The following is a 72,089-nucleotide window of genomic DNA, read 5'->3' on the forward strand; positions in this document are numbered from 1 at the left end:
CCCAGAATTTGGAACGCTCTGCCCCCCGCAACCAGACGGAACGCCTCCTACGCCGCTTTCAAAAAAGAAGTCAAAGCGTTTCTCATGGCTAAATTTACATGAGCTCTCTCTCCTCAGACCTGAGTTCTCCTGTTTCCCGTTATAATTAGACAGCACCAATCTGTAATCCTCCTACCTTATGTGCACCATCTATGCTTCTTTGTTATTATTGTTTACCTGCATATTTTGTATTGTTCTACTTACTTCCAGCTGTTATGTAAAGCGCTCTGATATCCGCAAGGATCTTGTTCGCGCTCTATAAAACTTTCTAAATAAATACCCAAACACAACTGCACTACCATAAAGCCTAAAACACGACCCCCTAAACTACACCAACACCGCTGCACTACCCTAAACCCTAAAACACTGCCCACAGCACGACCGCCTACACTACACAAACACCACTGCACTACCCTAAACCCTAAAAAACTATCCCCAGCACGACCCCCTACACTACAGAAACACCACGGCACTACCCTAAACCCTAAAATACTACCCCCAGCATGACCCCCTATACTACACAAACCCCACTGCACTACCCTAAACCCTAAAACACTACCCCCAGCTCGACCCCCTTCACAACCCATACACAACTGCACTACCCTAAACCCAAAAACACTACCCCCAGTACGACTCCCTACATTACCCAGACACAACTGACCTACCCTAAACCCTAAAACAAAACCCCCTACACTACACAAACATGATTGCACTACCCTAAACCCTAAAACACTACCCCCAGCATGACCCCCTACACTACAAAAACACCACAGCACTACCCTAAACCCTAAAACACTACCCCACCACGACCCCCTACACTACACAAACACCACTGCACTACCCTAAACACTAAAACACTACCACCAGCCCGACTCCCTACACTACCCAAACACCACTGCATTACCCTAAACCGTAAATCAACACCCAGCCCAACCCCCTACACTATACAAACAACACTGCTCTACCCTAAACCCTAAAACACTACCCCAGCATGACCCCCTTCACTACACAAACACCACTGCACTGCCTTAAGCCCTAAAACACTATCCCCAGCACGACCCCCTTCACAACCCAAACACAACTGCACTACCCTCAACCCAAAAACAGTACCCCCAGCACAACCCCCTACACTACCCAAACACCACTGCACTACACTAAACCCTAAAATACGACCCCTACACTACACAAACACCACTGCACTACCCTAAACCCTAAAATACTACCCCCAGCACGACCCCCTATACTACAAAAACACCACTGCACTACCCTAAACCCTAAAACACTACCCCCTATAATACACAAACACCACTGCACTACCTTAAACCCTGAAACACTACCCGCAGCATGACCCCTACACTACACAAACACCACTGTACTGTACTGCACTGCCCTAAACCCAAAAACACTACCCAAGTATGATCCCTACACTACACAAACACCACTGCACTACCCTAAACCCTAAAACACAACCCCCAGCATGTCACCCAACACAAACACCACTGCACTACATAAACCCCAAAACACTACCCCAGCACGACCCCCTACACTACAAAAACACAACTGTACTACCCTAAACCCTGAAACACTACCCCCAGCTCGACCCCCTTCACAACCCAAACACAACTGCACTACCCTAAACCCAAAAACACTACCCCCAGCATGACCCCCTACACTACCCAGACACCACTGCACTACCCTAAACCCTAAAATACTACCCCCAGCATGTCACCCTACACAAACACCACTGCACTAGATTAACCCCAAAACACTACCCCAGCACGACCCCCTACACTACAAAAACACCACTGCATTACCTTAAACCCTGAAACACTACCCCCAGCTCGACCCCCTTCACAACCCAAACACAACTGCACTACCTTAAACCCCAAAATACTACCCCCAGCATGACCTCCTACACTACAAAAACACCACTGCACTACACTAAACCCTAAAACACTACCCCAGAATGACCCCCTACACTACACAAACACCACTGCACTACCCTAAACCCTAAATCTACCCCCAGCACAACCCTCTACACTACACAAACACTACTGCACTACAGTAAACCCTAAAACACTACCCCCAGCACGACCCCTTCACTACACAAACACCACTGCACTGCCTTAAGCCCTAAAACACTACCCCCAACATGACCCCTAAAATACGCAAACACCACTGTACTACCCTAAACCCTATATCTACCCCCAGCATGACCCCCTACACTACACAAACACCACTGCACTACTCTAAACCATAAAACACTACCCCAAGAATGACCCCCTACACTACACAAAGACCACTGTACTACCCTAAACCCTAAAACACTACCCCCAGCACGACCACCTTCACTACCCAAACACAACTGCACTACCCTAAACCCAAAAACACTGCCCCAGCACGACCCCCTACACTTCCCAAACACCACTGCACTACCCTAAACCCTAAAACACTACCCTCTACCCTACACAAACACCAATGCAGTACCCTAAACCCTAAAACACTTTCCCCAGCACGACCCCCTACACTTCACAAACACCACTGCAGTACCCTAAATCCCAAAACACTTACCCAGCACTACCCCCCAACACTACCCAAACACCACTGCACTACCCAAAACCCTAAAACACTACCCCAGCACGATTTCCTACACTACACAAAAACAAATGCACTATCCTAAACCCTAAAACACTACCTCCAGCACAACTCCCTACACTACCGAACATCACTGTACTACACTAAACCCTAAACCTACCACCAGCATGATCTCCCACACTACACAAACACCACTGAACTGCCCTAAACCCTAAAACACTACGCCAGCATGACCCACTACACTACCCAAACACAACTGCACTACCCTATACCCTAAAACATGACCCCGTACACTATACAAACACCACTGCACTACCCTAAACCCTAAAACACTATCCACAGCATGACCCCCTACACTACACAAACACCACTGCACTACCCTAAACGCTAAAACACGACCCCCTACACCACCAAAATACTACCCCCAGAATGACCCCCTACACTACACAAACACCACTGCTCTACCCTAAACCCAAAATCTACCCACAGCCCAATCCCCTAGACTACAAAAACACCAGTGCACTTCCCTAATCCCTAAAACACTACCCCCAGCACGACCCCCGTCACTACACAAACACCACTGCACTGCTTTAAACCCTAAAACACTACCCCCACCATGAGCTCCTACACTACAAAAACACCACTGCACTACCCTAAACTCTAAATCTAACCCTAGCATGACCCCCTACACTTCATAAACCACTGCACTACCCTAAACCCTAAAACACTACCCCACCACGACCCCCTACACTACACAAACACCACTGCACTACCCTAAACACTAAAACACTACCACCAGCCCGACTCCCTACACTACCCAAACACCACTGCATTACCCTAAACCGTAAATCAACACCCAGCCCAACCCCCTACACTATACAAACAACACTGCTCTACCCTAAACCCTAAAACACTACCCCAGCATGACCCCCTTCACTACACAAACACCACTGCACTGCCTTAAGCCCTAAAACACTATCCCCAGCACGACCCCTTCACAACCCAAACACAACTGCACTACCCTCAACCCAAAAACAGTACCCCCAGCACAACCCCCTACACTACCCAAACACCACTGCACTACACTAAACCCTAAAATACGACCCCTACACTACACAAACACCACTGCACTACCCTAAACCCTAAAATACTACCCCCAGCACGACCCCCTATACTACAAAAACACCACTGCACTACCCTAAACCCTAAAACACTACCCCCTATAATACACAAACACCACTGCACTACCTTAAACCCTGAAACACTACCCGCAGCATGACCCCCTACACTACACAAACACCACTGTACTGTACTGCACTGCCCTAAACCCAAAAACACTACCCAAGTCTGATCCCTACACTACACAAACACCACTGCACTACCCTAAACCCTAAAATACAACCCCCAGCATGTCACCCAACACAAACACCACTGCACTACATAAACCCCAAAACACTACCCCAGCACGACCCCCTACACTACAAAAACACAACTGTACTACCCTAAACCCTGAAACACTACCCCCAGCTCGACCCCCTTCACAACCCAAACACAACTGCACTACCCTAAACCCAAAAACACTACCCCCAGCATGACCCCCTACACTACCCAGACACCACTGCACTACCCTAAACCCTAAAATACTACCCCCAGCATGTCACCCTACACAAACACCACTGCACTACATTAACCCCAAAACACTACCCCAGCACGACCCCCTACACTACAAAAACACCACTCCATTACCTTAAACCCTGAAACACTACCCCCAGCTCGACCCCCTTCACAACCCAAACACAACTGCACTACCCTAAACCCCAAAATACTACCCCCAGCACGACCTCCTACACTACAAAAACACAACTGCACTACACTAAACCCTAAAACACTACCCCAGCATGACCCCCTACACTACACAAACACCACTGCACTACCCTAAACCCTAAATCTACCCCCAGCACGACCCCTTCACTACACAAACACCACTGCACTGCCTTAAGCCCTAAAACACTACCCCTAACATGACCCCTAAAATACGCAAACACCACTGTACTACCCTAAACCCTATATCTACCCCCAGCATGACACCCTACACTACACAAACACCACTGCACTACTCTAAACCATAAAACACTACCCCAAGCATGACCCCCTACACTACACAAAGACCACTGTACTACCCTAAACCCTAAAACACTACCCCCAGCACGACCACCTTCACTACCCAAACACAACTGCACTACCCTAAACCCAAAAACACTACCCCAGCACGACCCCCTACACTTCCCAAACACCACTGCACTACCCTAAACCCTAAAACACTACCCTCTACCCTACACAAACACCAATGCAGTACCCTAAACCCTAAAACACTTTCCCCAGCACGACCCCCTACACTTCACAAACACCACTGTAGTACCCTAAATCCCAAAACACTTCCCCAGCACTACCCCCCAACACTACCCAAACACCACTGCACTACCCAAAACCCTAAAACACTACCCCAGCACGATTTCCTACACTACACAAAAACAAATGCACTACCCTAAACCCTAAAACACTACCTCCAGCACAACTCCCTACACTACCGAACATCACTGTACTACACTAAACCCTAAACCTACCACCAGCATGATCTCCCACACTACACAAACACCACTGAACTGCCCTAAACCCTAAAACACTACGCCAGCATGACCCACTACACTACCCAAACACAACTGCACTACCCTATACCCTAAAACATGACCCCGTACACTATACAAACACCACTGCACTACCCTAAACCCTAAAACACTATCCACAGCATGACCCCCTATACTACACAAACACCACTGCACTACCCTAAACGCTAAAACACGACCCCCTACACCACCAAAATACTACCCCCAGAATGACCCCCTACACTACCCAAACACCACTGCTCTACCCTAAACCCAAAATCTACCCGCAGCCCAATCCCCTAGACTACAAAAACACCAGTGCACTTCCCTAAACCCTAAAACACTACCCCCAGCACGACCCCCGTCACTACAAAAACACCACTGCACTACCCTAAACTCTAAATCTAACCCTAGCATGACCCCCTACACTTCATCAACCACTGCACTACCCTAAACCCTAAAACACTACCCCAAGCACAACGCCCTACACTACACAAACACCACTGTACTACCCTAAACCCTAAAACACTTCCCCCAGCATGACCTTTTTCAGTACCGAAACACAACTGCACTACGCTAAACCCAAAAACACTACCCCCAGCACGACCAGCTACACTACCCAAACACCACTGCACTACCCTAAACCCTAAAACACTACCCCCAGCATGACCCCCCACAGTATCCAAACACCACTGCACTACCTTAAAACCTAAAACACGAACCCCTACACTACCCAAACACCACTGCACTACCTAAAACCCTAAAACACTACCCCCAGCATGACCCTCTACACAATAAAAACACCACTGCATTACCCTACACCCTAAAACACTACCCCCTGCAATACAAAAACACCACTGCACTACCCTAAACCCTAAAACACTACCCCCAGCACGACCCCCTTCACTACACAAACACCACTGCACTGCCTTAAACCCTAAAACACTACCCCCAGCATGAGCCTCTACACTACACAAACACCACTGCACTACCCTAAACTCTAAAACACTACACCAAGCACGACACCCTACACTACACAAACACCACTGTACTACCCTAAACCCTAAAACACTACCCCCAGCACGACCCCCTACAGTACCCAAACACCACTGCTCTACCCTAAACCCAAAATCTACCCCAGCACAATCCCCTAGACTACAAAAACACCACTGCACTACCCTAAACCCTAAAACACTACCCCCTACACTACATAAACACCACTGCACTACCCTAAACCCTAAAACACTACCCCCAGCATGACCCCCCACAGTATTCAAACACCACTGCACTACCTTAAAACCTAAAACATGAACCCCTACACTACCCAAACACCACTGCTCTACCCTAAACCCAAAATCTACCCCCAGCACAATCCCCTAGACTACAAAAAAAACACTGGGCTGCCCTAAATCCGAAAACACTACCCCCTACAATAGACAAACTCCACTGCACTACCCTAAACCACTACCCCTAGCATGACCCCCTATATTACACAAAAACACCTGCACTACCCTAAACCCTAAAACACTACCCCCAGCACGACCCCCTACACTACCCAAACACCACTGCTCTACCCTAAACCCAAAATCTACACCAGCACAATCCCCTAGACTACAAAAACACCACTGCACTACCCTAAACACTGAAACACGACTCCCTTCACTACACAAACACCACTGGACTGCCTTAAACCCTAAAACACTACCCCCATACCCCCAGCATGAGACCCTACACTACACAAACACCACTGCACTACCCTAAACCCTAAAACACTACCCCAAGCATGACGCCGTACACTACACAAACACAACTGCACTACCCTAAACTCTAAAACGCTACCCCCAGTACGAACCCCTACACCACCCAAACACCACTACACTACCCTCCACGCTAAAACACAACCGCAGCACGAATCCCTCCACTACACAAACAAAACTGCACTACCCTAAACCCTAAAACACTGCCCCAGCACGACCCCCTACATTACACAAACACACCTGCACTACCCTAAAACCTAAGACACTACCCCCAGCACGACCCCCTACACTAGCCAAACACCACTGCTCTACCCTAAACCCAAAATCTACTCCAGCACAATCCCCTAGACTACAAAAACACCACTGCACTACCCTAAACCCTAAAACACTACCCTCTACACTACACAAACACCAATGCAGTACCCTAAACCCTAAAACACTTTCCCCAGCACGACCCCCTACACTACCCAAACACCACTGCACTACCCAAAACCCTAAAACACTACCCCAGCACGATTTTCTACACTACACAAACACAACTGCACTACCCTAAACCCTAAAACACTACCTCCAGCACAACTCCCTACACTACCGAACATCACTGTACTACACTAAACCTTAAACCTACCACCAGCATGACCTCCCACACTACACAAACACCACTGTACTGCCCTAAACCCTAAAACACTACCCCAGCATGACCCACTACACTATCCAAACACAACTGCACTACCCTATACCCTAAAACATGACCCCGTACACTATACAAATACCACTGCACTACCCTAAACCCTGAAACACTACCCACAGCATGAACCCCTACACTACACAAAAATACTGCACTACCCTAAACTCTAAAACAATACCCCCAGTACGAACCCCTACACCACCCAAACACCACTACACTACCCTACACGCTAAAACACAACCGCAGCACGAATCCCTACACTACACAAACAAAACTGCACCACCCTAAACCCTAAAACACTGCCCCAGCACGACCCCATACATTACACAAACACACCTGCACTACCCTAAAACCTAAGACACTACCCCCAGCACGACCCCCTACACTAGCCAAACACCACTGCTCTACCCTAAACCCAAAATCTACTCCAGCACAATCCCCTAGACTACAAAAACACCACTGCACTACTCTAAACCCTAAAACACTACCCTCTACACTACACAAACACCAATGCAGTACCCTAAAACACTTTCCCCAGCACAACCCCCTACACTACACAAACACCACTGCAGTACCCTAAATCTGAAAACACTTCCCCAGCACTACCCCCAACACTACCCAAACACCACTGCACTACCCAAAACCCAAAAACACTACCCCAGCACGATTTGCTACACTACACAAACACAACTGCACTACCCTAAACCCTAAAACACTACCTCCAGCACAACTCCCTATACTACCGAACATCACTGTACTACACTAAACTTTAAACCTACCACCAGCATGACCTCCCACACTACACAAACACCACTGCACTGCCCTAAACCCTAAAACACAACCCCAGCATGACCCACTACACTATCCAAACACAACTGCACTACCCTATACCCTAAAACATGACCCCGTACACCACCCAAACACTACCCCCAGCATGACCCCCTACACTACCCACTGCTCTACCCTAAACCCAAAATCTACCCGCAGCACACTCCCCTAGACTACAAAATCACCAGTGCACTACCCTAAACCCTAAAACACTACCCCAGCACGACCCCCTACACTACACAATCACCACTGCACTACCCTAAACACTAAAACACTACCCCCAGCACGACCCCCTACACAACCCGAACACAACTGTACTACCCTAAACCCTAAAACACTACCCGCAGCTTGACCCCCTACACTGCACAAACACCCCTGCACTACCCTACACCCTAAAACACTACCCCAAGCATGACCCCCTACACTACCCAAACACCACTGCACTACACTAAACCCTAAAACACTACCTCCAGCACAACTCCCTACACTATCCAAACACCACTGCACTACACTAAACCCTAAACCCTAAATCTACCCCCAGCATGACCTCCCTTACTACACAAACACCACTGCACTACCCTAAACCCTAAAACATTACCCCCAGCACAAACCCCTACACTAACCAAACACCACTGCACTACCCAAAACCCTAAAACACCGACCCCAGCATGACCCCCTACACTACACAAACACCTGTGCACTACCCTAAACCATAAAACGGTACCCACAGCACGACCCCCCACACTACCCAAACACCACTGCACTACCCTAAAACCTAAAACCTCGAACCCCTACACTATATAAACACAACTGCACTACCCTAAACCCTAAAACATTACCCCCAGCATGACCCCCTACACAACAAAAACACCATTGCATTACCCTAAACCCTAAAACACTACCCCCTACAATACAAAAACAAAACTGCACTACCCTAAAACCTAAGACACTACCCCCAGCACGACCCCCTACACTAGCCAAACACCACTGCTCTACCCTAAACCCAAAATCTACTCCAGCACAATCCCCTAGACTACAAAAACACCAATGCACTACCCTAAACCCTAAAACAGTTTCCCCAGCACGACCCACTACACTACACAAACACCACTGCATTACCCTAAATCCCAAAACACTTCCCCAGCACTACCCCCAACACTACCCAAACACAATTGCACTACCGTAAACCCTAAAACACTACCTCCAGCACATCTCCCTACACTACCGAACATCACTGTACTACACTAAACCCTAAACCTACCACCAGCATGACCTCCCACACTACACAAACACCACTGCACTGCCCTAAACCCTAAAACACTATCCCAGTATGACCCACTAAACTATCCAAACACAACTGCACTACCCTATACCCTAAAACATGACCCCGTACACTATACAAACACCACTGCACTACCCTAAACCCTAAAACACTACCCACAGCATGACCCCCTACACTACACAAACACTACTGCACTACCCTAAACGCTAAAACACGACCCCCTACACCACCCAAACACGACCCCCAGCATGACCCACTACACTACCCAAACACCACTGCTCTACCCTAAACCCAAAATCTACCCGCAGCACAATCCCCTGGGCTACAAAAACACCAGTGCACTACCCTAAACCCTAAAACACTACCCCCAGCACGACCCCCTTCACTACACAAACACCATTGCACTGCCTTAAACCCTAAAACACCACCCCCACCATGAGCCCCTACACTACAAAAACACCACTGCACTACCCTAAACCCTAAATCTAACCCTAGCATGACCCCCTACACTACAAAACCACTGCACTACCCTAAACCCCAAAACACTACCCCAAGCACAACGCCCTACACTACACAAACACCACTGTACTACCCTAAACCCTAAAACAGTACCCCCAGCATGACCCTTTTCAGTACCGAAACACAACTGCACTACGCTAAACCCAAAAACACTACCCCATCACAACCAGCTACACTACCCAAACACCACTGCACTACCATAAAGCCTAAAACACGACCCCCTAAACTATACCAACACCACTGCACTACCCTAAACACTAAAACACTACCCCAGCACGACCCCCTACACTACACATACACCACTGCACTAACCACAACCCTAAAACGCTACCCCCTACACTACACAATCACCACTGCGCTACCCTAAACCCTAAAACACTACCCCCAGCACGACCCCCTACACTACACAAACACCACTGCACTACCCTAAACCCTAAAACCCTACCCCAGCACTACGCCTACACAACCCAAACACAACTGTACTACCCTAAACCCTAAAACAGTACCCCCAGCATGACCCTTTTCAGTACCGAAACACAACTGCACTACGCTAAACCCAAAAACACTACCCCATCACAACCAGCTACACTACCCAAACACCACTGCACTACCATAAAGCCTAAAACACGACCCCCTAAACTATACCAACACCACTGCACTACCCTAAACCCTAAAACACTACCCCAAGCATGACCCCCTACACTACCCAAACACCACTGCACTACACTAAACCCTAAAACACTACCTCCAGCACAACTCCCTACACTATCCAAACACCACTCCCTAAAACATTACCACCAGCACAAACCCCTACACTACCCAAACACCACTGCACTACCCAAAACCCTAAAACACTGACCCCCATCATGACCCCCTACACTACACAAACACCAGTGCACTACCCTAAACAATAAAACAGTACCCACAGCACGACCCCCCAAACTACCCAAACACCACTGCACTACCCTAAAACACGAACCCCTACACTATATATAAACACCACTGCACTACCCTAAACCCTAAAACACTACCCCCAGCATGACCCCCTACACAACAAAAACACCACTGCATTAACCTAAACCCTAAAACACTACCCCTACAATACAAAAACACCACTGCACTACCCTAAACCTTAAAACACTACCCCCAGCACGACCCCCTTCACTACACAAACACCACTGTACTGCCTTAAACCCTAAAACACTACCCCCAGCATGAGCCCCTACACTACACAAAGACCACTGCACTACCCTAAACCCTAAAACACTACACCAAGCACGACACCCTACACTACACAAACACACCTGCATTACCCTAAAACACTACCCCCTACACTACATAAACAACACTGCACTACCCTAAACCCTAAAACACTACCCCCAGCATGACCCCCCACAGTACCCAAACACCACTGCACTACCTTAAAACCTAAAACACAAACTCCTACACTACCCAAACACCACTGCTCTACCCTAAACCCAAAATCTCCCCCAGCACAATCCCCTAGACTACAAAAAACCCACTACACTACCCTAAACCCTAAAACACTTCCCCCTAAAATAGACAAACTCCACTGCACTACCCTAAACCACTACCCCCAACATGACCCCCTACATTACACAAACACACCTGCACTACCCTAAACCCTAAAACACTACCCCCAGCACGACCCCCTACACCACCCAAACACCACTGCTCTACCCTAAACCCAAAAATTACCCCTGCACAATCCCCTAGACTACAAAAACACCAGTGCACTACCCTAGACACTGAAACACTACCCCCAGCATGACCCCCCACAGTATTCAAACACCACTGCACTACCTTAAAACCTAAAACATGAACCCCTACACTACCCAAACACCACTGCTCTACCCTAAACCCAAAATCTACCCCCAGCACAATCCCCTAGACTACAAAAAAAACACTGGGCTACCCTAAATCCGAAAACACTACCCCCTACAATAGACACACTCCACTGCACTACCCTAAACCACTACCCCTAGCATGACCCCCTATATTACACAAAAACACCTGCACTACCCTAAACCCTAAAACACTACCCCCAGCACGACCCCCTACACTACCCAAACACCACTGCTCTACCCTAAACCCAAAATCTACACCAGCACAATCCCCTAGACTACAAAAACACCACTGCACTACCCTAAACACTGAAACACGACTCCCTTCACTACACAAACACCACTGCACTGCCTTAAACCCTAAAACACTACCCCCAGCATGAGACCCTACACTACACAACCACCACTGCACTACCCTAAACTCTAAAACACTACCCCAAGCATGATGCCGTACACTACACAAACACCACTGCACTACCCTAAACTCTAAAACACTACCCCCAGCATGACCCCCTACACTACACAAACAACTGCACTGCCCTAAACCCTAAAACACTACCCCCAGCATGACCCCTTTCACTACCCACACACAATTGCACTACCATAAAGCCTAAAACACAACCCCCTAAACTACACCAACACCACTGCACTACCCTAAACCCTAAAACACTACCCCCAGCACGACCCCCTACACTACACAAACACCTCTGGTCTACCCTAAGACACTACCCCCAGCATGACCCGCTACACTACACAAACACCACTGTACTATCCTAAACCCTAAAACACTACCCCCAGGACGACCCCCTACACTACACAAACACCGCTGCACCACCCTAAACCCTAAAACACTACCCCTAGCACGACCACCTACACAACCGAAACACCACTGTACCACCCTAAACCCTAAAACACTACCCCCAGCACGACTCCCTACACTACACAAACACCACTGCACTACCCTAAACCCTATAACACTACCCCCAGCATGAACCCCTACACCACGCAAACACCACTAGACTACCCTACATGCTAAAACACAACCGCAGCACGAATACCTACACTACACAAATAAAACTGCACTACCCTAAACCCTAAAACACTACCCCAGCACGACCCCCTACATTACACAAACACACCTGCACTACCCTAAAACCTAAAACACTACCCCCAGCACGACCCCCTACACTAGCCAAACACCACTGCTCTACCCTAAACCCAAAATCTACCCCAGCACAATCCCCTAGACTACAAAAACACCACTGCACTACCCTAAACCCTAAAACACTACCCCCTACACTATATAAACACCACTGCACTACCCTAAACCCTAAAACACTACCGCCAGCATGACCCCCCATACTACCCAAACACCACTGCACTACCCTAAACCCAAAATCTACCCCAGCACAATCCCCTACACTACAAAAACACCACTGCACTATCCTAAACCCTAAAACACTACCCCCTATAATTGACAAACTCCACTGCACTACCCTAAACCACTACACCCAGCAGGACCCCCTACATTACACAAACACACCTGCACTACCCTAAACCCTAAAACACTAGCCCCAGCACAATCCCCTACACTACCCAAACACAACTGCACTACCATAAAGCCTAAAACACGACCCCCTAAACTACACCAACACCGCTGCACTACCCTAAACCCTAAAACACTGCCCACAGCACGACCGCCTACACTACAAAAACACCACTGCACTACCCTAAACCCTAAAAAACTATCCCCAGCACGACCCCCTACACTACAGAAACACCACGGCACTACCATAAACCCTAAAATACTACCCCCAGCACGACCCCCTACACTACCCAAACACTACTGCTCTACCCTAAATCCAAAATCTACCCCAGCACAATCCTCTAGACTACAAAAACACCACTGCACTACCCTATACCATAAAACACTATCCCCAGCACGACCCCCTACACTACACAAACAACTGCACTACCCTAAACCCTAAAACACTACCCTCAGCACTACCCCCTACACTGCACAAACACCACTGCACTATCCTAAACCCTAAAACACAACCCCCAGGACGACCCCCTACACTACACAAACACCACTGCACCACACTAACCTCTAAAAATCTACCCCCAGCACGACCACCTACACAACCCAAACACCACTGTACTGCCCTAAACCCTAAAACACTACCCCCAGCACAACTCCCTACATTACACAAACACCACTGCACTACCCTAAACCCTAAAACACTACCCCCAGCACAAACCCACACACCACCCAAACACCACTGCACTAACCTACACGCGAAAACACTACCCCCAGCACGACCCCCTACACTACCCAAACACCACTGTACTGCACTGCCCTAAACCCGAAAACACTAACCCCAGCACGACCCCCTACACTACACAAACACCACTGCACTACCCTATACCATAAAACACTACTCCCAGCACGACCCCCTTCAATACACAAACACCACTGCACTGCCTTAAGCCCAAAAACACTACACCCAGCACGACCCCTAAATTACACACACCACTGTACTACCCTAAACCCTAAGACACTACCCTCAGCACAACCCCCTACACTACACAAACACCACTGTACTACCCTAAACCCTAAAACACTTATCCAAGCACGACCCCCGACACTACCCAAACACCACTGCACTACACTAAACCATAAAAAACACGACCCCTACACTACACAAACACCACTTCACTACCCTAAACCCTAAAACACTACCCCCAGCACGACCCCCTATACTACAAAAACACCTCTGCACTACCCTAAACCCTAAAACACTACCCCTATAATACACAAACACCACTGCACTACCCTAAACCCTGAAACACTACCCGCAGCATGACCCCCTACACTACACAAACACTAATGTACTGCACTACCCTAAACCCAAAAACACTAACCCCAGCATGACCCCCTACACTACACAAACACCACTGCACTTCCCTAAACCCTAAAACACTACCCACAGCACGACCCCCTACACCATCCAAAAACCACTGCACTACCCTACACGCTAAAACACTACACCAGCACAAACCCTTACACTACACAAACACCACTGCACTATCCTAAACCCTAAAATACTACACCCAGCACGTCACCCTACACAAACACCACTGCACTACCTAAACCCTAAAACAATACCCCATAGCACGACCCCCTACACTACAAAAACACCACTGTACTACCCTAAACCCTGAAACACTACCACCAGCTTGACCCCCTTCACAACCCAAACACAACTGCACTACCCTAAACCCAAAAACACTACCCCCAACACGACCCCCTACTCTACAAAAATACCACTGCACTACCGTAAACCCTAAAACACTACCCCAGCACGACCCCCTACACTATACAAGCACCACTGCACTATCCTAAACACTAAAACACTAACCCCAGCACGACCCCCTACACTAACCAAACACCACTGCTCTTCCCTAAACCCAAAATCTACACCCAGCACAATCCCCTAGAGTACAAAAACACCACTGCACTACTCTAAACCCTGAAACACTACCCCCAGCACGGCCCCCTTCACTACACAAACACCACTGCACTGCCTTAAACCCTAAAACACCAGCCCCAGCATGAGCCCCTACACTACACAAACACCAAAGCACTAACCTAAACCCTAAAACACTACCCCAAGCATGACGCCGTACACTACACAAACACCACTGCACTGCCCTTAGCCCTAAAACAGTACCCCAAGCTTGAACCCTTTCACTACCCAAACACAACTACACTAGCATAAGGCCTAAAACACGACCCCCTAAACTACACCAACACCACTGCACTACCCTAAACCCTAAAACAATACCCCAGCACAACCCCTACACAACCCTAACACCACTGTACTACCCTAAAACACTACCCCCAGCATGACCCCCTACACTACAAAAACACCACTGCACTGCCCTAAACCATAAAACACTACCCCCAGCACGACCCCCTTCACTACACAAACACCATTGCACTGCCTTAAGCCCTAAAATGCTACCCCCAGCACGACCCCTAAATTACACAAACACCACTGTACTACCCTAAACCCTAAAACACTACCCTCAGCACAACCCCCTACACTGAACAAACACCACTGTACTACCCTAAACCCTAAAACACTTTCCCAAGCACGGCCCCCTTCACAACCCAAACACAACTGCACTACCCTAAACCCCAAAACACTACCCCCAGCACAACCCCCTACACTACCCAAACACCACTGCACTACACTAAACGCTAAAACACGACCCCTACACTACACAAACACCACTGTACTACCCTAAACCCTAAACCACTACCCCCAGCACGACCCCCTATACTACAAAAACACCACTGCACTACCCTAAACCCTAAAACACTATCCCTATAATACACAAACACCACTGCACTACCCTAAACCCTGAAACACTATCCGCAGCATGACCCCCTACACTACACAAACATCACTGCACTGCCCTAAACCTTAAAACAGTAACCCCAGCACGACCCCCTACACTACCCAAACACCACTGTACTACACTGCCCTAAACTCGAAAACACTACCCCCAGCACGACCCCCCACACTACACAAACACCACTGCACTACCCTAAACCCTAAAACACTACCCACAGCACGACCCCCTGCACCATCCAAAAACCACTGCACTACCCTAAACCCTAAAATACTATCCCCAGCACGTCACCCTACACTACAAAAACACCACTGTACTACCCTAAACCCTGAAACACTACCACCAGCTTGACCCCCTTCACAACCCAAACACTACTGCACTACCCTAAACCCAAAAACACTACCCCCAGCACGACCCCCTACACTACCCAGACAACACTGACCTACCCTAAACCCTTAAACACGACCCCCTACACTACACAAACACGACTGCACTACCCTAAACACTAAAACACTACCACCAGCCCGGCTCCCTACACTACCCAAACACCACTGCACTACCCTAATCCCTAAATCTACCCCAGCACAACCCCCTACACTACACAAACACAACTGCACTAACCAAAACCCTAAAACACTACCCCCAGCACGACCCCCTTCACTACACAAACACCACTGCACTGCCTTAAGACCTAAAACACTACTCCCAGCACGACCCCTAAACTACACGAACACCACTGTACTACCCTAAATCTACCCCAGCATGACACCCTACACTACACAAACACCACTGCACTACCCTAAACACTAAAACACTACCACCAGCCCGACTCCGTACACTACCCAAACACCACTGCACTACCCTAAACCCTAATTCTATCCCCAGCACAACCCCCTACACTACACAAACACCACTTCACTACCCTAAACCCTAAAACACTACCCCAGCATGACCCCTTCACTACACAAACACCACTGCACTGTCTTAAGCCCTAAAACACTACTCCCAGCACGACCCCTAATCTACACAAACACCACTGTACTACCCTAAACCCTAAATCTACCCCCAGCATGACCCCCTACACAACACAAACACCACTGCACTACTCTAAACCATAAAGCACTACACCAAGCACGACCCCCTACACTACACAAAGACCCCTGTACTACCCTAAACCCCCAAACACTACCCCCAGCACAACCCCCTTCACTACCCAAAAACAACTGCACTACCCTAAACCCAAAAACACTACCCCATCACAACCCCCTACACTTCCCAAACACCACTGCACTACCCTAAACCCTAAAACACTACCCTCTACACTGCACAAATACCACTGCAGTACCCTGAATCCTAAACCACTTTCCCCAGCACAACCCCCTACACTTCACAAACACCACTGCAGTAACTTATACCCCAAAACACTACCCCAGCGTTACCCCCAACACTACCCAAACACCACTGACCTACCCTAAACCCTAAAACACTACCCCCAGCATGATCCCCTACACTACAAAAACACCACTGCACTACCCTAAACCCTACCCCACCACGACCTCCTACACTACACAAACACCACTGCACTACCCTAAACACTAAAACACTACCACCAGCCCGACTCCCTACACTACCCAAACACCACTGCACTACCCTAAACCCTAAATCTACCCCCAGCACAACCCCCTACACTACACAAAAATGACTGCACTACCCTAAACCCTAAAACACTACCCCCAGCACGACCCCCTTCAATAGAGAAACACCACTGCACTGCCTTAAGCCCTAAAGCACTACCCCCAGCCCAACCGCTAAACTACACCAACACCACTGTACTACCCTAAACCCTAAAATCCTACCCCCAGCACGACCCCCTTCAAAACCCAAACACAAATGCACTACCCTGAACCCAAAAACACTACCCCCGTCAACCCCCTACACTACCCAAACACCACTACACTACGCTAAACCCTAAAACACGACTACTAAACTAGACAAACACCACTGCACTACCCTAAACCCTAAAACACTATCCCCAGTACGACCCCCTATACTACAAAAACACCACTGTACTACCCTAAACCCTAAAACACTATCCCTATAATGCACAAACACCACTGCCCTACACTAAACCCTGAAACACTACCCACAGCATGATCCCCTACACTACACAAACACCACTGCACTGCCCTAAACCCGAAAACACAACCCCCAGGACGACCCGCTACACTACACAAACACCACTGCTCTTCCCTAAACCCTGAAACACTAACCCCAGCATGACCCCTACACCATCCAAAAACAACTGCACTACCCTACACGCTAAAACACTACCCCAGCACGAACCCCTACACTACACAAACACCACAGCACTGCCCTAAACCCTAAAATACTACCCCCAGCACGTCACCCTACACAAACACCACTGCACTACATCATCATCATCAAAAACTTTATTGCGAATGTTTAAAATCATAAAAGTATAGTCTTAATATTACAATTTCCATAATAAAGTACATATTCCAGTCAATTTAAAAGTACAAATGCCAGTGAATAATAATCAATTAACAATGTGGTTTAGCAGTATTCTAGCCACGCTTGATACCAGAATGTCAGTGGATAGTTTTGCTAGTTAGTTTCCTGCGAATTAACCACATAGAAAACAAAAACTTGGTAACTGAGACCACAATAAGTGGGTTTGTATCGCTTCTCAGAATCCTAAAAAAATCAAGATAGCTCCTAACACCCAGATTTAAACATAGTTGTATAATCCATTTTTTCCGAATACCGGCATAAGCCGGACAAAAAAGCACAACATGAATCGTGGTTTCCTGTTCAATTGAACAACCAGGGCATACATGATGTAATCCACCCGCCCATCGATCAGTGAATGAGTATAAGGGAAGGGTACCGTATCTGAACTGTACATATAGCTTCTTTGCTAAAGTTGGCTGGATAACATCAAGTTCAGATACAAAGGCGTAATATGGCTTGACATCAAGGAAAGCATCAGTCAGACTTGATGGTTTAGTCGAGCTATAAGCTTTCATTAAATAGTAATCTTTGAGTGTTGTGGCAAGAGATTTCTTGGAAATGCCCGAGATTGAATCCTCTGGATTATCCCAGAGGTGTGCAAGACCAACCTGATTAAATGACTGCCTAACATACTGAAGCCAGGGGATTTTATCGGCTCCAAGTGTACACAGGATTACTTTCAGTTCGTCTCTATAGCATGCCAACTCGGTTGTACTCCAAATCCTCCTCCAATACATCAGTGGCCTTGAGGCAGCAACCTCTGAAATGGGGCGAATATTTAGATCCAACCTCAATGGCATGAGCGGCGTATTATTTGGAAGGGTTAAAAGTTTCCTAATAAAATTATTTTCGGTACTGACCATATCATTTGTAGGAGTATGGCCCCATAATTCAGCCCCATAGAGTGTCGAGGACCTGGATTGCACACTGTAAATTTCAAGGGGGGCACTTATGATTTTTAAGCTACAATTTTTATGAACTTTAAGGATGCCCCCTATAGCCTGGGTGAATTTTAAGTTTGCTTTAAGCTTTTGAGGAGACCATCCCATTGTATCATTCAAGGTCAGATCTAGGTACTCAAAAGTAGAAACCCGATCCAAAGGGACACCTTCCATCATGGGATGTGGATAATTGGAAGATTTTACGTTAAAGGCCATATATTTAGTTTTATCTATGTTGACCACCAGGTTCCTTTTGTTGCAGAAGTTGGTAAACTGATTCAACACCCGCTGCATGCCCATCGGCGATTTTGACAACAGCAAGGTGTCGTCTGCAAACATAAGTGCAGGATATCTTCGAGAGGCCAATTTTGGGGCGTCAATGTCTGTGGTTTCCAAAAGGTCATCAATGAGCCCATTAAGGAAAAGTGAAAACAGAGTTGGGGCAAGGACACAGCCCTGACGCACACCCTTCTCTACTGGAAAAGGGCCGGTCAGGTGACCATGTTTTCCATAGCGCACTCTAGCATATGTCCCTTCGTGGAGAATCTTCAATTGGTAGCATAGATAAGGTGGAACCCCCATGGCTAGCAATAAATTCCAGAGCTGATTGCGGTCCACCATGTCGAATGCAGATTTCAAATCCACGAAGGTCAAATATAGACTACCCCCCTCCAATATAACGTGTTTCCAGTAGAGGATCTGCAGCCTAAATAGTTGGTCCATAGTTGATATTTTGGACCTAAATCCCGCTTGAAGTGGGGTTAAGATGTTATTCTCCTCGATCCAATTCTGCAACCGTTGCAGGAGAAGTCTCGAATAAATTTTCTGGCTCACGTCTATAAGGCTTATAGGCCTGTAATTACCCGGGTCGAGGGGGGATCCCTTTTTAAAAATAGGGATAATTTCCGCACCCATCCAGGTAGACGGAACCGGTAAGCCTTACAGAATAGCATTGAAGAGGATTAGGAAGTAGGGTGCCCAAACTGTCCTTTCATCTCTATAAAGGTCCCCAGGGATCCTATCTAGCCCAGGGGCCTTATTTGGTTGAAGATTATCCAGTGCCAAATCCACTTCCATTATCGTCCAGGGAGGAACATCCCAGGACGATAAAATTGCAGGGGGATCATCTCTCCTAGTTGAGTTATTGGAGTAAAGTTTTTTAAAATACGATGCCCATGCGTCTTCGGAAACATTGGGTTCAATCGTCGTTTTGCCCTCCGATTTCCCAGTGTGAACAAGGTTCCAAAAGGACCTTGAATCTTTTACCATCAAGGCTGTTCTAATAGCAACCCATCTTCCCTCTTCCCACTCAGTTATGGCACTAAGGATTATCTTCCTATAGGCCCGCCTTACTTCCAGAATATGTTGGCGATTGCCTGCCTTAATGGCCTGTAGTAGATCCTGTTTGACTGCCCTAAACCCTAAAACATTACTCCCATCACGACCCCCTACACTACAAAAACACCACTGTACTACTCTAAACCCTGAAACACTACCCCCAGCTTGACCCCCTTCACAACCCAAACACAACTGCACTACCCTAAACCCAAAAACACTTCCCCAGCACGACCCCCTACACTACCCAGACACCACTGCCCTACCCTAAACCCTAAAACACGACCCCCTACACTACACAAACACGACGGCACTACCCTAAACACTAAAACACTACCACCAGCCCGACTCCCTACACTACCCAAACACCACTGCACTACCATAAACCCTAAATCTACCCCAGCACAACCCCCTACACTACACAAACACAACTGCACTAACCTAAACCCTAAAACACTACCCCCAGCACGAGCCCCTGCACTACACAAACACCACTGCACTGCCTTAAGCCCTAAAACACTACCCCCAGCAAGACCCCTAAACTACATGACCACCACTGTACTACCCTAAACCCTAAATCTACCCCAGCATGACACCCTACACTACACAAACACCACTGCACTACTCTAAACACTAAAACACTACCCCCAGCCCGACTCCCTACACTACCCAAACACCACTGCACTACCCTAAACCCTAATTCTATCCCCAGTACAACCCCCTACACTACACAAACACCACTGCACTACCGTAAACCCTAAAACACTACCCCCAGCATGACCCCTTCACTACACAAACACCACTGCACTGCCTTAAGCCCTAAAACACTACCCCCAGCACGACCCCTAAACTACACAAACACCACTGCACTACTCTAAACCATAAAACACTTCACCAAGCACGTCCTCCTACACTACACAAAGACCCCTGTACTACCCTAAACCCCAAAACACTACCCCTAGCACAACCCCCTTCACTACCCAAAAACAACTGTACTATCCTAAACCCAAAAACACTATCCCATCACAACCCCCTATACTTCCCAAATACCACTGCACTACCCTAAACCCTAAAACACTACCCTCTACTCTGCACAAAAACCACTGCAGTACCCTAAATCCTAAAACACTTTCCCCAGCACAACCCCCTACACGTCACAAACACCACTGCAGTACCTTATACCCCAAAACACTACCCCAGCGCTACCCCCAACACTACCCAAACACCACTGCACTACCCAAAACCCTAAAACAGTACCCCAGCACGATTTCCTACACTACACAAACACCACTGCACTACACTGAACCCTAAACCTACCCCCAGCATGACCTCCCACACTACACAAACACCACTGCACCGCCCTAAACGCTGAAACACTACCCCAGCACAAACCCCTACACTACCCAAATACCACTGCACCAACTTAAACCCTAAAACACTAACCCCAGCATGACCCCCTACACTACCCAAACACGAATGCACTACCCTATACCCTAAAACATGACCCCCTACACTACACAAACTCAACTGTACTACCCTAAACGCTAAAATACTACCCACAGCATGATCCCCTACACTACAAACTCACTGCACTACCCTAAATGCTAAGACATGACCCCCTACAGTACACAAACATCACTGCACTATCCTAAATCCTAAAACACTACCTCAAGTATGACCCCCTACACTACACAAACCCCACTGCACTACCCTAAACCCTAAAACACTACTCCCAGCATGACCCCCTACACCACCCAAACACCACTGCACTACCCGAAACCCTAACACACCACCCCAAGCATGACCTCCTATAGTATACAAACACTGCACTACCCTAAACCATAAAACACTAACCCCAGCACGACCCCTTACACTACCCAAACACCACTGCTCTACCCTAAACCCTAAATCTACCTACAGCACAATCCCCTAGACTACAAAAACACCACTTCACTGCCTTAAACCCTAAAACACTACCCCCAGCATGAGCCCCTACAGTACACAAACACCACTGTACTACCCTAAACCCTAAATCTACCCCCAGCATGACCCCCTACACAACACAAACACCACTGCACTACTCTAAACCATAAAACACTACACCAAGCACGTCCTCCTACACTACACAAAGACCCCTGTACTACCCTAAACCCCAAAACACTACCCCTAGCACAACCCCCTTCACTACCCAAAAACAACTGTACTATCCTAAACCCAAAAACACTATCCCATCACAACCCCCTATACTTCCCAAACACCACTGCACTACCCTAAACCCTAAAACACTACCCTCTACTCTGCACAAAAACCACTGCAGTACTCTAAATCCTAAAACACTTTCCCCAGCACAACCCCCTACACGTCACAAACACCACTGCAGTACCTTATACCCCAAAACACTACCCCAGCGCTACCCCCAACACTACCCAAACACCACTGCACTACCCAAAACCCTAAAACAGTACCCCAGCACGATTTCCTACACTACACAAACACCACTGCACTACACTGAACCCTAAACCTACCCCCAGCATGACCTCCCACACTACACAAACACCACTGCACCGCCCTAAACGCTGAAACACTACCCCAGCACAAACCCCTACACTACCCAAATACCACTGCACCAACTTAAACCCTAAAACACTAACCCCAGCATGACCCCCTACACTACCCAAACACGAATGCACTACCCTATACCCTAAAACATGACCCCCTACACTACACAAACTCAACTGTACTACCCTAAACGCTAAAATACTACCCACAGCATGATCCCCTACACTACAAACTCACTGCACTACCCTAAATGCTAAGACATGACCCCCTACAGTACACAAACACCACTGCACTATCCTAAATCCTAAAACACTACCTCAAGTATGACCCCCTACACTACACAAACCCCACTGCACTACCCTAAACCCTAAAACACTACTCCCAGCATGACCCCCTACACCACCCAAACACCACTGCACTACCCGAAACCCTAACACACCACCCCAAGCATGACCTCCTATAGTATACAAACACTGCACTACCCTAAACCATAAAACACTAACCCCAGCACGACCCCTTACACTACCCAAACACCACTGCTCTACCCTAAACCCTAAATCTACCTACAGCACAATCCCCTAGACTACAAAAACACCACTTCACTGCCTTAAACCCTAAAACACTACCCCCAGCATGAGCCCCTACAGTACACAAACACCACTGCACTACCCTAAACCCTAAATCTACCCCTAGCATGGCCCCCTACACTACAAAAACACCACTGCACTACCCTAAACCCTAAAACACTACCCCAAGCATGATGCCCTACACTACACACACACCACTGTACTTCCCTAAACCCTAAAACACTACTCACAGCATGACCCCTTTCACTACCCAAACACAACTGTACTACGCTAAACCCAAACACACTACCCCCAGCACGACCCGCTACACTACCCAAACACCACTGCACTACCATAAAGCCTAAGACATGACCCCCTAAACTACACCAACACCACTGCACTACCCTAAACCCTAAAACACAAATCCCAGCACGACCTCCTACACTACACAAACACCACTGCACTACCCTAAACCCTAAAACACGACTCCCTACACTAGACAAACACCACTGCACTACCCTAAACCCTAAAACACTACCCCAGCACTACCCCTACACAACCCAAACACCACTGTACTACCCTAAACCCTAAAACACTACCCCCAGCATGAACTCCTACACTACACAAACACCACTGCACTACCCTAAACCCTAAAAAACGACCCCAAGCATGACCCCCTACACTAACCAAACACCACTGCACTACCCTAAACCCTAAAACACTACCCCCAGCATGACTCCCTACACTACCCAAACACCACTGCACTACACTAAACCCTAAATCTACCCCCAGCATGACCTCCCACACTACACAAACACCACTGCACTAACCTCAACCCTAAAACGCTACCCCTAGCACTAACCCCTATACTACCCAAACAACACTGCACTAACCTAAACCCGAAAACACTAATCCCAGCATGACCACCTACACTACACAAACACCAGTACACTACCCTGAACCACACTACCCAAACACCACTGCACTACCCTAAAACCTAAAACACTACCCCCTACAATACACAAACACCACTGCACTAACCGAAACCCTAAAACACTACCCCCAGCATGAACCCCTATACCACCCAAACACCACTGCACTACCCTAAACCCTAAAACACTACCCCCAGCAAGACCCCCTACATTATAAAAACACACCTGCACTACCCTAAACCCTAAAACACTACCCCCAGCACGACCCCCTTCACTACACAAACACCACTGCACTTCCTAAAACCGTAAAACACTACCCCCAGCATGAGCCCCTACACTACACAAACAGCACTGATACTCTAAACCCTAAAACACTACACCAAGCACGACGCCCTACACTACACAAACACCACTGTACTACCCTAAACCCTAAAACACTACCACCTGCACGACCCCCTACATTACACAAACACACCTGCACTACCCTAAACCCTAAAACACTACCCCCAGCACGACCCCCTACACTTCCCAAACACCACTGCTGTACTCTAAACCCAAGATCTACCACAGCACAATCCCCTAAACTACAAAAACACCACTGCACTACCATAAACTCTAAAACACTACCCGCTACAGTACATAAACACCACTGCACTACACTAAACCCTAAAACACTACCCCCAGCATGACCCCCCTACATTACAAAAACACCACTGCACTACCCTAAACCCTAAAACACTACCCCCTACAATACACAAACTCTACTGGACTACCCTAAAGCACTACCCCCAGCACGACCCCCTACATTACACAAACACACCTGCACTATCCTAAACCCTAAGACACTACCCCCAGCACGACCCCCTACACTACCCAAACACCACTGCTCTACCCTAAACCCAAAATCTACCCCAGCACAATCCCCTAGACTACAAAAACACCACTGCACTACCCTAAACCCTAAAACACTACCCCCAGCACGACCCCCTATATTACAAAAACACCACTGCACTACCCTAAACCCTGAAACACTACCCCCAGCATGACCCCCTTCACTGCACAAACACAACTGCACTGCCTTAAACCCTAAAACACTACCCCCAGCATGAGCCCCTACACTACACAAACACCAATGCACTAACCTAAACCCTTAAACACTACCCCAAGCATGATGCCGTATCCTACACAAACACCACTGCACTACCCTAAACCCTAAAACACTACACCCAGCATGACCCCCTACATACACAAACAACTCTGCACTACCCTAATCCCTAAAACACTACCCCCAGCTTGACCCCTTTCACTACCCAAACACAACTGCACTAGCATAAAGCCTAAAACACGACCCCCTAAACTACACCAACACCAGTGCACTACCCTAAACCCTAAAACACTGTTGCAGGGATTCTGCTTTTGCACAGAACTATGCGCAGGAGACCAGGACCTCAGAGAATTGTGGTGTACCAGAAAACTCCCCTCAGAACCCAGAACCCCTTATCCGACTAGCTTAGTATCCCATTCGTTAACCTAGATCTAGCTAGGTGGTCCCAATGTATAGACAAACCAGAACAAGCGACTTAGATATTTCTCAGGAGTGGTGGGAATCCGAAATACCTGTTCGTACTTATTTGTTAGTCCACAACATAATAATACAGACACGGTAAAGTTTAAAGAGTTTATTTTATAAACCTCGCGTCCTAAGATGCAGTACTTTGGCTAACACTAGCAGACTAACAGTACAGATCAGAACCATAAGCATTATTACAATACCATATAAAATGAAAGGAGAAATCATACTATTAATGACAGTGGTATACGGCCACACTCCTTTCACTAGAATCTAATACATTATTATTATTAGACTATTAGAAGGTCTCTTAGGCTAACAGGGGGGACCCCATACCGTATAGATCAGCTTAGTAGAATCACATCAAAGGATCAGCTCTCGCATGCATCAGCTCTTCTGTTCGAATGAATGTAAAACCAAACTGTTCTGCAATATTAAAGACGCTTGTCCTTCAGATATTGGCAGCTGTATGCATGATATGTCTAACAAGTGGTACGATCAATCTAAACACAACACTCTGTACCTTCTAGTGACCCAGACGCGTTCTTTGCATGATGTACAGACCAAGGGCATATTTCACGGTTAAGAATGTGAAACAACAGTTTCTTATCCTGTAAGGCAAAGTCGAGTCAGCATTTCTAAAATGAATAACACATAACAACAGTGTCGTGTGCAGCGCAGCAGAAACGACAAGCTTGCTTGCTAACCATGATCTCGTTTATGCTAACTTAGTGTTGTAAATAGGGCGTGGCTTAATCCATCTCACACCCCCCCATGATCGGAGCACTAACCAATAGGGATACACTTATCAAGAACGCAGAGTTCAAGTGATTCAGAACGGAACCAAGGGCATGAACTATAAGTCCATATAAGGTAAGTGTAAAGTCCGAGAAATATAAAAAATGTTTGTTTAAAAAATGAAAAATGATGTGTTAAAAAATAAGCAAAACTTTCGTAGAAAATTAACAATCCTGGTTGCACCCTGCATTGACAATGTCAATCAGTCAATCCATGAAGGTATATGCACCGTAAGTTGCAACTGCTTCCAAGAGGAAATCACTGGAGCGTTCCGCAAAAGTTTCTGCCATCCAATTTAGCAAGGGAAAGGAACACACATGTTCATCAAGTATCGGAGCATCCAGCACCATGATAGGACAACTGTCAGTCTCCTCAATATGACTCCTTTCAAGGAATTCAATAGCTGCCTCTCTGATATCCCAGTTTCCAAGGACTCCGTGTGCAGCACCCAAAGCCATAAACCCGACACCAGAACAATCAAATTCATGAGCCACTAAGGGACACATTAATTCATCAAAATCCGGGTCAGGTGACGCCAAGTTTGACAGGCACAAGTCCAGAGCCCATTGGAAGGGACAATCTAGGCAATGAAAAACAGGTTGCACACACGTAAAAAAGGGAAACCGGAAAGACAATCCATACTTGACGCTTAATACCGCCAGTGGTAAGGTGCCGTAGAAATCAAGCATGCGGCTACGAAGATGGAGCAAGCGCAGCATTCTGTCTTGCAACTCCCGGTGTGCAGCCATACCGAAGTGCGCAAATCAACAAGAGGATCCCAGCCACCAAAGCGAGGAGCAAGGGGAACCCTCCGAAGACACTCGAAAAAATAGAATGTAAAAATGCGGGGATCACACCAAAAACAGTCTGGAAAGATGTCACGAGGCCCGAGCCCACAATTTTAAAAAAATGAAAAAGGCCAGTCGTAGACGAAGCATTAAAGATAGTTTGAATCAAGGTTCCAAAATGGAGGGGGAGGTCGGTATTTAAAAGAGCTTGTACCTCAATGCGTGTGTTCGCCACATTAAGAAGAAATGTTTCACGGGACGAAGTCAACGCAACCTCTTTTTTAGACAAAAGAGCCCTTATTCTGCTCATCCTATTGAACTCTGCATTCAAGGTTGGAAAAGCTGGCCAGATGGATATATCGAGTCGGCCTTGCGGGGGTGGGAAAAGGACGTTATTACAGCAAACTACTTTTTGCGAAACAGTGACTATGTAAGGAATACCCACTAGCATCCCACAGTAAGCTTCACTATTTAAAAGCAAATAACTCCCGTTGGCAAGCAGCTTAAAAGAAGACGTTATAACTGGCATTGGAATCCCCTTTAGGACACAAGCTAAATTAGGAGCGTGTATATTGCAAGTGCCATGTAATTGTATATGTCTGCAAACCACAGAGTGATCAGGAGCGGAAGTGCATTCTTCACCCTTTAAGTATACCTCCTTGTCATCCCTTACGCATCTGTAAGTGAAAGGAAGCGACCAAACTTCGTGCAGGAACGCATCACCAAGTTGTTCATATCTGCCGATGGCATAATGTTTCATGCACGAACTAAACTCGAACAAACTGAACGGTAAAGTGACTAATCCGTGAATAAGCCACACGGCTGAATTTAACTCAGCTACAGAAAAAGGTAAAGGTTCTAATTTTTCAATGTGCAGCAATGCATAAGTTGCATCTTTCATGGACATGAACTGCTGTATTTCTGTCAAATTAAACGGAAGGAACAATGATGAAATATTCATGTAATCCCAAGGGACTTTCCCTGCCTTTAACGTTTGCATTGTCCATGCAAACTGCATAATTGAACGCAATTGATTTTGACCATGAGACAACACAGATACATCATCTTGCACAATGTCTACGACAGAAGAAACAATATTATCTAATGTATAAATTCTAGAAGACAATGTATTAATACTATTATCTATCACAGCCAATACTTTTTCCATATTGGCCTGGTCAATAGCACGTAATCTAGAAGCAGCCTCAATTTGCGACAATTTCCAAATTTCATTGTAAATAGCATAAGCCCATCGTTTAGATCTACCATTTACAGGACCCTTAATGAAATCATTTAAATCTATTTTTTCATTTAAGCGTGACAAATGAAGCTTAACTGAAGTTAACGTGGAATGTTGCAGCCATGACTGACATAACTTACCTACAGAGTAGGTAGTCACCTTGTGTGAAGATGTAAAACGAGGGTCAACCCTAAGTTGTGTATACCCCGGAGCCAAATCCAGAAACCGACGTTGACAGGAATCTGAGCTTGTTTGCCATACCAACCAACCCTCAGGATTCAATGTTGAAATATTGAAGGTGCCATTGGAAACAAGGGACTGCAACATAGTAAGGGACAGGTCTGAGTGATTTTTCCAACCAGGATACGCACCCAGATCAGGGATCGAGGGGGAAATTAATTTTTTAGATATTGCCAATCCAAAACAGGTGGTCTGAAAAATAGACGAATTTAAAAATAAAATATGGTTTGGGATAAGACAGGCACGATGCAAAGCTTCTGTTCCTTGTACCTGCCACGGTTTAGTTCCCCAAACCGATTTAAGATCGATAGTAGCTTTCCATACGTCATAACCTCCAATAGCCAATTCATCCATAAAGGATTTGGAATATAATAATTTTGTGTGTGTCAGTCTGACCTTAGAAGTGGGTTCTACCGCCACCTTAAAATAAAAAGAATCAGGATTTGAGACACTAAAATCCGAAAAGTATGTGAATTTTTTCAATAAAGTGGCAGAGCTGCCGGGCATAGGGACAGGACAATGTTCCCATTGAGTGAAATTAACAAAATTTCGAAAAGTATTTGCTCTGTGTAGGAAATGTGAACCATAATGTTGAAAACAAAATTGCTCATCATAGTTTGCAGCATTTAAATACAGATCTTCAGCATCGAATGCAGCATAATATTTTAAATCAGAAAACAGTGCTTCTATTGCTTGTACATCCCAATCATCTGAGCGGATGTTTTGTTTAACATCACCCATAGAAACACGAAAAACAGTAGGCACATTAATAACTTCGGTGGGACCATGAATTTGAAAGCTCACCGCATCCCAAGCAATCCCATCACGTACAGGCCAGGCGGTGATGTTCACAAACGTCTGGTCTCTTTTCATGATGTGTGATGAGGAATGGGGGGCCAAAGTTCCATCAATTAATTGAATTGTAGAACGTTCATTCAGGTAGTGTTCATTGATAAGTCTAAAAAACACTACCACAAAGCCAATTGTCATGAATAAAAAAATACAAATTAGCACCAACCAGATGTAAGTCCAAGGTGCAACCAAAAAATGTCTCTTGAACCAGGCAAAAAATATAGAGATTTTGGAAGGGACAGTGGAAGTCAATGATTCAGTTTCAAAGGAAGAATGTGACTGGGTAAGTGTTGTTGTATTTAATAGGGGCAAAGCGACTTCTGTAGGATAAGCATACTCCGGATCACTAGGCAAACCACCTGCAGAAGGAGGCATAGGCAGGTCTGAAACTGTATGCATCTCAATGGAAACCTCAGGCACGATGATAGAGGGTGGCAACACAATAGAGTTTCTCAGCATTGAAGGGCAGGAAACCGAAGGTGTCATACTATGGAGAATCGGCCACCCTGTGTAGCTTGACATTTTCAATTGAAATGTACCTGTTTTCCTTGCGACCAGGAAGTGGTGGTAAAACAACTGTACGTGTACCCAATACTCCAAGCACCGGGACTGGTGCACGATAAGAGGGGCCAAACTCCTTCTTGTTCTCCACCTTCTCACGGACCAGGTCACCAACTCGAGGCAGCCAGCCGACCACCGGAATCAGGAGCGCTTCTTCAGATGTAGAGGGCACGTGTTCCTTCGCTAGAGTGTCTCTTACTTCTCGTAGATTCTGTAATACAGCACAGTGGTCATCGAGGTCAAAAGGCGCGGCAGCCGCCGCCATGTCTAGACCATCAAGGTCCGGAACAAACATTCTCACTCCAAAGAGCATCATGTACGGGGTCCGCCCACCCAGAGACCTTCTAGGGAGGTTATTAAGTGCACGTTGGACGTCATAAAAGTGGGCAAGCCAGTTCCGGCCTGTACCTAACACCTTGGCTGTCAACGATTGCTTTAGGTCATGGTTCATCCGTTCCACAACACTATTGCCCTCAGGCCGGTATGGAGACGAAAATTTGACTTGGACCTCAAACTTCTCATTGCTTCTTTGTACGCCTTAGAGGCGAACGCCGGGCCCTGATCAGAGTGAAGGGTACCACACGCAAAACTCCCTATAAAGACACGCAATGCTTTGATGACAGTCCTGGCATCAGCACTCCTTTGTGGCCACACCCACAGAAAACGTGTGCACGAATCCACTGCAACCAAGATGTACTTGTACGCAGTATCAGAGGTAAAAGGACCGCAGTGATCGAAATAAACACACGCTAGTGGTTGATTAGATATATGCAACTGCGTTGGAGGTGGACGCGCAACAGAAGAAGGTTTAATCTGCTGGCAAATGTCACAACTAAGTACATAAGCCCGCGCTTGTTTATACAAACCGTACCACCAGTAACATTGCTGTAAAAGAGACACAGTTGCTGACACTCCAGCATGCGCAGACGCAACACCTTCGTGGGCAGCTGTTATCAAATTTGGTCTGCAGTCCGCGTTGGGAATCAATCTATCACCAACGTCGTTAATCCTCACAAACGGGACGTTATCAGGACTTAAGTGATAATGGTATCGAGAAGGGAAACCTCTAGGGAAGTTTGTCCCTGTCTCAGAGGCAGCAATAGCTGCCAAGATGTCAGCATCTATCTTTGATTTTGATCTTGTAACTGCTGCTACTAAATATGTTGCCACTGCTGTTTTAGCTGCCTCGTCAGCCAAACTGTTACCGACAGCATGGACACCAACTCGTTGGTGACCAAGAGTGTGAATTACATTCACAAGTGGCAGACTCCCTTTGAGTTCCGACACTCGAGCCCAAAGCGTTTTATACTTCACTGCACTACCTTTGGAATCACGAAAACCATTCATAATCCAAAAAAGCAAATTGTCGTTGTAAGATTGAACACAATAGTAAGAGTCACTCACTATAAGAGTAGTGACTCTGTGATCAGCAAACTCAAGTGCAAGCACTAGAGCACGAAGCTCCGCCAACTGCGCGGTACAATCACCCAATGACTGCGTATGCACTGCATCAGATTGGAACTCTCCATTCACGAAAGTACCGACTACAATTGCGCAAGCCGCTGAATAAGCGTGCCTTGATCCAGTTGCTGGTTGCGCCGACCCGTCAGTGTATATGACACAATGGTATTCCTCGATGGGGCGCAATGACAGAGGAGCAGGATGAACGAACTCATACTCCAGACTCTCTTGAGTCTGCAACGCCGCGTCAAAGATGTATTCGACGTCAGGCAAAGCTAAGGAGGTCGCCCATTGTATCCACCGTGGATGCAAAGCCTTAGAATTTGGTACACTAGCTTTAGTGACTGCTTCGAGAGCAGGAAACGGTGTTACCACCAGCATGCGTTTTCCCTGTGATAGCGCTCGTTCTTTCAGGATCGCCATCTGAACTGCTGTTAAGACTTTTTCAACAGTGGAAAATCGCAGTTCAGCCGAAGTGTACAGATGAGATTTGTAAGCAATGGGGACTGTGTCACCCTCATTGAACGTTAAGTACGTGAAACCTTCCGCGCCTGGAACAATTCTAATGACCAGGTTGGTGTGGTTGTCGCGAGTTTTTAGATATTTAGCTGTAAGAAGATCAGTTTGCAAAGTATACAATGCCAATGAGTGCTCTGGCAGCCAGCAAGATCTGGTAAAAGTTGGTTGTATCAAGGCATAAAGCGTCTTGATACGCTGGGCATAATCAGGAATGTAGGATCGACCGAAATTCAGAAAACCCAGCAAGGATTGTAGTTTTTTCAGTGTCGTAGGGATACGAAGGTTTGCGCATTTCTCAAGGAACTGCGGTGCCAAGCCTCGACCTTCATTATTGAGTTCGTACCCCAAGAACAACACTGTAAATTCAGCAATGTGGGACTTCTTAAAGTTAAACTTGTAACCGAAGTCTGCAAACATAGTCACTGTTATCCACACGAGCAAGGTGTGGAAGCAACTCGTCGTCTGTCAGATAGATGTCATCAACATACGAGTATGCTTCCGGGTCTACCATCTCCAAGAGAGAGACCACGCGAGCGGCAAAAACTCCAGGGCTGTTTTTATAGCCCATCGGGAGCCTCTTGAACAATTTTTGTTTGCCACCCGAGGTGAATGCTGTCCACTCATAACTAAGAGGGGCCAGGTTATGGCAATAAAAGCCATTTGATAAGTCGAGCGTAGTTTTGAAACGTTTTCTCACAAGACTATCTACGAGAGCCGAACTATGAGTATTTTGTACCGCAAACGTCCGGCAATGCGAGTTTAAATGCCGGTAATCCAAAAGTAGGCGGTACGACCCGTCAGGCTTCGTTACAGTGAATAAAGGATTATTCATGGGTGACACACATGTCTCAATCACTCCTTGATATTCCAATTGTTCAAGGATGGACGCGACGTGAGGTCTTGCCTCGCGACGCATGGGATATTGGGGTTGAGGCTGGGGATCGGAGCGCAATGGAATCTCGTGATTGGGAGAACATTTATCCCAGCCAACCTGATTACGATATAACGCAGGCGCAAGCACCTGCGCCCACTCCCCGGCCAACCTAGTAGACTCCTCCGTGGGCACTGCGTGCCCAAAGGAAGGAAGTATAACTTCCTCTCCCCTAGGGGCGTCCAAAATGAAAGCCGGAGGCCAATCTTTCTCCGCCAAAAGAATATCATATGTGGTGGTAAGGTTATCCCAAAAAAACACTTTAATTTTGCGTTGTATGTCACCCTCAATATTAAGGACTATTTCAAATAATCTTTCCGGGGGGGCTACGCGAGTATCAGCAGTTTCAACTGTCACATAAATGTCAGTTGCTGTCGCCTCCAGAAATGGACGCAATGCTTCCCGCACTACTGTAACTTCCGCCGTGCTGTCTAGCAGCGTTAGTGCCCATGTCAGGTTCCGAAGCTGTGTCCTGACCATCTGAGGCATATCTCGCTGAGATAGCAGCAACTTTCTTTTTCTGAAACGGAGGACGTGGTCTAGCAGTGTCTTCCTGCTTGCCTTTACCGTCAGTCTGGCGGGGCTGGTCTCGACCTTGAGTGCCCCGTCCTCTCCCACGCTCTCCCCCACCAGAGTGCGAAGTCGATGTTTCCTGTGAAGAACGAGGAGAGCGTTGTTCAGAAACCTGAAATCTATCAGGTGACTTAATACGAGTACGATCGCGCAAATCATAAGTGCGTTCACTATACGACTGAACTGGTGAGGCAGGACGAGAAACCTGTTTCTGTTGCTGCTTCTCTTGTTTTTTGGCTCGCCAACTTTGTTTAGGAAAGTTGGGCTTTTCGTCTTTTGTAGACGAACTCACCTTAGTTTGCTGCACTACATCAGGAATTTTGATGGTGGGTTTCACGCCTAAGGCACTACGTCCAACCATCCTATAGGCTTTCGCAATAATTTTGGCGAACTCCCTTGGCTTATCGGCATCAGCCACAAGCTCCAGCATATTACCAACTTGGAACTGCATGGCATCTCCTTTGAGGTTGCCCATTACCATGGAACAAACCACATCGAAACTGTCGACAAGCCGTAATCCCAACTCAATAGCTGCCTCCGCACCATGACTTTCTTGAACTTTCTTGATGACGGAGGGTAGTACAGCCATAGACGGAGTGCCGTAGCACTTCGAATATGTCGCAGCAAAGACCTTGCCCCAATTGTCACAATCAACAAGTTCAGGGACTAGGTCCTTCGGCAAAGTAATGGTGAGTATCCTGTGTTTATCCACAGGTGTAGTGTTTGGAAACACGGCTTCCAATTGATCAAATTTTTCCGCAAGCCAGTAAGGAAATTCATCCTTACTGAGGGGGCGCTTGCCGACTACCGCGTTAACCATAACAGGGCTAATCACCACCGCGTGATGGTGATCCGCCCCGTGTCCAGCAACCGCAGGTGCTCCCACCTGAACTGTGCGTGACACATACTGCACTAAAGCCCTATGGACCGTAATCAGGGCTGTGTGTAGTGTTCGTAAATCACCCACTCCCACCGTCATGTAGCGTGGGTGTGGAGTATATCCGGCCAGTACCAGCCATGTATCCCCTGCAATTGACAACGGGCCCATTCTCGCCGATACGACCTCATGGGGGAGGGCGCCATTAAACCAAATTGTATGCTGCCAGGCACAAATAGGAATTTCCAGAGTCCGATATGGGGCATAAGCCGCAGGTACAGCCGAGGCTGTATATTCGTGGAACAAACTATCGTCTGTATCCACCTCCGCAAAGGTCACCCATGAGTAAAACAACTCATATGGGTAGGTGGTATCAGCACTGACCACAAAGACTACGGCCATCCCGTCATCAGGTACCCCATATGCCCTCAAATGAGCGCGCAGAGGAACCCTACTATGAGCGGGAATATTAACCGCCATAAGGACACCTTAAAGAGTAACAACGATATTTACAGTAGCACTTGGGCTCAAAAATTATAACCTTTTTAATTTTCAACTACTAAAGCGTCTCAGATCTTAAGACCAAACGTTAGGTGCGCCATGTTGCAGGGATTCTGCTTTTGCACAGAACTATGCGCAGGAGACCAGGACCTCAGAGAATTGTGGTGTACCAGAAAACTCCCCTCAGAACCCAGAACCCCTTATCCGACTAGCTTAGTATCCCATTCGTTAACCTAGATCTAGCTAGGTGGTCCCAATGTATAGACAAACCAGAACAAGCGACTTAGATATTTCTCAGGAGTGGTGGGAATCCAAAATACCTGTTCGTACTTATTTGTTAGTCCACAACATAATAATACAGACACGATAAAGTTTAAAGAGTTTATTTTATAAACCTCGCGTCCTAAGATGCAGTACTTTGGCTAACACTAGCAGACTAACAGTACAGATCAGAACCATAAGCATTATTACAATACCATATAAAATGAAAGGAGCAATCATACTATTAATGACAGTGGTATACGGCCACACTCCTTTCACTAGAATCTAATACATTATTATTATTAGACTATTAGAAGGTCTCTTAGGCTAACAGGGGGGACCCCATACCATATAGATCAGCTTAGTAGAATCACATCAAAGGATCAGCTCTCGCATGCATCAGCTCTTCTGTTCGAATGAATGTAAAACCAAACTGTTCTGCAATATTAAAGACGCTTGTCCTTCAGATATTGGCAGCTGTATGCATGATATGTCTAACAAGTGGTACGATCAATCTAAACACAACACTCTGTACCTTCTAGTGACCCAGACGCGTTCTTTGCATGATGTACAGACCAAGGGCACATTTCACGGTTAAGAATGTGAAACAACAGTTTGTTATCCTGTAAGGCAAAGTCGAGTCAGCATTTCTAAAATGTTAACACATAACAGTGTCGTGTGCAGCGCAGCAGAAACGACAAGCTTGCTTGCTAACCATGATCTCGTTTATGCTAACTTAGTGTTGTAAATAGGGCGTGGCTTAATCCATCTCACAACACTACCACCAACACGACCCCCTACACTACACAAATACCACTTGTGAGAAGTTGGCCTGGCATATGCTGTCCTCTAGTTATAGGGGAAACCTTGTACCAGTCCAATTCGACTCTTATGGTGATAGGTTAAAGACAACCTTTAAAGAAAGCTATCCTAATGGTGGCTGTGGAGAGCAGCCTTCAGGCTAAGTCTTGAAGGAGTGTTAAGCTTATTGTTTTACCATAGATAACCTCTTGAATAACCAAATGAAAGAGTAGTCCACACAGGTATATATATAAAATATATGTATTTATTCTAGGAATAACACCACTAGTCTCTTTATGTGGCTAGAGGTGAAGATACAATTCAAACAAGCATTGATAGTTACAATAAATAGCACTGGAATCACAGGGCCCCAGGGGGGGACCAAACCATATATCAAAAAAGTGGTATAAGAACCACGATAATTCTACAGATGATGCCTAGGGCATTTAGGGTCGCTGGCCCCTTGTGAAACCACCCAAGGTAGTGAGGAAGGGGACCCACGAGAGACGCGTGCAGTGGCTAAAGCTACTGTCGGGATCTCTATTAAAGCCTATGGAGAATGTCGCGGTTGAATTTTACAAGATTAAAAACACTTTTAGCAGGAGTTCAAGTTCAATACTTTAGAGTTAAGCTGTTGAAGGGCCCACACCCACGAGAGTGCTGAGGTACCACTGTTACCTGCCGCAGGGAAGCCGGGTGCATAGGTCGTTTTCGATGTCAGGTCGCGTGCTGATTTTCAATGGCAAAACGTGAAGAACTGCTGCTAGCCAGAAGCGTTGTCGTTGTGGTGAAGAATGAAAATGTAGATCTTGTAGAGAAGGACCTGAAAGCAGAGGGGACAGAGTCTGGGTCATGGCACAGTGGCCAGGGGGCTCAAGAGAAGAAGCCCTTCAATGTCGGGTGCTTCCAGGTAGAAGAGGTGTAGCTTGGATCATCAGCCACGGGGTCCAGGAGGCGTCAAGGAAGGCCAGCTTCTGGAGGGTGACTGTCTTACAAAGGTTGAGGGTCGCTGCAGTGTTAGTGTCCAGATTGGATCCACTTAGCCTTGGCAACCGCAACCCATGCAAAAAACACAAAACTGCTACTGGTGCACACCCACGAGGTCTGAGCGAGGTTTCCAGCAAAGAGACTGAAGAGCAGGCCTGGAGCAACCAGGGGGACTCTTGGAATCAAATATCGACCTCCACTAGGGCCCACAAGTTGAGAGACAAGGGACCGCGGGAGGCAGCAGTTTGGTGTGTGTAAAGATGCGCCCACGGGTCGCTGGTGTGGACTAGGGCATCGATCTTTGGCACAGATAATGCTGAGAGGTTGGCTCAATAATGGGCCAAAGCACAACTTCCCCACTTGTCGGGGGCGGGAGATGTGCAAGAGGTGGCCGGTGTCCTGGGGTATTGGGGATCTCGGCACCCACGGGGTCCACAGCGCTGAGCTTTGCTGTGCACACTCACTGGCCTCTGGGATGCTTGGAAACCCACCTCAAGGTAGGAAAGAGTCGTCGATGTCTGTAGGAGCAGCGAGGTTCCAACTGGGTCACTTGCAGTGTTTCAGGTGCCTGCCAAGCAGGGGGGTAACTCCTTTACCCCAAGGGAGATTTCTTCAGTCAGCTGTGCGGCAGCAAGTCGAAGTTCAAGTCTGTGAAGTTCAAGAATAATCTGAGGCTCTGGGGACCCAGTATTCACCTTTATCCAAAGATTAGGGGAGTGTCCAGATCAGAGCCCACCAATGAGAGGTCAGGCGGGAAAAGGGTGGCTACACCCTCTCCCCTTTGTGTGTTTCCCGCCAGGGCAGGGGACAGGATGCCCCTGAACCGGTTCCAGGCGGTGTATGCAGAATGTAGGCACTGGGGAAGCCTACGTGCAACTGTGAAAGGCATCCTATGGTGCACCCACCCAGTTCCAATCCACATAGTCTGTCTGGGGAGGTGGGAACACCTCTCTGCAACAGGATCCCTATTGTCCAGCTGCCGTGGCTGGAGTTCTGCCCAGCAACAAGAAGCCAGAGTTGTGTGGGTGGTGGGTAGCATCCATTTTGTACTACGCGTGCACTTTTAAATTGGTGTCTAAATTCTGCCGCTTTTACCATATCGCCCCTCTAGCAGGGGGGAATCATGCCCTCATGCCCATGGCTGGACTGGGGATATGATTCCTACATGTTTGACACCAAACACGACATGGTTCTGTGCAGCCACTCTCAAGTTATCACGCTATCACGATTACTTATAATGCGGTTAAGAGTATATGGTATGGCTGCACTACAAACAACCTCGCACTAGTTTTAATGAAGGTTGCAGAGTGGCCCTACTCAGGTAGGGGTTCCCCCTCACATATATCTCAGCACCCTGCCTTGTAGGATTAGCAAGGCCTGCCTTAGGGGTGACCTATGAGTATATATGTGTTGTATTAAGTGGGATACAGGATACCTATATCCCTGTAAGGGGTGCAAGCACCACCTTACCCAGACTACAGTAGTGGTCTGGTGGTGTCATTTTGTATGGCTGTCCCAGGGGGTGGCACAATAAGTGCTGCAGCCCCTGGTAGGCCTCTGAGGGACCCATGCCCTGGGTACCTAGGGTACCATCCGCAAGGGCCTCATAGGGTGTCCTCAGTATCCAATTGGTATGTACCTAGGGTACTCACATCAGTTTTAGGGAGGAAGCAGATAGGCTGGGGTCCTGGATAGCAGGATCCCAGCCAGACTAGTCAAAAACCATTCAAATACCAGGCAAAAAGTTGGGGGCAACCAGATAGTCAGATTCCACCTTCCTACATAACCACCCCCCCCCCCCCAAACGAAAGGAGATAAGGCTAATCTTGTCCAGATAAGCCTTTATTTCCTGAGTGGCCATATAAGGAAGAACCTGCACTAGCATGGTTGCTCCCTGTCTCATGGTCCAGTTGGGAAATCCTACCACAAGGGGTTTTAGAGTTTCTCCAAAGTCTAAGGGAATTACCTGTATTGGGTTTTGGTACAGAAGCAGGCTGGTGGGGTGCCTGAGTCTGGAAGTGAGGCTCTATTTGGGGTGGTCTCAACCTCCTCAGGTCACTGGTCACCATGGAAGCCTTTCTGTCCATGACTGTGTCATATCTGGCCCTGAGGGTCAACCTCTGGCTGCCTAGAGCTGGGGGTTGGGTCCCTCTGGTTGGAATAGTGGAGGGCACTGGAAGGTTTGGGGCAACTATGCCCCCGGTTTCCCTGTGCCCAACAAAGTCCATCTGGGGGGTACCTGTACCTAGGGGTAAGGGGGATCCCTCAGTTTGTAGAGGAATAGTCACCTTGCTAGAACTACTCTGCTGGGTGTCCCTAATCTGCTGATGAGGGGGTTCCTCTGGACAGGGGCCCACTAAGGGTCCACTGACCACCCTGACCTCTGCAGCCCTGGGCTGACTGAGGCAGGGTAGAGAGGGCCGCAGGATACCTGCTCCAGACTGGGTACCACCTTGGAAGGATCCCCTGCCATCAGAGCTGTGGCCAGGACAGGCCTGACCACTTCTGGGGCAGTTACTTCACGAGGGGCAGGATCAGTTCCCTTAGAAAGCTGACCCTTACCTTTAGTCTGGTGGGTGGAGGACTGTTCCTCACCCCCCATGCTCTCTGTTTGGGGGGAGTTATCCATTGTTTCAGGCTTCACTCCCTTTAATTTTTCCTGGGGTGGAGGTGAGGCCCTCAGGATCCCATCCACTCTCTCAGGGATGCCTAACTTAAACGTTCTAAGCCACGTCGTTACCCACACCTGCGCTCACTCATTAGGGTTAATACAGAGCGTTTGCACATACCTTTGGACATTCTGAGCTGTCCTTTTACAAACTTGTTTTCTGATATTTATTAGCTTGGTTAAACTGAATTGAACCAAGACTAGTTTTGAGCTCTGGGGTGCTTGAAGTCAGTGATTACAGACGTTTTTCTTCTAAGGATGCGCTCTGGTGACCGGGATACAGTGGTGGTGCAGCGACGGAGGCGGTGAAAAGTCGATCTCCGTAATCGGAAGCTGGAAGTCGGATGGCGAGGTGTGTTTGCTTCAGAGCTTTGGAGTGCTGATGCCGCGTGAGGTCCCTGGGGAGAATACGGGATAACTAATAACGGATGTATTCTATAGCCCTAGCGGTGGTGTGGAGGTGAGGCGGAGGCCGAGGTGAGGCGGACATTTGCTTACTGGAACATTGTTTTTCTCCTCTCTCTCTCTTTCCCATCGATTGCCTCATTGCTGACTCTCTGTGATTTCCCCTGTCTATGGCCCGAGCTGCCTGGTCGCTGTAATAAACTGGGTGGTGAGACTTAGTGGAACGCTCAATCCCAGAAGAAGAATAGATGGCGAGGGCGGATTGAGCCTATATGAGCCAGTTTTTCAATAAAAAAAAACAAAAACGCTAAGGAGACTGTTTTTTTGTTGTTTTTTTTGGCTTTCATTACGTTTGACTAAGAGAGGGAGTAATGACTAGTCCACGGGAGGTGCTGCTGCATTGACAGGTAGAGAGGGAACACGCAACGGTATTGCCGCCATGGACCGGTTGGAATAGAGCCGCCTCAGCTCTTGCCTCCTGCTTTTGCCAAATCGTGTGCTCAGCGAGTAAACCACTCATACCACCCATAAGTGATTCACCTAAGCCCCCGTGATCCACGAAGGTAACGCAGTGGGGTCAGAGGAGTCTTCGGAGAGACTTCAGGAGTCGGAGGTGGTGGTGGTGGACCTGAGGTCGGACTGCAGTGCAAGCGGTGTGGGCAACCAAGCAGCTATACAAGCAACACAAGCAAGCGGTCAGGTGCGCCGAAGCACTGGTGGGTTACTGGTGGGTCTCAAGTGTGTCTCTAGTGTGACTCCTGCAGGCGGACTTACCCCTGAAGCTCTGTCCTTTGGAGCTTGTCCTGTCCCGCCAGCGCCTTGCAGCTCCGCGGGTGCCGTTCCGTGGAACCGGGATATTCCCGGTGGTGTTTGGGGCGGAAAAACAAACTCAGCAAGTGCAGCAGGGGTGGAGCGCTGCAGGGACTCGCTAGTCTAGGAGTCCCTGCGAGACCTGTCTGACCCGGCCTGCGCCCCCTGCTAGCCACGCCCCTGCTCGTCACACGTTCTATAATTTTGGAGCGCATTTGGACTCTTAGACTCTGCCGTCTGCCTGAACATTGGTCTACTCCCGGTAAAAAACAGTATCCCTAAACCTAGTTCCCAATCTAGGGGTCTGATATTGGTTGTCGTATATTTTATAATTGTGTTTTTAAGTCATTTCATATTAAGTGCTATCCGGATTTAATATCTATTTTTTTAATTTTTTTATACTCATTTGTACCTTTGTACCTTTGTACCTTTCTCCAAGGCAACATGCCCAAGTCAGTCGGGAATTCCCGCCCCATTGTCTCTACACTTGACAACTACTTAGTTAAAGTAGTAGACAAGATTAATAAGGAACGAAGACTGTCCCTGGGTCTAGGAAGTGTCCCTGACCCCACGATCCAACTAGTCTCTGCTGAGATACCTGTCCCTTTGCCTACCTCCCTGTTGATTCCCACCATTGATGACAGTTGTGTAGCGGTCTCTCCGGATTGTCCAACCAGGGAGGGTACCAACGAAATAGAGCCATCACAGGATATCCTTGATGTTGAGGACCCTCACAAGGAATCCGATGCAAACGAGTCCCATAATGACGCTGATGCCCCGGGTTCCGTGGCCCCCAAAACTCATAGAGTGTTGAGGTCAGGGAGACATCTAAATAGACCTGTACTGTCTAAAAAGGGGGGTCGTAAAAGTAAAAAGAACACTGTCTCTGTATCAAATGGGGGCCCCATTGAGCTAAATTGTTTACATAATGACGTTAATTCCACCCACTTGAAACTAGCTCCGGATCAGCTTGAGCTGCTTATTGGTATGATTGATGCCAAGTTAGACAAAATTGTCCTTCCTCTCCTGGATAAACTCGAGGCTGTTTCTAGGGAAGTGATTAGATTGGGTGTGTTGGTGCAATCCGTCCTGAAACTAAACAACAGTCCGCAACCAGCTGCTGTGGCCGCTGTGGCTGGGGGCAGGACTAGTAAGCCCGTGCAACCCAACAAAGGCACATCCAGTGTTGGAGTGGCCTGTGCAGGCTCTAGCATTCCTGCACAGCCAAACAGTAGTCCCATAACAGTTATTGAGCAGCAGGGCGTAACTGGCAAACCAAAACTACCGTCTACAGGGGACACTATTAATGTCATTACAGTAACACCTTTATGCTCTAACGATGTCCCTTCGAACCCCCCCACTACCCGTGTCCCGGGGAATCAGTTGAAGATTACCGAAAGGGGGAAGTCTAATAATTGTGGCCTCTCTCAACCGAACCTCCCACCGGACTGCGCACCCTATGTAGCAGTCCTGACTAACGTTACACCAATCAGGGAGGATGGGTTTCACCGCTCTATGGAATCACATGACTCCCTTAAATACAAAACTGTGGCATGGCTCAATCGGGAATGTGGCTTTCCAGTGGCTCTGGCGGACCAAATCTTGGCCACAACCAGAACCAACTGGATTGGCACGTCCCCGAAGAACATCTCTGGGGATTGCGTTATTATTAATTTCAGTAACCCACACCTTGCCACGACAGCTCTGATTCGAGCCACTTCTCGCCCCTGTAATGAGCAGGGCATTTCACTCCGTCCTTTGGGCTTTTTTTATAGACAACACACTAGCCATCATCCTAGTAACCACGGGGGGGGGAGAGAACGAGGGGAGAAGCTTTGCATAGCTTTGCAAACAGTTTCCAGGTGAACACCGTTAATCGTTTCCAATGCTTTAGTGGGTTGGATCAAAATGACTGACTGGAGTTGTGTACGGTATCCCCTGAAACCTTGGAGAGACAGGCTCTGTCTGATATGGGACAACGTGTTTGTATATCAGGGCCTATGGTTAACATTCCTTGGATAACTGTAGATTGTACGCCTATGGGCAAGGAGGGTGACCCAGTAGGTTGCTCGGAGTCATTACTGGAGCTGTGTACGGCACCCCCAGAAATCTCGGAGAGACAGGTCTCGTCTGGTATGGGTCAAAGTGTTTGTATGTCAGGGCCCATGGTTAACATTTCTGGGACAACTGTAGATTGTACGCCTATGGGCAAGGAGGGTGATCCAGTAGGTTGCCCGGAGTTATTATTGGATACTTCTAACATCGCTATTTTCCAGCAGGGTAGTAACTGTTCTCTCATGGGGTCAGGTGTCTCCGGTTTTTCCAGCTGTTATATTGCCAGTTGGAATATTGCGGGTATCAGGTCCAAATCAGATTGTCTGGGTTGGACTGAATTTTTAGCTCTCTTTGATATTATCTGTTTACAGGAAACCTGGTGTAGGGACTTTAAAGGATATAATGGTTTTGTCTTTTACCAGCTACCTGCTACCGGTTCCCTATCAGGTAGAGCTAAGGGGGGCCTTTTGATTTTGATTTCTGTCCAAACTCCTCTGCTGGTCAAAAAATACGTACAAGTTGGGGTTCATTCCCAGATTTTATGGCTGCACAAAACAGGAGGCAGGAATATTCTCTTAATAAATTTTTATAACAACGTTTTTGATGATACTAGGGATCAGGTGGTTAGAGCACTATCAAGTGCATTGGATGACATCCTTAAGGATTCCAATGTAATCTTTGATTTGTTCATGGCAGGGGACTTTAACGCCACTACCTGTCCACTCTCAGATGTCAATGTATGTGGGGCGGTGGACTGTCATGGAGATGGAGTCCCCCATTTTCAACATAACTATTATGGAGATGCCTTAAACAGTCTCCTTGACTCACATAACATGTATATTATGGTTAACGAGAAAAATGAACAGGAGGAGATTTGCCCAACTTTCACAGGCCGGGGAGCGAATTCTGTTATTGATTTTATTTGTATCTCCTCGAGTCTTGAGGCCTGGACTAAGGCACCTAAAGTTATAGACATCCAGCTTAGTGACCACAATTGCCTGACAGTAGAGGCCATGCTATGGGAAAACAAAGGGACCCGTATTCCGGGGTGTATTGTTAACAACATTGAGCCTGTGCGCCCTAATGGCACCAGACTCAGGTGGAAGGGGGATAAGGCTGAAATCATGTCTGATTCAATCATTACTAGTTGCCTGGCAGGTATTACAGGGATCTTAGAAGACAATCAAGGTACCACTGGCTCTATTGAGTATTTTATTGGTATTAATGCGGTCATTGACTCTAAGCTTACTAGTACACTCAAGTACAAGGAGGAACGCCTGCGGGGGTGGTTCAATTCAGGTTGTACCCTGGCCCTAAAGGAACTAAAGTCAGCTTTATCAGCTACGCCAAGAGATAAGGGTTTGGTTGTAGATCTTAGAGCCAGATACAAAGAAACCCTTAAACGGAGGAAATTGGAACTCCAACAGGAGGCATGGGACAACTTGACCATGGCTGCTGAATTGAATAATTGTACCCTGTTCTGGAAAACAGTTAATTCCCCATTCCTCAAAGATGATAAAATCCCTGAATTAACTTCCAACGTTATGAAGGAAGAGTGGGTTTCTCATTTTTCTAAAATCTTTGATTCGGATAGTGCATCCAGGGATATAGGGGATAGGTGGCCACATACGCCACTGAATATCACCGTCCAAGAGGTTTTAGATAGCATAAGGGTCAGTAAAGGAGGAAAAGCACAGGGTCCAGACGGGGTACCAATCGATGTTTATAAATTGGTCCCTGAAGTATGGGGGCCTTTGTTAACTAATACTTTCAACGCAGCAGTCCGTAATGAGGTGCCCCCTACCTGGGAAGAATCCATCCTAATCCCAATATATAAGAAAGGAAATCGAGGGGACGTTAAGAACTATCTTCCAATCTCCTTGTTGGATTCTTCCGTAAAGGTAATGAGTAGAGTGCTTCTAGTAAGGTTGGAAGAATGGGCGGAGGATAATGGCATTCTAGCAGAGAGCCAGTTTGGGTTCAGGAAGGGTCGTGGTACGATCGAGCAGTGTCTAAATTTAGACCTGCTCATCGGTAAATATACCTTGGCAAAGACCGGCACTATTTATCTCTGCTTTGCGGATTTGAGTAGTGCCTTCGACCTGGTGGACCACGGCATTCTCTGGGCAAAGCTAATTAAAATTGGGGCACCCGAGGGCATTGTGTTTTTTCTAGCACCTCTTTATGCCAAACTACGTGCTTGTGTCCGTTACGGTTCCAACGGGGAATGTACAACTAAGTTTGAGATCGGGCGTGGAATTAGACAGGGTTGTGTGTTGGCCCCACTGCTTTTTACCCTTTTCATCAATGAGATTGATTCTTTTCTTAAATCTCTGGCAGTGGATGCTCCCAAAATTAACGAGGACAACGTCCCTGTGTTACTGTACGCGGATGACGCGGTCCTAATTTCACGCACCCCAAACGGCCTTCAACGGCTGATGGACGGCTTTTCGCAATTCATTAAAAGCAGAAAGTTAGTGTTAAATAAATCTAAAACCTATGTTATGGAATGCGGGCGAAGGAACAGAAAGAAACAGTTCTCATTTTTTATAGAGGGACAGAAGGTCCAGGCTGTTGACAATTTTTCGTACTTGGGGGTCACTTTTTCAAATAAAAACATTTGGGCCAATGAACATAAGAATGTCCGGGCTAAGATGGCGAGGAGTGCTCATGGAATTTTCACAATGGCTACGAAACTGGGAGACAGGCGGGTCCATGACATGCTTAAAATTTTTCAGTCCCGTTGTGTCTCGATTGCCTTGTACGGAGCGGGCATTTGGGGCCACGCCCCGGCAGGGTCTCTTCAGGTTGAGGAGAATGTATTCTTGAAGAGACTTTTGTGCCTGCCAAGCTGTGTTTCTAATGCTTTAGTGCACAATGAACTGGGTATTCACCATCTTGCTGACTTGATTCTCCTTAGGCCACTGATGCTATGGCGTTCCATTTGGATAAAAGAAGAAACCTCATTGTGCAGAGCCATTATTTCCGATTGCCTCTCTTTGGACCATCATTTAAAGATCCCATGGTTAAAGTATATTGTGGATAATTTTCGTGAGATCTTTAACATTAACATCATTGTGGATCGATGTGGGGCTACTGAGCTGTCTAAAATCGAACTTAAGCACTGTTTTTTACAACAGCTTTCCACCAGGAGGCATCAAAATAGCTCTGAACTCTCATCCTGTGTTCTTTATTATGATTTAAATGAATTTGTGGGTTTCCAACCGTATTTGTCACAAGTGACCTGGAAGGCACATCGGTTTGTGTTGGCTAGACTTAGAACCGGAGTAGTCCACAACCTTGTTGCTTTCCCCTCTCAGCATTTACACCCCGCTGGCCCTTGTCCGTGTGACAATACCACCTCCCAAAGCACTGTGCACTTTCTTTTGCTCTGTCAGCTGTACAAATACCTGCGGATTGCTTATTTGAAACCCCTGTTTGCTAAATTTGGAGTCAGGACAATACGAAACTGCATGAGCTTGCTTTTTAACTTACATCACCCTGACGTTTGTTTTTATACGGCTACCTTTCTCCTTAAATCAATTAATGCAAGGAAAAGTATGCTTTTTTAACCTTTTTTAATTGTTGTATCTCCTGCTTTTGACTGTTGTTTTATACTGTTGTCTTTTTATTGCTGTGCTTTTATGGACTTGTTTTTTGCTCCGAATATAGCCTTATGAAATGAAATGAAATGCCTAACATTCTTAAATGGGCATTGTGGTCTACCTCAGCCCAGGCTGAGATTTCCAGGTCATTCCCTAGTAGACAATCTACAGGTAAGGTTGGGGACACTGCCACTCTCTTTGGGCCAGTGATCCCTCCCCAGCTGAGATTTACAACTGCCATGGGATGGTCTGCCCTAATTCCATCAATATTGGTCACCTGGTAGCTAAACTCATGTAAAAGCTGTTCTAGGGGCACTAGTCTCTTTGTCACCATGATGACACTAGCCCCTGTGTCCCTGTAGGCCACAGCCTTCTGACCATTGATCATGGGCTCTTGGTAAAGGGACTCATGGTAAAGTTGGCAAACCCCATGCCACCATCACAGACTAGAGTTGCTTGTGTAGGGGACCTGGTTAGGCCAGAGTCCACCTGAGTTCCCCAAGAAAGCCCAACTAAGTTGTTGGGTGCACTCCCACCACCTGGAGGATTACTACTAGTAGTAACAGGAGGTGTTGGAGCTGCAATGGGAGGAACATTTTCTTTATTGCCATTCTTTGGACAACTGGAGTCAGTTTTCCAGTGGCCAGGTTGCTTGCACACATGGCAATATGGTTTCTTATTGGAAGAGGAAGGATTTTGGGACCCATCCCCAGAACTGGGTTTTTGGGACCCTCCAGAGGACTTTTCTGTTTTATTATCCCCACCTCTCTCTTTGGGCTTTGTGGAATCTTTCTTCTGGTCACCACCTTGGTTCTTGGGCCTAATCCTGGTTCTGACCCATTTGTCTGCCTTCTTACCCAATTCTTGGGGAGAGGTCAGATCAGAGTCCACCAGGTACTGGTGTAAGAGTTGGTTTTGACAATTATTAAGAATCTGCTCCCTCATGATGAGATTGTATAATCCCTGATAATTATTTACTTTACTGCCATTTAACCAACCTTCCAGAGCCTTAGTAGCACAATCCACAAAGTCTACCCAATCTTGATTCTGTGCTTTTTGGGTATCTCTGAACTATAATCTGTATTGATCAGTGGTTAGGCCATACCCATCTATTAAAGCATCTCTCAAGATATAATAATCATCTGCATCCTCTTCCCTAACAGAGAGGAGCTTGTCTCTTCCTTTGTCTGCAAAGGAGAGCCATAAGATTGCTGCCCACTGATCTACTGGGACCCTTTGTACTTTACAGACCCTTTCAAGTGCAGTGATCCCTTTATGGATATCATCCACTGACTGATAGGGGGGCACAATCTTATGCAGGTTCCTATGGTCAGGAGTTTTCTCTCTAACTGTAGGGGTATTATTACTGCCACCAGGGGTCTCTAGACCCCATTTTCTTGAAGCTTTCTGAAGCTCCAGGGACTCCCTGTCTAATGCTAACTGTTCTCTCCTGAGCTGAAGCTTGGCTTGCTCAAACTGGATCAGTCTGCATTTCCTCTCTTGGGAGGATTCTCTTCTCTGAGAAGAGGCAGAGATCCTTTTGGATCTCCCAGAATAGTTAGACCCCTCTGAGGGGGATCTGTTTCTTCTGTTTGGATCCACCACTCTCCCATTAGGGATGGAGGGAGTGCCTCTTGGGCCATCACCTCCATGTTGTGAGTGGTCTGATTAATCCAGGTTAAGTTCAACTTCCTCTTCCTGGTCCTCATCAGAGTCCACCACTAGGGTGTCCTCTTCAGCAGGATGCCCTCCCAACCTTTCTACCCCTTCAGACACTAGAGTCTGCTTGAAGTCTGCAATGAGCAGGATTTCCCTGAGACGTTGAGTTTTGGCACCTTTGTTTGTCTTCAGTTGCCTAGTAGTGAACATCTCCCTAAGCTCTGCAAAAGAGAGGTTGTCATACTTGTTGACTGGGACCCTTGAGGGTCCTTCCAGGGCCTTATGGGCTCCTGAATCTGAAGACATTTCTAGTGTAGTGGTACTGGTGTATCTACCTACACTAGGTGTGGCCTACTGAACCCTTTCTTGAGTTGTAGTCAAGGTGTGCTAAGCCCTCTACACACAACTCCTAAGTTCAGTAGAACGTATTGCATCTAAGCTTAAATTTATATGTACCTTTAGTACCAAGTGGCTTTCACTTTAGAAATTCAATTTGTTATCTGGTAAAACAATGGCAAGCTTGAATCCAACCGCTGCACACCAATGTGAGAAGTTGGCCTGGCATATGCTGTCCTCTAGTTATAGGGGACACCTTGTACCAGTCCAATTCGACTTTTATGGTGATAGGTTAAAGACAACCTTTATAGAAAGCTATCCTAGTGGTAGCTGTGGAGAGCAGCCTTCAGGCTAAGTCTTGAAGGAGTGTTAAGCTTATTGTTTTACCATAGATAACCTCTTGAATAACCAAATGAAAGAGTAGTCCACACAGGTATATATATACAATATATGTATTTATTCTAGGAATAACCTCACTAGTCTCTTTATGAGGCTAGAGGTGAATATACAATTCAAACAAGCATTGATAGTTACAATAAATAGCACTGGAATTACAGGGCCCCGGGGGGGGACCAAACCATATATCAAAAAAGTGGTATAAGAACCTCGACAATTCTACAGACCATGCCTAGGGCATTTAGGGTCGCTGGCCCCTTGTGAAACCACCCAAGGTAGTGAGGAAGGGGACCCACGGGAGACGCGTGCAGTGGCTAAAGCTACTGTCGGGATCTCTATTAAAGCCTATGGAGAATGTTGCGGTTGAACTTTACAAGATTAAAAACACTTCTAGCAGGAGTTCAAGTTCAATACTTTAGAGTTAAGTTTTTGAAGGGCCCACACCCACGAGAGTACCGAGGTACCACTGTTACCTGCCCCAAGGAAGCCGGGTGCATAGGTCATTTTCAATGTCGGGTCGCGGGCTGATTTTCAAAGGCAAAACGTGAAGAACTGCTGCTAGCCAGAAGCGTCGCCGTTGTCGTGAAGAATGAAAATGTAGATCTTGTAGAGAAGGACCTGAAAGCAGAGGGGACAGAGTCTGGGTCACGGCACAGTGACCAGGGGGCTCAAGAGAAGGAGCCCTTCAATGTCGGGTGCTTCCAGGTAGAAGAGGTGTAGCTTGGATCGTCAGCCACGGGGTCCAGGAGGTGTCAAGGAAGGCCAGCTTCTGGAGGGCAACTCTCCCACAAAGGATGAGGGTCGCTGCGGCGTTAGTGTCTGGATTGGTTCCACTAAGCCTTGGCAACCGCAACCCACGCAAGAAACACAAAACTGCTACTGGTGCACACCCACGAGATCTGAGCAAGGTCTCCAGCAAGGAGACTGAAGAGCAGGCCAGGAGCAACCAGGGGGACTCTTGGAATCGAAGATTGATCTCCACTAGGGCCCACAAGTCAAGAGACAAGGGACTGTGGGAGGCAGCAATTTGGCGTGCGTAAAGATGCGCCCACGGGTTGCCGGAGCAGGCTAGGGCATTGATCTTTGGCACAGATGATGCTGAGGGGTTGGCTCAATAATGGGCCAAAGCAAAACTTCCCCGCTTGTCGGGGTCGGGTGATGTGCAAGAGGTGGCCGGTGTCCTTTGGGGATCTCAGCACCCACAGGGTCCACAGTGCTGAGCTTTGCTGTGAACACTCACTGGCCTCTGGGATGCTTGGAAACCCACCTCAAGGTAGGAAAGAGTCGTTGGTGTATGTAGGAGCAGCAAGGTTCCAACCGGGTCACTTGCAGTGTTTCAGGTGCCTAGCAGGGGGGTAACTCCTTTACCCCAAGGGAGATTTCTTCAGTCAGCTGTGCAGCAGCAAGTTGAAGTTCAAGTCTGTGAAGTTCAAGAATAATCTGAGGCTCTGGGGACCCAGTATTCACCTTTATCCAAAGATTAGGGGAGTGTCCAGATCAGAGCCCACCAATGAGAGGTCAGGTGGGAAAAGGGTGGCTACACCCTCTCCCCTTTGTGTGTTTCCCGCCAGGGCAGGGGACAGGATGCCCCTGAACTGGTTCCAGGCGGGGTATGCAGAATTTAGGCACTGGGGAAGCCTACGTGCAACTCTGAAAGGCATCCTATGGTGCACCCACCCAGTTCAAATCCACATAGTCTGTCTGGGGAGGTGGGAACACCTCCCTGCAACAGGATCCCTATTGTCCAGCTGCCGTGGCTGGAGTTCTGCCCAGCAACAGGAAGCCAGAGTTGTGTGGGTGGCGGGTAGCATCCATTTTGTACTACGCGTGCACTTTTAAATTGGTGTCTAAATTCTGCCCCTTTTACCATATCGTCCCTCTAGCAGGGGGGAATCATTCCCTCATGCCCATGGCTGGACTGGGGGTATGATTCCTACATGTTTGACACCAAACACGACATGGTTCTGTGCAGCCACTCTCAAGTTATCACGCTATCACAATTACTTATAATGCGGTTAAGAGTATATGGTATGGCTGCACTACAAACAACCTCACACTAGTTTTAATGAAGGGTTGCAGAGGGGCCCTACTCAGGTAGGGGTTCCCCCTCAAATATATCTCAGCACCCTGCCTTGTAGGATTAGCAAGGCCTGCCTTAGGGGTGACCTATGAGTATATATGTGTTGTATTAAGTGGGATACAGGATACCTATATCCCTGTAAGGGGTGCAAGCACCACCTTACCCAGACTACAGTACTGGTCTGGTGGTGTCATTTTGTATGGCTGTCTCTGGGGTGGCACAATAAGTTCTGCAGCCCCTGGTAGGCCCCTGAGGGATCCAAGCCCTGGGTACCTAGGGCACCATCCGCAGGGGCATCATAGGGTGTCCTCAGTATCCAATTGGTATGTACCTAGGGTACTCACATCAGTTTTCGGGAGGAAGCAGATAGGCTGGGGTCCTGGATTGCAGGATCCCAGCCAGACTAGTCAAAAACCATTCAAATACCAGGCAAAAAGTTGGGGGCAACCATATTGTCAGATTCCGCCTTCCTACAACACTGCACTACCCTAAACCCTAAAACACTACCCCTACACTACACAAACACCACTGCACTACCCTAAAGCCTAAAACACTACCCCAGCGCGACCCCCTACTCTACACAAACACCACTGACCCACCCTAAACCCTAAAACACGACCGCTTACACTACACAAACACGACTGCACTACCCAAAACCCTAAAACACTACCCCCAGCACTACCCCCTACACTACAAAACACCACTGCACTACCGTAAACCCAAAAACAATACCCCAGCACCACCCCCTACACTACACAAATACCACTGCACTACCCTAAACACTAAAACACTACCACCAGCCTGACTCCCTACACTACCCAAACACCACTGCACTACCCTAAACCCTAAATCTACCCCCAGCACAACCCCCTACACTACACAAACACCACTGCACTACCCCAAACCCTAAAACACTACCGCCAGCACGACCCCCTTCACTACCAAAACACAACTGCACTACCCTAAACCCAAAAACACTACGCCCAGCACAACCCCCTACACCACACAAACACCACTGCATTACCCTAAACCGGAAACCACTACTCCCAGCATGACCCCCTACACTACACAAACACTACTGCACTACCCTAAACCCTAAAACATTACCTCTAGCACAACCCACTACACTACCCAAACACAACTCCACTACCCTAAACCCTAAAACACTACCACCAGCATGACACCCTACACTACACAAACACCACTGCACTACCTTAATGCACTACCCTAAACCCTAAAACACTTCCCCCCAGCATGACCCCTACACTACACAAACACCACAGTACTACCCTAAACCCTAAAACACTACTCCAGCAGTACCCCCTACACTACCCAAACATAACTGCACTACCATAAACTCTAAAACACTACCCCCACCATGACCCCCTCCACTGCACAAACACCACTGCGCTACCCTACTGCACCACCCTAAACACTAAAACACTACCCCCAGCATGACCCCCTACACTACCCAAACACCACTGCACTACTCTAAACCCTAAAACACTTATCCCAGCATGACCCCCTACACCACACAAGCACCACTGCACTACCCTAAACCTGAAACCACTACCCCCAGCACTACCCCCTATACTACCCAAACACCACTCCACTACCCGAAACCCTTAAACACTACCCCCAGCACAACCCCATACACTACCCAAACATCACTGCACTACCCTAAACCCTAAAACACTACCAACAGCACTACCCTCTACACTACCCAAACACCACTGCACTACCCTAAACCCTACAACGAGACCCCCAGCACAACCCCCTACAATACACAAACACCACTGCACTACCCTAAACCCTAAAACACTACCCCCAGCACAACCCACTACACCACACAAACACCACTTCACTACCCTAAACCACTACCCCCAGCACGACCTCCTAAGCTACCCAAACACCACTGCACTACCCTAAACCACTACACCCAGCAGTACCCCCTACACCACCCAACACCACTGCACTACCCTAAACCCTAATACACTACACCCAGCATGACCCCCTACACTACACAAACACCACAGCACTACCCTACACCCTAAAACACTACCCCAGCAGTACCCCCTACACTACCCAAACACAACTGCACTATCCTAAACCATAAAACACTTCTCCCACCATGACCCCCTACACTACACAAACACTACTGCACTACCCTACTACACCACCCTAAACCCTAAAACACTATCCCCAGCATGACACCCTACACTACCCAAACACGACTGCACTACCCTAAACCCTAAAACACTTACCCCAGCACGACTCCCTACACCACACAAACACCACTGCACTACCCTTAACCCTAAATCACTACCCCAGCACGACCCCCTATACTACCCAAAGACGACTCCACTACCCTAAACTCTAAAACACTTACCCCAGCACAACACCTACACTACCCAAACACCACTGCACTACCCTAAACCCTAAAACACGACCTCCTACACTAGAAAAACACCACTGCACTATACTAAACCCTAAAACACTACTCCCAGCATGATCCCCTACACTACACAAACACCACAACACTACCCTAAACCATAAACCACTACCCCCAGCATGACCCACTATACTACACAAACACCACAACACTACCCTAAACCCTGAACCACTACCCCTACACTGCCCAAACATCTCTGCACTACCCTACACCCTAAAAGACTACCCCCAGCACTACCCCCTACACTACCAAACACCACTGCACTACCATAAACCCTAAAAAACTACCCTCAGCACGACCCCCTACACTACACAAACACCACTGTACTACCCTATACCCTAAAACATTACCCCTAGCACGACCCACTACACTACTGAAACACCACTGCACTACCCTACACCCTAAAAACACTACCCCCAGCACGACCCCCTACACTATACAAACACCACTGCACTACCCTAAACCCTAAAACACTTAGCCCAGCACGACCCACTACACCACACAAACCCCACTTCACTACCCTAAACCCTAAACCACTACCCCCAGTACGACCTCCTATGCTACCCAAACACCACTTCACTACCCTAAACCCTAAAACACTACCCCCAGCATGACCCCTACACTACCCAAACACCACTGCACTACCCTAAACCACTACACCCAGCAGTACCCCCTACACTACCCAACACCACTGCACTACCCTAAACCCTAAAACACTACCCCCAGCATGACCCCCTACACTACACAAACACCACAGCACTATCCTAAACCCTAAAACACTACCCCAGCAGTACCCCCTACACTATCCAACACCACTGCACTACCCTAAACCACTACACCCAGCAGTACCCCCTACACTACCAAACACCACTGCACTACCCTAAACCCTAAAACACTACCCCAGCATGAAACCCTACACTACACAAACACCACTGCACTACCCTACTGCACCACCCTAAACCCTAAAACACTATCCCCAGCATGACCTCCTACACCACACAAACACCACTGCACTACCCAAAACACTGAACCACTACCCCACGCGACCCCTAAACTACCCAAACACCACTCCACTACCCTAAACTCTAAAACACTTATCCCAGCACAACCCCCTACACCACACAAACACCACTGTACTACCCTAAACCCTTAAACACTAGCCGCAGCACAACCCCTACACTTCCCAAACTCCACTGCACTACCCTAAACCCTAAAACACTACCCCCGGCACTACCCCTATACTACCCAAACACCACTACACTACCCTAAACTCTAAAACACTACCCCCGGCAGGACCCCCTACACTACCCTACATGTCAGCAGTACCCCTACACTACCCAAACACAACAGTACTACCCTAATCCCTAGAACACTACCCCCAGCATGACCCCCTACACTACACAAACACCACTGCACTACCCTACTGCACTACCCTAAACCCTAAAACACTACCCCCAGCATGACCTCCTATACTACCCAAACACCACTGCACTAACCTAAACCCTAACATACTACCCCCAGGGCGATCCCCTGCACTACCCAAACACCACTGCACTAGTCTAAACACTAAAACATGATCCCCTACACTACACAAACAACACTGCACTACCCTAAACACTAAAACGCTACCCGCAGCACAGCCCCTACACTACCCAACACCACTGCACTACCCTAAACCCTAAAACACGACCTCCTACACTACAAAAACACCACTGCACTACACTAAACCCTACATCTACCCCCAGCACGAACCCCTGCACTACACAAACACCACTTCACTACCCTAAACCCTAAAACACTACTCCCAGCACGACCCCTACTCTACCCAAACACCACTGCACTACCCGAAATCCTAAAACACGACATCCTACACAACACAAACACCACTGCACTACCCTAAACCCTAAAAGACTACCCCCAGGACGACCCCCTACATTACACAAACACCACTACACTACCCTAAACCCTAAAACACTTACCCCAGCACGACCCACTACACCACACAAACACCACTTCACTACCCTAAACTACTACCCCCAGCACGACCTCCTAAGCTACCCAAACACCACTGCACTACCCTAAACCACTACACCCAGCAGTACCCCCTATACTACCCAACACCACTGCACTACCCTAAACCCTAAAACACTACCCCCAGCAGTACCCCCTACACTACCCAAACACCACTGCACTACCCTAAACCCTAAAACACTTACCCCAGCATGACTCCCTACACCACACAAACACCACTGCACTACCCTTAACCCTACATCACTACCCCAGCACGACCCCCAATACTACCCAAAGACGACTCCACTACCCTAAACTCTAAAACACTTACCCCAGAACAACACCTACACTACCCAAACACCACTGCACTACCCTAAACCCCAAAACACTACACCCAGAACTACCCCAATACTACACAAACACCACTGCACTACCCTAAACCCTAAAATACTACCCCCAGCAGTACCCCCTACACTACCCAATACCCCAGCAGTAGCCCCTACACTACCCAAACACAAGTGCACTACCCTAAACCCTAAAACACTACCCCCAGCATGACCCCCTACACTACACAAACACCACTGCACTACCCTAAACCCTAAAACACTACCCCCAGCATGACCCCCTATACTACCCAAACACCACTGTACTACCCTAAACCCTAAAACACTACCCCTAGGATGACCCCCTGCACTACCCAAACACCCCTACACTAACCGAAATCCTAAAGCACGACACCCTACACTACACAAACACCACTGCACTACCCTAAACCCTAAAAGACTACCCCCAGGACGACCCCCTACATTACACAAACACCACTACACTACCCTAAACCATAAAACATGACCCCCTACACTACAAAAACACTTCACTACCCTAAACACTAAAACACTACCCCCAGCACACCCCTAAAACACTACCCCCCGCATGACCCCTACACTACACAAACACCACTGCACTACCCTAAACCCTAAAACACTACCACCAGCATGACCCCCTATACTACCCAAACACCACTGTACTACCCTAAACCCTAAACCCTAAAACACTACCCCAGGATGACCCCCTGCACTACCCAAACACCACTGCACTAGCCTAAACGCTAAAACATGACCCCTACACTACACAAACAAAACTACACTACCCTAAACACTAAAACACTACCCCCAGCACAACTCCCTACACTACCCAAACACCATTGCACTACCCTAAAACACTACCCCCAGCATGACCCCCTACACTACACAAACACCACTGCACTACCCTACTGCACTACCCTAAACCCTAAATCACTACCCCCAGCATGACCCCCTATACTACCCAAACACCACTGTACTACCCTAAACCCTAAAACACTTCCCCAGGATTACCCCTTGCACTACCCAAACACCACTGCAGTACCCTAAACCCTAAAATACGACCCCCTACACTACAAAAACACCACTGCACTACACTAAACCCTAAATCTACCCCCAGCATGAACTCCTGCACTACACAAACACCACTTCACTACCCAAAACCCTAAAACACTACTCCCAGCACGACCCCGTACACTACCCAAACACCACTATACTAACCTAAATCCTAAAGCACGACACCCTACACTACACAAACACCACTGCACTACCCTAAACCCTAAAAGACTACCCCAAGGACGACCCCCTACATTACACAAACACCACTACATTACCCTAAACCCTAAAACATGACACCCTACACTACAAAAACAATACTTCACTACCCTAAACACTAAAACACTACCCCCAGCCAAACCCTCTACACTACCCAAACACCATTGCACTACCCTAAAACACTACCCCCAGCACGACCCCCTACACTACACAAACACCACTGCACTACCCTAAACCCTTAAACACTAGCTGCAGCACAACCCCTACACTTCCCAAACACCACTGCACTACCCTAAACCCTAAAACACTATCCCCGGCACTACCCCTATACTACCCAAACACCACTGCACTACCCTAAACCCTAAAACACTACCCACAGCAGTACCCCCTACACTACCCTTCATGTCAGCAGTACCCCTACACTACCCAAACACAACAGTACTACCCTAATCCCTAGAACACTACCCCCAGCATGACCCCCTACACTACACAAACACCACTGCACTACCCTACTGCACTACCCTAAACCCTAAAACACTACCCCCAGCATGACCTCCTATACTACCCAAACACCACTGCACTAACCTAAACCCTAAAATACTACCCCCAGGACGATCCCCTGCACTACCCAAACACCACTGCACTAGCCTAAACACTAAAACATGACCCCCTACACTACACAAACAACACTGCACTAGCCTAAACACTAAAACGCTACCCGCAGCACAGCCCCCTACACTACCCAACACCACTGCACTACCCTAAACCCTAAAACACGACCTCCTACACTACAAAAACACCAATGCACTACACTAAACCCTACATCTACCCCCAGCACGAACCCCTGCACTACACAAACACCACTTCACTACCCTAAACCCTAAAACACTACTCCCAGCATGATCCCCTACACTACACAAACACCACAACACTACCCTAAACCATAAACCACTACCCCCAGCATGGCCCACTATACTACACAAACACCACAACACTACCCTAAACCCTGAACCACTACCCCTACACTGCCCAAACATCTCTGCAGAACCCTACACCATAAAAGACTACCCCCAGCACTACCCCCTACACTACCAAACACCACTGCACTACCCTAACCCTAAAAAACTACCCTCAGCACGACCCCCTACAATACACAAACACCACTGTACTACCCTATACCCTAAAACATTACCCCTAGCACGACACACTACACTACTGAAACACCACTGCACTACCCTACACCCTAAAAACACTACCCCCAGCACGACCCCCTACACCATACAAACACCACTGCACTACCCTAAACCCTAAAACACTTAGCCCAGCACGACCCACTACACCCCACAAACCCCACTTCACTACTCTAAACCCTAAACCACTACCCCCAGCACGACCTCCTATGCTACCCAAACACCACTTCACTACCCTAAACCCTAAAACACTACCCCCAGCATGACCCCTACACTACCCAAACACAACTGCACTACCCTAAACCACTACACCCAGCAGTACCCCCTACACTACCCAACACCACTGCACTACCCTAAACCCTAAAACACTACCCCCAGCATGACCCCCTACACAACACAAACACCACAGCACTTTCCTAAACCCTAAAACACTACCCCAGCAGTACCACCTACACTACCCAACACCACTGCACTACCCTAAACCACTACACCCAGCATTATCCCCTACACTACCAAACACCACTGCCCTACCCTAAACCCTAAAACACTACCCCCAGCATGACCCCCTATACTACCCAAACACCACAGAACTACCCTAAACCCTAAAACACTACCCCAGGATGACCCCCTGCACTACCCAAACACCACTGCGCTAGCCTAAACGCTAAAACATGACCCCTTACACTACACAAACAACACTACACTACCCTAAACACTAAAACACTACCCCCAGCACAGCCCCCTACACTACCCAAACAACATTGCACTACCCTAAAACACTACCCCCAGCATGACCCCCTACACTACACAAACACCACTGCACTACCCTACTGCACTACCCTAAACCCTAAAACACTACCCCCAGCATGACCCCCTATACTACCCAAACACCACTGTACTACCCTAAACCCTAAAACACTACCCCAGGATGACCCCTTGCACTACCCAAACACCACTGCAGTACCCTAAACCCTAAAATACAACCCCCTACACTACAAAAACACCACTGCACTACACTAAACCCTAAATCTACCCCCAGCATGACCCCCTGCACTACACAAACACCACTTCACTACCCAAAACCCTAAAACACTACTCCCAGCACGACCCCGTACACTACCTAAACACCCCTACACTAACCGAAATCCTAAAGCACGACACCCTACACTACACAAACACCACTGCACTACCCTAAACCCTAAAGGACTACCCCAAGGACGACCCCCTACATTACACAAACACCACTACATTACCCTAAACCCTAAAACATGACACCCTACACTACAAAAACAATACTTCACTACCCTAAACACTAAAACACTACCCCCAGCCAAACCCTCTACACTACCCAAACACCATTGCACTACCCTAAAACACTACCCCCAGCACGACCCCCTACAATACACAAACACCACTGCACTACCCTAAACCCTTAAACACTAGCTGCAGCACAACCCCTACACTTCCCAAACACCACTGCACTACCCTAAACCCTAAAACACTACCCACAGCAGTACCCCCTACACTACCCTACATGTCAGCAGTACCCCTACACTACCCAAACACAACAGTACTACCCTAATCCCTAGAACACTACCCCCAGCATGACCCCCTACACTACACAAACACCACTGCACTACCCTACTGCACTACCCTAAACCCTAAACCACTACCCCCAGCATGACCTCCTATACTACCCAAACACCACTGCACTAACCTAAACCCTAAAATACTACCCCCAGGACGATCCCCTGCACTACCCAAACACCACTGCACTAGCCTAAACACTAAAACATGACCCCCTACACTACACAAACAACACTCCACTAGCCTAAACACTAAAACGCTACCCGCAGCACAGCCCCCTACACTACCCAACACCACTGCACTACCCTAAACCCTAAAACACGACCTCCTACACTACAAAAACACCACTGCACTACACTAAACCCTACATCTACCCCAGCACGAACCCCTGCACTACACAAACACCACTTCACTACCCTAAACCCTAAAATACTACTCCCAGCATGATCCCCTACGCTACACAAACACCACAACACTACCCTAAACCATAAACCACTACCCCCAGCATGACCCACTATACTACACAAACACCACAACACTACCCTAAACCCTGAGCCACTACCCCTACACTGCCCAAACATCTCTGCACTACCCTACACCATAAAAGACTACCCCCTACACTACCAAACACCACTGCACTACCCGGCCTAAACCCTAAAAAACTACCCTCAGCACAACCCCCTACACTATACAAACACCACTGCACTACCCTAAACCCTAAAACCCTTAGCCCAGCACGACCCACTACACCACACAAACCCCACTTCACTACCCTAAACCCTAAACCACTACCCCCAGCACGACCTCCTATGCTACCCAAACACCACTGCACTACCCTAAACCACTACACCCAGCAGTATTCCCTACACTACCCAACACCACTGCACTACCCTAAACCCTAAAACACTACCCCAGCATGACCCCCCACACAACACAAACACCACAGCACTATCCTAAACCCTAAAACACTACCCCAGCAGTACCCCCTACACTACCCAACACCACTGCACTACCCTAAACCACTACACCCAGCAGTACCCCCTACACTACCAAACACCACTGCACTACCCTAAACCCTAAAACACTACCCCAGCATGAAACCCTACACTACACAAACACCACTGCACTACCCTACTGCACCACCCTAAACCCTAAAACACTATCCCCAGCATGACCCCCTACACCACACAAACACCACTGCACTACCCAAAACACTGAACCACTACCCCAGCACGACCCCTATACTACCCAAACACCACTCCACTACCCTAAACTCTAAAACACTTACCCCAGCACAACCCCCTACACCACACAAACACCACTGTACTACCCTAAACCCTTAAACACTAGCCGCAGCACAACCCCTACACTTCCCAAACACCACTGCACTACCCTAAACCCTAAAACACTACCCCCGGCACTACCCCTATACTACCCAAACACCACTGCACTACCCTAAACCCTAAAACACTACCCCCGGCAGGACCCCGTAAACTACCCTACATGTCAGCAGTACCCCTACACTACCCAAACACAACAGTACTACCCTAATCCCTAGAACACTACCCCCAGCATGACCCCCTACACTACACAAACACCACTGCACTACCCTGCTGCACTACCCTAAACCCTAAAACACTACCCCCAGCATGACCTCCTATACTACCCAAAGACCACTGCACTAACCTAAACCCTAAAATACTACCCCCAGGACGATCCCCTGCACTACCCAAACACCACTGCACTAGCCTAAACACTAAAACATGACCCCCTACACTACACAAACACCACTGCACTACCCTAAACCCTAAAAGACTACCCCCAGGACGACCCCCTACATTACACAAACACGACTACACTACCCTAAACCCTAAAACACTTACCCCAGCACGACCCACTACACCACACAAACACCACTTCACTACCCTAAACCACTACCCCCAGCACGACCTCCTAAGCTACCCAAACTCCACTGCAATACCCTAAACCACTACACCCAGCAGTACCCCCTACACTACCCAACACCACTGCACTACCCTAAACCCTAAAACACTACCCCCAGCATGACCCCCTACACTACACAAACACCACAGCACTACCCGACACCCTAAAACACTACCCCAGCAGTACCCCCTACACTACCCAAACACAACTGCACTATCCTAAACCATAAAACACTTCTCCCACCATGACCCCCTACACTACACAAACACTACTGCACTACCCTACTCCACCACCCTAAACCCTAAAACACTATCCCCAGCATGACTCCCTACACTACCCAAACACCACTGCACTACCCTAAATCCTAAAACACTTACCCCAGCACGACTCCCTACACCACACAAACACCACTGCACTACCCTTAACCCTAAATCACTACCCCAGCACGACCCCCTATACTACCCAAAGACGACTCCACTACCCTAAACTCGAAAACACTTACCCCAGCACAACACCTACACTACCCAAACACCACTGCACTACCCTAAACCCTAAAACACGACCTCCTACGCTAGAAAAACACCACTGCACTACACTAAACCCTACATCTACCCCAGCACGAACCCCTGCACTACACAAACACCACTTCACTACCCTAAACCCTAAAACACTACTCCCAGCATGATCCCCTACACTACACAAACACCACAACACTACCCTAAACCATAAACCACTACCCCCAGCATGACCTACTATACTACACAAACACCACAACACTACCCTAAACCCTGAAGCACTACCCCTACACTGCCCAAACATCTCTGCACTACCCTACACCCTAAAAGACTACCCCCAGCACTACCCCCTACACTACCAAACACCACTGCACTACCCTAAATCCTAAAAAACTACACTCAGCACGACCCCCTACACTACACAAACACCACTGTACTACCCTATACCCTAAAACATTACCCCTAGCACGACCCACTACACTACTGAAACACCACTGCACTACCCTACACCCTAAAAACACTACCCCCAGCACGACCCCTTACACTATACAAACACCACTGCACTACCCTAAACCCTAAAACACTTAGCCCAGCACGACCCACTACACCACACAAACCCCACTTCACTACCCTAAACCCTAAACCACTACCCCCAGCACGACCTCCTATGCTACCCAAACACCACTTCACTACCCTAAACCCTAAAACACTACCCCCAGCATGACCCCTACACTACCCAAATACCACTGCACTACCCTAAACCACTACACCCAGCAGTACCCCCTACACTACCCAACACCACTGCACTACCCTAAACCCTAAAACACTACCCCCAGCATGACCCCCTACACAACACAAACACCACAGCACTATCCTAAACCCTAAAACACTACCCCAGCAGTACCTCCTACACTACCCAACACCACTGTACTACCCTAAACCACTACACCCAGCAGTATCCCCTACACTACCAAACACCACTGCCCTACCCTAAACCCTAAAACACTACCCCAGCATGAAACCCTACACTACACAAACACCACTGCACTACCCTACTGCACCACCCTAAACCCTAAAACACTATCCCCAGCATGACCCCCTACACCACACAAACACCACTGCACTACCCGAAACACTGAACCACTACCCCACACGACCCCTATACTACCCAAACACCACTCCACTACCCTAAACTCTAAAACACTTACCCCAGCACAACCCCCTACACCACACAAACACCACTGTACTACCCTAAACCCTTAAACACTAGCCGCAGCACAACCCTTACACTTCCCAAACACCACTGCACTACCCTAAACCCTAAAACACTACCCACGGCACTACCCCTATACTACCCAAACACCACTGCACTACCCTAGCAGGGGCTGCTGAATTGCAGATCCCTCCCAAAGCATGCCAATGATATTTGGCTGCTATTGGAAGGGGAAGACTGGGATGTTTTATTTCTCACCGAGACGTGGCTTAGTGAGGATAATGTGACGGCAATAGCTCTAGCAGTCCCCCCGGGCTACACAATGTGTTTCGCCAACCGATTGGGCGGAAAAAGAGGGGGAGGGGTTGCTGCTATAATTAAGGATCAGTTCACGTTAACATCATCGGCCCCTATGCAAATTGTTGGTGTGGAAGGTTTACACTTTTGCATTCAGGTGGGTTCCCAGACCTCCTTAGCAGGCTTAGTCATCTACCGCCCTCCGGGTGGGAATGACTCTAACCTTACTACCTTGATGGATGCAATAGTGCAGAACTCCCTCCTCCATCCTCACTTCCTTGTAGTGGGGGATTTTAACATCCATATGGACAGTATGGATTGTGCCCAAGCAGAGACACTCAGGGCCACTTTAAATGCCGCTAACTTGAGATTAATTAACAATGGCCCCACACATAGCGCGGGTCACACACTTGACCTCATCCTGTCTAATGTTGAAAAGGTGATGATGGAAGAAACCCTACCACTACTTTGGTCCGACCATATGCTCGTACCTTTTTCAATCAACTTGGCAACTGACAGACTAATGCCTATCAAACGCGTTTACATGAGTAGGCAATGGTCGAAACTTGTCCCTACCGCCATGGGCCCCGTGCTGGCACAAAGCAAACCTTTGCTGACTTTGAACGCCAACACTGATGCCCTGCGGATTCATCACTGGATTGGGAATATGATTTCATCCATTGCCCCAGCTAAACGTGCTTTGTCTAAGAGGGGGTCGCCCTCTGCCCCATGGTTCTCTCAGGACCTCAGAATTGAGAAGGCTAAATGCAAACGGTTAGAGAGGCGGTGGAGGGCAAACTATGGGTCCCAAGAAAGGTCCCTATATAAGGTGGCCGTCCGCAAATTTCAAAAGTCTGTCAGACAGGCTAAAAAACTGTTTTTTGCAGAGTCAATCGAACGGGCTGAACACTCCAGCAAGGAAGTCTTTAAAGTGATTCAGTCTTTTTTTCAACCTAGATGTATTGAAAGGGAGATACCGGCCTCAGTTAGCCTCTGCAATGAAATCTCGGACTTTTTCGACCAAAAGATCAAGCATGTCTATGACACATTTGGCCCAGAGGTACTAACAGAAAAATCAGATCAGCCTGTCAAAGTGTTGACAAGTGGCCCGCTAACTTGCTTCCAACCAGTTACTCTGCTCGCGGCCATGAAGGAATTAAGCCGTTGTAAATCGGGCTCACCGGACGACCCTTGCCCCCCTAAATTGTGGTGCTCAATCGCGGATTTTGTAGCTCCATCCCTACTACATGTGTGGAATACATCTATCTCTTTGGGGGTCTTTCCAGATATATGGAAACATGCCACCCTGCTCCCACTAAAGAAAAAGCCCAACGGAGATCCCAAGGATCTCAGCAACCTCCGCCCTATTTCCTTGTTGGCTGCCCCAAATGATCCAGCGGCAGCTCAGCAAATATATAGAGGACAACAAGATCCTACATGAGACTCAATCGGGCTTTAGACCCGGCTTTAGTACCGAGACAGCTTTGATCGAGGTGGCTGAGTCGATAAGGTGGTCGTTGGATTCGGGAGACTCAGTTTTACTAGTCCTCCTGGATCTGTCGGCGGCTTTTGACACCGTCGACCATGCAAGGATGATGTTTCGGTTGTCAGAAGTGGGTATACAAGCTCAAGCACTGGACTGGTTACATTCATACTTGTCCCAGCGCACCCAGAAGGTGGCTTTGGGGTCCGCCTCCTCTACTCCGAAGCCGCTGTGGTGCGGCGTGCCACAGGGCTCAGCGCTCAGCCCTCTATTATTTAATATCTATATGGCCCCACTTTTCACACTTATTGCTAACTGGGGGGTCAAGGCAGTATCTTATGCCGACGACACCCAGCTTGTGTTTCCATTTGCAGAGGTGTCTGAAGCAGCCTTGTCAAGTTTTAGAGGCTGTCTCCTTGATGTGGCACGATGGATGAATACCAATAAACTAAAGCTTAATGCGGGTAAAACAGAAGTGCTGTATTTTGGCAAAGGCACTCCGCCCTCATCTGAGCTCTGGTGGCCAATGGCAATGGGCTCCCCCCCTTCCCCCAGCCCCTCAGCAAAAAATCTGGGAGTACGATGGGACAACAATCTGTCTTTCATTTCGCATACACAACAGCTGATGGGCTGCTGTCTGGGCAAACTCAGGAACCTTAGCAAAATCTTGCAGTTTCTTCCGGTAAATTGCAGGAAAACTGTAGTCCATGCAACAGTCACATCTAGACTGGACTACGCGAATGGCCTACTCCTAGGTCTGCCCAAATACTTAATTCAACGCCTGCAAATGGTTCAGAATGCGGCTGCGAGACTGCTAATGCATATTCCGTTTAAACATTCGGTCTCTCCGCATCTTCGAACACTTCACTGGCTGCCTGTAGCCAATAGAATCAAATTTAAGTCCCTCACGCTAGCTTTCAGATCCTTGTTTGGCTTATGCCCAACCTATTTGAGGGGTCGGCTGCCAAGATACTCGCAGTCCCGCGCTCTCCGCTCTAACCACCGGATCCAGCTAATAGTCCCTCGAGTGAAAAGGGCTCGGCTGGGTGGGAGAACGTTCTCGGCCAATGTAGCAAGGCTTTGGAACTCTCTCCCCCCTGAGCTCCAACAGGCTCCCTCTGAACCCTGCTTTAAAAAAATGTTGAAAACCTGGCTCTTCAACCAACCGGTTTAATCGGGCTGACTTGCATGGCGGTATCTGCTTCTCTGCTCTGCTTCTAGCGCCGGGACACCTCCTCGAGAGGTAACTGTTCGCGCTCTATAAATTCTGTATATAAAACACTACCCCCGGCAGGACCCCCTACAGTACCCTACATGTCAGCAGTACCCCTACACTACCCAAACACAACAGTACTACCCTAATCCCTAGAACACTACCCCCAGCATGACCCCCTACACTACACAAACACCACTGCACTACACTACTGCACTACCCTAAACCCTAAAACACTACCCCCAGCATGACCTCCTATACTACCCAAACACCACTGCACTAACCTAAACCCTAAAATACTACCCCCAGGGCGATCCCCTGCACTACCCAAACACCACTGCACTAGCCTAAACACTAAAACATGACCCCCTACACTACACAAAAAACACTGCACTACCCTAAACACTAAAACGCTACCCGAAGCACAGCCCCCTACACTACCCAACACCACTGCACTACCCTAAACCCTAAAACACGACCTCTTACACTACAAAAACACCACTGCATTACACTAAACCCTACATCTACCCCAGCACGAACCCCTGCACTACACAAACACCACTTCACTACCCTAAACCCTAAAACACTACCCCAGCAGTACCCCCTACACTACCCAAACACAACTGCACTATCCTAAACCGTAAAACACTTCTCCCACCATGACCCCCTACACTACACAAACACTACTGCACTACCCTACTACACCACCCTAAACCCTAAAACACTATCCCCAGCATGACCCCCTACACTACCCAAACACCACTGCACTACCCTAAACCCTAAAACACTTACCCCAGCACGACTCCCTACACCACACAAACACCACTGCACTACCCTTAACCCTACATCACTACCCCAGCACGACCCCCTATACTACCCAAAGACGACTCCACTACCCTAAACTCTAAAACACTTACCCCAGCACAACACCTACACTACCCAAACACCACTGCACTACCCTAAACCCAAAAACAGTACACCCAAAACTACCCCAATACTACACAAACACCACTGCACTACCCTAAACCCTAAAATACTACCCCCAGCAGTACCCCCTACATTACCCAATACCCCAGCAGTAGCCCCTACACTACCCAAACACAAGTGCACTACCCTAAACCCTAAAACACTACCCCCAGCATGACCCCCTACACTACACAAACACCACTGCACTACCCTAAACCCTAAAACACTACCCCCAGCATGACCCCCTGCACTACCCAAACACCCGTACACTAACCGAAATCCTAAAGCACGACACCCTACACTACACAAACACCACTGCACTACTCTAAACCCTAAAAGACTACCCCCAGGACGACCCCCTACATTACACAAACACCACTACACTACCCTAAACCCTAAAACATGACCCCCTACACTACAAAAACAACACTTCACTACCCTAAACACTAAAACACTACCCCCAGCACAACCCCTAAAACAATACCCCCAGCATGACCCCTACACTACCAAACACCACTGCACTACCCTACTGCACTACCCTAAACCCTAAAACACTACCCCCAGCATGACCCCCTATACTACCCAAACACCACTGTACTACCCTAAACCCTAAAACACCACCCCAGGATGACCCCCTGTACTACCCAAACACCACTGCACTAGCCTAAACGCTAAAACATGACCTCCTACACTACACAAACAACACTACACTACCCTAAACACTAAAACACTACCCCCAGCACAACCCCTACACTACCCAAACACCATTGCACTACCCTAAAAGACTACCCCCAGCATGACCCCCTACACTACACAAATACCACTGCACTACCCTACTGCACTACCCTAAACCCTAAAACACTACCCCCAGCATGACCCCCTATACTACCCAAACACCACTGTACTACCCTAAACCACTACCCCAGGATGACCCCTTGCACTACCCAAACACCACTGCAGTACCCTAAACCCTAAAATACGACCCCCTACACTACAAAAACACCACTGCACTATACTAAACCCTAAATCTACCCCCAGCATGACCCCCTGCACTACACAAACACCACTTCACTACCCAAAACCCTAAAACACTACTCCCAGCACGACCCCGTACACTACCCAAACACCCCCACACTAACCGAAATCCTAAAGCACAACACCCTACACTACACAAACACTACTGCACTACCCTAAACCCTAAAAGACTACCCCAAGGACGACCCCCTACATTACACAAACACCACTACATTACCCTAAACCCTAAAACATGACACCCTACACTACAAAAACAATACTTCACTACCCTAAACACTAAAACACTACCCCCAGTCAAACCCTCTACACTACTCAAACACCATTGCACTACCCTAAAACACTACCCCCAGCACGACCCCCTACACTACCCAAACACCACTGCACTACCCTACACCCTAAAACACTACCCCAGCACAACCCCCTACACTACCCAAACACCACTGCACTACCCTAAACCCTAAAACACTACACCCAGGATGAACTCCTCCACTACCCAAACACCACTGCACTAGCCTAAACGCTAAAACATGACCCCCTATACTACACAAACAACACTGCACTACCCTAAACACTAAAACACTACCTGCAGCACAACCCCCTACACTACCCAACACCACTGCACTACCCTAAACCCTAAAACACGACCCCCTACAATACAAAAACACCACTGCACTTCCCTAAACCCTAAATCTACCCCAGCACGACTCCCTACACTACACAAACACCACTGCACTACCCTACACCCTAAAACACTACCCCTAGCATGACCCCCTACACTACCCAAACACCACTGCACTACCCAAAATCCTAAAACACGACATCCTACACTACACAAACACCACTGCACTACCCTAAACCCTAAACCCTAAAAGACTACCCCCAGGACGACCCCCTACATTACACAAACACCAATACACTACCCTAAACCCTAAAACACTTACCCCAGCACGACCCACTACACCACACAAACACCACTTCACTACCCTAAACCACTACCCCCAGCACGACCTCCTAAGCTACCCAAACACCACTGCACTACCCTAAACCACTACACCCAGCAGTACCCCCGACACTACCCAACACCACTGCACTACCCTAAACCCTAAAACACTACCCATAGCATGACCCCCTACACTACACAAACACCACAGCACTACCCTAAACCCTAAAACACTTCCCCAGCAGTACCCCCTTCACTACCCAAACACAACTGCACTACCCTAAACCGTAAAACACTTCTCCCACCATGACCCCCTACACTACACAAACACCACTGCACTACCCTAAACACCGCACCACTACCCCAGCATGACTCCCTATACTATCCAAACACCACTGCACTACCGTAAACCCTAAAACAGTACCCCCAGCACTACCCCTATACTACCCAAACACCACTGCACTACCCTAAACCCTAAAACACTACCCACAGCAGTACCCCCTACACTACCCTACATGTCAGCAGTACCCCTACACTACCCAAACACTAGCTGCAGCACAACCCCTACACTTCCCAAACACCACTGCACTACCCTAAACCCTAAAACACTACCCCCGGCACTACCCCTATACTACCCAAACACCACTGCACTACCCTAAACCCTAAAACACTACCCACAGCAGTACCCCCTACACTACCCTACATGTCAGCAGTACCCCTACACTACCCAAACACAACAGTACTACCCTAATCCCTAGAACACTACCCCCAGCATGACCTCCTACACTACACAAACACCACTGCACTACCCTACTGCACTACCCTAAACCCTAAAACACTACCCCCAGCATGACCTCCTATACTACCCAAACACCACTGCACTAACCTAAACCCTAAAATACTACCCCCAGAACGATCCCCTGCACTACCCAAACACCACTGCACTAGCCTAAACACTAAAACATGACCCCCTACACTACACAAACAACACTGCACTAGCCTAAACACTAAAACGCTACCCGCAGCACAGCCCCCTACACTACCCAACACCACTGCACTACCCTAAACCCTAAAACACGACCTCCTACACTACAAAAACACCACTGCACTACA

Source organism: Triturus cristatus, chromosome 1_1, assembly GCF_964204655.1.
Source record: "Triturus cristatus chromosome 1_1, aTriCri1.1, whole genome shotgun sequence".
Classification (NCBI taxonomy): domain Eukaryota; kingdom Metazoa; phylum Chordata; class Amphibia; order Caudata; family Salamandridae; genus Triturus; species Triturus cristatus.